The following is a 72,089-nucleotide window of genomic DNA, read 5'->3' on the forward strand; positions in this document are numbered from 1 at the left end:
ATCTAAACAGTAAAAGTATAGGTTTATAGTCGGAAAAATAAGTTACAAGTCGTTTTTGTAAAGGTAGTCATTTCAGTCGAAAGAACGACGTCTAGATGACCATTTTAGAAAACATACTTCCACTTTGAGTTTAACCATAATTTTTGGATATAGTTTCATGTTCATAATAAAAATCATTTTCTCAGAATAACAACTTTTAAATCAAAGTTTATCATAGTTTTTAATTAACTAACCCAAAACAGCCCGCGGTGTTACTACGACGGCGTAAATCCGGTTTTACGGTGTTTTTCGTGTTTCCAGGTTTTAAATCATTAAGTTAGTATATTATATAGATATAGAATATGTGTTTAGTTGATTTTAAAAGTCAAGTTAGAAGGATTAACTTTTGTTTGCGAACAAGTTTAGAATTAACTAAACTATGTTCTAGTGATTACAAGTTTAAACCTTCGAATAAGATAACTTTATATGTAATGATCAAATGATGTTATGAACATCATTACTACCTTAAATTCCTTGGATAAACCTACTGGAAAAGAGAAAAGTGGATCTAGCTTTAACGGATCGTTGGATGGCTCGAAGTTCTTGAAGCAGAATCATGACACGAAAACAAGTTCAAGTAAGATCATCACTTGAAATAAGATTGTTATAGTTATAGAAATTGAATCAAAGTTTGAATATGATTATTACCTTGTATTAGAATGATAACCTACTGTAAGAAACAAAGATTTCTTGAGGTTGGATGATCACCTTACAAGATTGGAAGTGAGCTAGCAAACTTGAAAGTATTCTTGATTTTATGTAACTAAAACTTGTAGAATTTATGAAGAACACTTAGAACTTGAAGATAGAACTTGAGAGAGATCAATTAGATGAAGAAAATTGAAGAATGAAAGTGTTTGTAGGTGTTTTTGGTCGTTGGTGTATGGATTAGATATAAAGGATATGTAATTTTGTTTTCATGTAAATAAGTCATGAATGATTACTCATATTTTTGTAATTTTATGAGATATTTCATGCTAGTTGCCAAATGATGGTTCCCACATGTGTTAGGTGACTCACATGGGCTGCTAAGAGCTGATCATTGGAGTGTATATACCAATAGTACATACATCTAAAAGCTGTGTATTGTACGAGTACGAATACGGGTGCATACGAGTAGAATTGTTGATGAAACTGAACGAGGATGTAATTGTAAGCATTTTTGTTAAGTAGAAGTATTTTGATAAGTGTATTGAAGTCTTTCAAAAGTATATAAATACATATTAAAACACTACATGTATATACATTTTAACTGAGTCGTTAAGTCATCGTTAGTCGTTACATGTAAGTGTTGTTTTGAAACCTTTAGGTTAACGATCTTGTTAAATGTTGTTAACCCAATGTTTATAATATCAAATGAGATTTTAAATTATTATATTATCATGATATTATCATGTATGAATATCTCTTAATATGATATATATATACATTAAATGTCTTTACAACGATAATCGTTACATATATGTCTCGTTTAAAAATCATTAAGTTAGTAGTCTTGTTTTTACATATGTAGTTCATTGTTAATATACTTAATGATATGTTTACTTATTATAGTATCATGTTAACTATATATATATATCCATATATATGTCATCATATAGTTTTTACAAGTTTTAACGTTCGTGAATCACCGGTCAACTTGGGTGGTCAATTGTCTATATGAAACATATTTTAATTAATCAAGTCTTAACAAGTTTGATTGCTTAACATGTTGGAAACATTTAATCATGTAAATATCAATCTCAATTAATATATATAAACATGGAAAAGTTCGGGTCACTACACTATCAACAACTTGTATATCTTTGACTTTTACTTCAAGCCAATTGTTGATTTCCTCTGTAACTTTCACAAATTCAACTAACATTGCCTTTTCTTTTGGCGATAAATTGGATACTAATCGGTTACATAACTTAAAGTTTTCCTTAATCCTAGCATCGTGAATCCGTTTATAAAGTTTCTTCGTTGAACTGTTAAAAACGGGTTCATCTAATTTCGTATCATCAACGGGGTTCTTTGTTATCAGATCATCATTAAGTGTTTCTTCATCTTCCCCACACTTATGCATTTTTATTGGTTTAACAGTTTTGGTTGGTGGAGATCTAAACTTTCTGTTCACAAAGGTGACCGATTTATCACCATCCCTAAGTGTCATTCTACCTTCTCTTACATCAATGAATGCTTCTGTGGTTGCTAAAAATGGGCGATCTAAAATTAGAGGAATATCAAGGTTTTCCTCCATATTAATAACTATGAAGTTTGCAATAAAGGTCAAACTTTCCACGTTAACAAGTAAATTATTTGCTATTCCAACCGGGTGTTTAATGGTTAGGTCAAATGATTGAACACCTATTTTGGTTGGATTTAATTTACCCATACATAATCTTTTGTATAAGGAAAGAGGCATAATATTTGCACTTGCTCCTAAATCTGCAAGTCCATTATATATAGCACCATCATTAAGCAAGCAAGAAATGATAAATTCACCCGGGTCTCCTACTTTAGTAAGTCGAGTTGGTTTGTTAACCTTTTTTGGGTGTTCTTTTCTTGGTTCTTTCCCTTCTATTTGAACTTCTTTTTCTTCATTTCTTGGAATGGGAGGTTTGTATAGAAATTCTTCTTCATCACTCCAATTTGAATCCTCCCCATTTTTCAATTTTAATTTTTCATATGTTGTTGATAACATATTTATGTTTTCATTTTGAAGGTTTTCTTGGGTGGTGAAATTATGATTGACTTCATTGTCAACTTCCATCGGACCATGTATGTAATGTTTAACTCTGTGACCATTAACTTTAAATTCAATCCCATTTGAATTTATTAACTCTATTGTTCTGTATGAAAAACTCTTTTGACTATAAATGGTCCAGACCATCTTGATTTCAATTTTCCAGGAAATAGCTTGAATCGTGAATTGAAAAGAAGAACTTTATCTCCTTCCTTAAATTGTTTTGAACTTCTGATTCTTTTATCATGCCATTTCTTCGTTCTTTCCTTATAGATTAAGGAATTTTCATATGCCTCAAGTCTTAATTCTTCTAATTCGTTTAGTTGACTTAATCGTAGACGTCCGGCTTCATGTAAATCAAGATTACATGTCTTCAAAGCCCAAAATGCTTCGTGTTCAATTTCTACTGGAAGATGACATGCTTTTTCGTAAACGAGTCTAAAAGGTGTGGTTCCAATTGGAGTTTTGTAGGCTGTTCTAAAAGCCCAAAGTGCATCCTCCAATTTCATGGACCATTCCTTCGGATTTGATCCTACGGTTTTCTCTAGAATACGTTTTAATGCTCGGTTGGTATTTTCAACTTGTCCACTTGTTTGTGGATGATAAGCGGTTGAGATTTTATGAGTTACTCCATATCTTTTGAGAACTTTCTCAAGTTGATTATTACAAAAAATGAGTACCCCGATCACTTATTAAAGCATTCGGTGTTCCGAACCTAGCAAAAAGACGTTTTAAAAAGTTGACTACAACTCGTGCATCGTTATTTGGGAGAGCTTGTGCTTCCGCCCATTTAGATACATAATCAATGGCAATGAGAATGTAGAGATTATTATGAGATTTTGGAAATGGACCCATAAAGTCAATACCCCAAACGTCAAATACTTCACATACTTGAATGACATTTTGTGGCATTTCATCACGTTGACTTATTTTTCCGGCCCTTTGACAAGCATCACAGGATTTGCAAAGAAGGTGTGCGTCTTTGAAAATTGTAGGCCAATAGAATCCAGCATCGTAAACTTTTCTTGCTGTAAGTTGAGGCCCATAATGCCCTCCTGTTGGTCCTGTGTGACAATGGTTTAAGATTTGACTAGCTTCATCTTCGAATATACATCGGCGTATTATTCCATCGGGACAACTTTTAAACAAATGTGGATCTTCCCAGAAATAGTGTTTTATATCACTAAAGAATTTCTTTCGTTTTTGGTACGATAATCCTTTTTCAAGGAATCCACATACTAAGTAGTTTGCATAGTCTGCAAACCATGGAATTTCATTATAATCTATCTTCAATAGATATTCATCAGGAAAGTTGTCTTGCATGGCTGATTCATTTAGAACTTCTAATTCAGGATTTTCAAGACGAGAAAGATGATCAGCGGCGAGATTTTCTGCTCCATTTTTATCTCGGATTTCAATATCAAACTCTTGTAAGAGTAAGATCCAACGGATTAATCGTGGTTTAGCATCTTGTTTTGAAAATAAGTATCTAAGAGCAGAATGGTCGGTATAGACCACCGTTTTAGCTAGAACGAGATATGAACGAAATTTGTCAAAAGCAAAGACAATAGCAAGGAGTTCTTTTTCAGTAGTTGTGTAATTTGTTTGTGCTCCTTGTAACGTCTTACTAGCGTAATAAATAGGTTGAAATCGTTTTTTAATCCTTTGACCTAAAACGGCTCCCATTGCAAAATCACTTGCATCGCACATGAGTTCAAATGGTAGATTCCAATTTGGAGTTATCATAATCGGCGCATTAGTGAGTTTTTCTTTAAGAATATTAAAAGATTTGATACATTCATCCGAAAAGATGAATGGAGCATCCTTTTCTAGGAATTTATTCCTAGGAGTGGCAATTTTAGAAAAATCTTTTATGAAACGTCGGTAAAAACCGGCATGCCCTAGAAAACTTCTAACTCCTCTAATATTGGTGGGATGTGGAAGTTTAGCAATTACATCTACTTTAGCTCTATCCACTTCAATTCCTTCCTTTGAAATTTTATGACCAAGAACGATGCCTTCTTTAACCATGAAATGACATTTCTCCCAATTTAGTTCTAGATTTGATTGTTCGCATCTAATAAGCATTCGTTCATGATTAACTAGACATGATTCAAAAGTATCACCGAAGACTGAAAAGTCATCCATGAAAACTTCCATGCATTCTTCTATCATGTCGTGAAAAATCGCCATCATGCACATTTGAAAGGTTGCAGGGGCGTTGCAAAGTCCAAATGGCATGCGTTTGTAAGCAAAAGTACCATAAGGGCATGTGAACGTGGTTTTTTCTTGATCTTCGGGTGCGATTGGAATTTGAAAGTATCCGAAAAAACCATCAAGAAAACAATAGTAACTATTTTCGGCTAATCTTTCTAACATTTGATCGATGAAAGGTAAAGGAAAGTGATCTTTTCTGGTGGCGTTATTTAATTTTCTATAATCAATACAAACACGCCATCATGTTACGGTCCTAGTAGGAATAAGCTCATTTTTCTCATTTGTGATGACAGTCATGCCACCCTTCTTAGGTACACATTGAACTGGGCTTACCCATGGACTATCAGAGATTGGATAAATTAATCCTGCATCAAGCAGTTTAATAATTTCTTTCTTAACAACATCTTGCATATTAGGATTTAGTCTTCGTTGGCGTTGCACATACGTTTTATGACCTTCTTCCATAAGAATTTTATGTGTGTAATACGAAGGACTTATTCCTTTAATATCATGAATCTTCCATGCAATAGCTGGTTTATGAGCTTTTAGCACAGAAATGAGTTGAGATTTTTCATTTTTCGTAAGAGAAGACGATATTATTACAGGTAATTCAGATTCACCATGTAAATAAGCATATTCCAAATGGTTTGGAAGTGGTTTTAACTCTAATGTCAGTGGTTCTTCTATTGATGATTTGTATCGATATCTGTCTTCTTCTTTTAGCATTTGAATTTCTTCTGTTGTTGGTTCGTATCCATTAACCATGAGTGCGGCTAACATTTCAGTTTCGTCAATTGGTTCAGTTCCTTTTCCTAAAGAACATTCTCCTGTTCCTTGTAATTCTGGAAATTCTTCTAATAATTCTGCATGTAAATCTATAGTTTGAATATAATAACATGTATCATCTGCAGATTGCAGTTGTTGCATGACTCTATCAACAGAAAAGGTAACACTCTCGTCCTCTATACTTAGGGTCAGTTTCTTACCGAACACGTCTATTATTTCTTTAGCCGTGTTTAAGAATGGTCTTCCTAATATGAGAGGAACTCGAGAATCTTCTTCCATGTCCAGAATAACAAAATCTACTGGAAATACTAGAGTACCAACTTTAACTAGCATGTTTTCCATTATCCCTCTAGGATATTTTACTGATCGATCGGCTAGTTGTATGCTTATTCGTGTTGGTTTCAATTCTCCAAGGTCTAGTTTAGCGTATAATGAATATGGCATTAAATTTATACCAGCACCTAAGTCTGCCAATGCTTCTATTGAACTAAGACTACCCAGAAAACATGGAATTGTGAAACTTCCTGGATCTGATAATTTTTCTGGTATCTTATTCAATAGTACTGCAGAGCAATTAGCATTCATAGTAACAGCCGAGAGTTCTTTCATTTTCTTTCTATTTGTGATTAGATCTTTCAGAAATTTAGCATATCTTGGCATTCCTGAAATTACATCAATGAAAGGAAGATTTACATTTATTTGTTTAAACATATCCAAGAATTTGGATTGCTCGGCTTCAAGTCTTTCTTTTCTCATTTTACTCGGGTAAGGAAGTGGTGGTTGGTATGGTTTAACATAAGGTTTTGCCTTAACTGTGTTATCTTCATTAACCTTTTCAACTACCGATTCTTTTTCCTTTTCTTGTTCAGATTGTGGTTCTTGTGGAGTAGGAATAGCATCATCAGAAATTACAGGCATTTCAGGTGGTTTAAGTGTAATACCACTTCTTATGGTAATGGCTTTAGCTGTTTCATTCCGGGGGTTAGCATTTGTATCACTAGGTAGACTTCCTGGTTTTCTTTCACCTATCAACCTTGCTAGGTTGCTCACTTCTTGTTCCAAATTTTGAATAGAAGCTTGTTGATTTATAAATGCTTGAGCATTTTGTTCATTCGCTTGTTTCTGAGATGTGAAAAATTGAGTTTGAGATTCAACTAGCTTCGACATCATATCTTCAAAATTTGCTTTTTATCATCGGTTTGTGGTGGTTTATTTTGAAAAATAGGTCTTTGCTGATTGTAAGGATTGTTGGATACTTGTTGATCGCTAGGACCTTGTTGGTTGTTGTATGAAACATTTCGGTTATAATTCTGATTTTGATTGTAGATTGGTCTTGGCGGTTGATAATTATTCTGATAATTATTTTCAGGCCTTTGGTTCATGTATGAAACATTCTCTCTTTGTTCCATTGTTTGTTCAATACTGAGACAATCTTTTGTCAAATGTGGTCCTCCACACTGCTCACAACTAATTCTTATTGAGTGAATATCCTTAGTCATATTTTCCATTCGTCTCTCGATAGCATCTAACTTTGCAGAAATGGAATCAAAGTCATGGCTAGAATCGACTCGAGCTGCTTTAGATGATCTAACAATATCTTTTTTTTGGTGCCACTCATGTGAGTGAGAAGCAGTGTTATCAATAATTTTGTAAGCGTCAGTTGAGGTTTTCTTCATAATGGAACCACCAGCTGCTATATCGATGTCTTTTCTTGTAGTGATGTCGCATCCTTGGTAGAATATTTGTACTATTTGATAAGTGTCTAAACCATGTTGCAGACATCCTCTCAATAACTTTCCAAATCTTGTCCACGCCTCATATAGAGTTTCATTTGGCTTTTGTGTGAACGTAACAATTTCTCCTTGAAGTCTCACGGCTTTAGATGCCGGAAAGAATTGTTTAAGAAATTTTTCAACTAAAACATCCCATGTATCAATCGCCCATTCAGGTAACGATTCTAACCAATCTTTGGCTTCTCCCTTTAAAGTCCAGGAAAATAACATGAGATAGATCTGTTCATCCTCTACTTCTCTGATTTTGAATAGAGTACAGATCCTATTAAAGGTACCAAGATGTTCGTTTGGATCTTCCTTCAGCGCACCACTAAATTGGCATTGATTAGTTACCATGTGTAGGATTTGTCCTTTGATTTCATAATCTGGCGCATTAATGTCTGGTTGAGTAATTGCGTGACCTTGGCCAGTGCGTTTAGCTCGCATTCGGTCTTCCATACTTAGAGGTTCCAGATTCTCTATTATTGAATTTGTTGAATCTGAATCACTAGAGGATTCTGATTTAATGGGTTGTTCCTCAACAATCTCTGTTTGAATGATTGGTGGTTCCGGAGGAAAGATTAATAGTTCAGGATCTCTGAATTGTCTCTGAATATCCTCCGGATTCTCAATTGTGAGGTCGGGTTAAAAAAATGGATTATCGGAAATTTGAATTGGAGTACTTGGTTGACTTGATGACGATTCTAAAGAAAAATCAACGGCGACAATATTGGCTAGATGTCTTAATCGAGTTACAGGTGGTGAACGTATAAAAGGTGGTGAACGTTTTGCTCGGTGCATTCACTGAATATCCTATTAGTTATAAAAGATAAAAATTATTAAAGTTATCAAATTAATAGACTTTTCTGATTTTGTCCACGTTTCGAATAGCCAATAGATGCAGCAGGTAGCCAAGACCTTTTAAATCGGAAGCCCATAACTCGCCACTAACAAATTCAACTATTACTACGAACCAGAAAATTTTGGATGTCTATCAATTTAACCACTTAAAATAATTTTTCGTCGAAATTTAAAGAAATATTAGAGAAGAAATAGAAAATTCTATGTCCTAAAAACGAGAACGGCGAGAAATAAGAAAGAAAAAGAGCGCGTCGAAAAACGTCAAAAAAAAAGATCGAATAAAAATAAAAAGAACGTAGCGTGTCGAAACTTAAAAGTCTAAAATCTAAGAATTAAAAGTTACGTCTAAAGGTATTAAAGCTTAAAAGAAATACTATATCTAAAATGGCAATAACTTAAAAAGTACTAAAATCTTAAAACGACGTCGCAAAATTCTAAAGAATCTAAATCTTAGTCTAAAGAAATAGTACTTAAGGGATTTTACGGCAAATCCTAAGAGTCTAGAAATAAAAATAACTACGGCAAAGTAATACACTTAAAACTAATTACGAACGAAAAATATACAATATTACGAATAAACGATTAAAAAGATACAAAATTTAAAAAAAATAAAACTTAAATTTATAAAAATACAATTTTTATAAAAAATATTATTTTTATATTATTTATTTTATAAAAGTAATAAGTTTATAAATTAATAAAACTAATTAAAACTAAAAATATAAAATTAAATAAACTTAAAACTAATTAATATTAAACCAAAACCTAATTATAATTAATTATATATAATTATAAACCCTAAATCGTAATTAATGCTGTACCAGGTCAGGCGTGTCAGAGGGGCTCCGCGAGTGCGGATTTTCGATACCCCCGAACTCTGCGAGTGCGGAGATTATAGTTTCAAATGAGGTGCAGGTCGAAAATTTGCAGGTTCAAATGTTTTATTATTTATTTTTTTTACTTTTTTGTTTTGTTTTTAATTTTCTGTTTTTATTTTATAGAAAATGTTTTATAATATAACTAAAACTTATATTTTGAATAAAAATTACTTATTAGTATTTTAAAACTAAAAATATATATTTTTTTATTTTTTATTTTTATATAGCGTCTCGCTTCGGCGTTAAGTGTTGTTCCCCGGCAGCGGCGCCAAAAATACTTGATGTTAAAGCGAAGAGGTACAAAATATTATTAATTTTTACTAAGAAATACTATTAAATATGATATAATTTTACACAAGTTATTTATTTATATATAGAGTGGATATACCTAAACCTTACTACAACACTTATAGGCAGTGTACCTAATCGTACAGTAGTGTAGTTTTTAGTAAGTCCGGTTCGTCCACAGGGAACTAGTCAAGTTTAACGCTATATTCTTAAAACTATATTTGTATAAAAATATACATATAAGTAATATTATTATTATTATAAAAGGGGGGTTTTTCCATTTAATGACCGGTTTGTCGATTTTAAAACTTTAGTCGCAGTTAAAACCTAATGTAAAATATTTAAAAATAAATATAACTTAATTTAAAGCGTAAAGTAAATGACAATAATTAAAGTGCGATAAATAAAATAACGGTAAATAAAATTGTGATAATTAAAAAGTACGATAATTAAAATGACAATAAATTAAAGTGCGATAATTAAAAGTGCAATTAAATATGAAATAAAGGAAATTAAATATGAAATAAAGGAATTATGCTTATTTAAACTTCTGTAATCATGATGTTTGACGTGTTGATTTTAGTTTATTACCATGGGTTAATTGTCCTTTGTCCTGGATTATTCGATATGTCCATACGAATTTGTCCATAATAGTCCATCAGTCATAATCATAAAGTGCGGAAGTCTTCGTCAAATTATTCTTATTCCCGAAGTCAAATATTCCAACTAATTGGGGATTCGAACTGTAACAAGGTTTTATTACTTTGTTTAATGAATACACCAGGTTATCGACTGCGTGTAAACCAAGGTTTTAATACTTTGTTAATAATTACACCAATTACCCTTGAATGTAATCCACCCCTGTTTTAACTAGTCCATTAACTATTAATCCAATCCCGTGTCCGGTAAAATGAACAATTATTGGTATTTATAGATATCCCGCCCACCGTACCCGATTAAGCGTATGCGGTTATTTATAGATACGTCAAATTATAACCTTTATATTAAATTAACGAGGTATCGTTAAGTTAATATAAAACCCATTAATAGCCCATAGTCTAATTTCCACAAGTGTCGTTCTTTTATCCAAACCTCAATTATGGTCCAAAGCTCAATTACCCAATTTTAATATTTAGCCCAACATCACGATTACTTCGGCATTAAATAAGCATAATAATAACGTAGCTACGAGACATTAATTTAAAAAGGTTGAACATAACTTACAATGATTAATAATAGCGTAGCGTTACACGGACAGAATTTCGACTTACAAACTTAAAACATTCACTAACATACCCTTATTATTAAAATTAAATTAAAATTAAAATTATAAATTATAAATATAAATATATATATTGAGAGATAGAGAGTGAATTAGAAAAAGATGTGTTTTTGAAGTGCAGAATTCGATGGCTTTTATAGGCCCACAATTTACTGTGTAGATCCGCGAGTGCGGAGCTTTTGCTCTTCTAAACTCCACGAGTGCGGAGGTTTGAAATACAGCTCACATTATGATCCAAAACGTGGGCTGTGTAAATATATATTATATAATAATATATATAATTAATTATATATTATATTATATTCTTGTGCATAGTTGACTTGTAATTTTTGATCCATTGCATCGCGCGTTGAGAGTTGATTCATGTCCTGCTTCCGGTTTTTCGACCGTCCTTTTGTACGATTTAATAATTTGAACTTTGCATTTTGCGGCTCGTACTCTTGTACTTTTGAGACGTTTCTCATCAATAATTTGAACCTCTTTGATTGTACTTTGTACTTTTTAACTTTTTGGTCGTTTGCGTCTTCAATTCGTCGAATCTGCCTTTTGTCTTCACCTTTTAATATTTAAACGAATATCACTTGTAAATAGAACAATTGCAACTAAAAGCTTGTCTTTCTTGAGGGATAATGCTATGAAATATATGTTCGTTTTTAGCATTATCAGCAACGGATACGATAACCTAAGAAGAATAAGATTCAAACGGCTAATGGTGAAACTGTTCAAGTTAAGAATGGCAGGACTATTGAAATTTCACCAACCATTAAATTACCTAATTGTCTATATATTCCAGCTTTATCTCATAAGCTGTTATCGGTAAGTCATGTCACAAAAGAATTAAACTGTAAAGTTGTGATATATCCAACTTTCTGCATCTTGCAGGACATTCGGACAGGACTGTGGATTGAGCGTGACACTGAAAAAGGGGGGTTATACTATGTTGACGAGGTTTCTCAACAAGGCACTGTGTCACTTTCTCACGGAACACCTGCGAGGGAAAGCCTGGTTATGGCATAGGAGATTGGGTCACCCTTCAGCTGGATATTTACATGTTTTATTTCCTACTTTATTTTCGTCAAATGTTGTTTTAAATTGTGAAACTTGTATCTTGGCCAAGAGCCACCGAAGTACTTTTAAACCTAGTAATTCTAGAACAAATGTACATTTTGCATTAATTCATTCTGATGTATGGGGTCCAGCTCCGGCTAATGGGGGGATAAACCTTCGTCACTTTGTCCTATTTATTGATGACCATACCCGAATGACCTGAATTTATTTTTTAACCCACAAATCTGAAGTATTTGAAATTTTTTGTCTTTTTTATAAAATGGTTTAAACTCAGTTTAATAAAAATATACAAGTCCTAAGATTCGATAATGGGGGGGAGAGAATTTGTCAACACTTCAATGAAAAACTTTTGCGAAAACGATGAAATTATCCATCAAACATCTTGTGCTCACACCCCCGAACAAAATGAAGTAGCCGAGCGAAAAAAAATCGACTGCTCTTAGAGATGACTAGAGCTTTATTAATTGAATCCAAAGTTTCAAAAGTTTTTGGCCCGAAGCAATTGCTTCCGCTACCTATCTTATCAACCGATTACCTAATAAGGTTTTGGGTACAAAAACTCCTAGAGGCACTTTGTCTCAATTTCACACTCTACCGACTTCATTGAACATCGAACCACGAATATTTGGGTGCACTGTCTTTATTCACATTCCAAAAACTGAACGCACCAAACTTGATCTGTGTGCCGAGAAATGTGTTATGGTTGGTTTGGCATAAACCAAAAAGGGTATTGGTGTTATACTCCTAAGAAACGTCATGTCTTCACTACAATGAACTGTGAGTTTATAGAAACCGAATACTTTTATAATACCCAACTCACGAGTGAGGGGGAGAAAGAGGATAATGACACTCTTAGTTGGATAACCTGGATACCTAAACTTGATAACATTCAAACACCAAATTCTAATCTCGACAATATCCAAACATCAACTCCCGATCCCGAACCGCCAAACCATGATCTCGAATCACCAAACCCTGATCCCGAATCGCCAAATCCTGATCCCGAATCACCAAACATTGAACTAAAAAAAATCTCCACAAGTAATGAACAAGGAGAAAAAAACAGTTCTGCTGAAACCACAGAAAGATATATTCTACCACAAAGAGCCAACAGAGGAGTACCACCAAAAAGATACTCTCCAGAAAGAGAAGCTCAAAGATCAATATATCCAATTGCTAACATTGCACAGGGGAACCTATCAAGTGAAGACTGAAATTCAACTCTGCTTTATACTCTGAAGAAATTCCAGGTACAGTTGATCAAGGAATGAAATCTGACAAATGGAGATAGGCCATGGAAGAAGAGATAGAAGCACTTAAAAAAATGACACATGGGAAAAATGTACGATTCCTCAAGGAAAAAGACATGTAGGATGTTGATTGGTGTTTACGATAAAATGCAAACGATATGGCACTATTGAGAGATATAAAGCTCGTCATGTCGCTAAAGGATACACTCAGACCTATGAGATAGATTATTCTGAGACTTTTTCCCAGTGGCAAAAATTGATACTATCAGAGTTCTTTTCTCTATTGCTGAAAATGAAGACTGGCCACTTCACCAATTTGATGTGAAGAATGCTTTTCTTCATGGTGAACTAAAAGAAGAAGTGTACATGGAAGTTCCACCAGGATTTGTGGGAAACTTTAATGATAGTGAAGTTTGTCGACTTAAAAAATCCTTGTATGGGCTTAAACAATCTCCACGGGCTTGGTTTGGGAAATTTACGTTATTTATGAAAAAATATGATTTCAAACAAAGTAACTCGGATCATACTCTCTTCTTGAAATGAAAACGAAATCTAATCACATGTTTAATGATTTATGTTGATGGTATGATTATAACGGGAAATGATAAAAACGAATTTTCTAACTTAAAATTAAACTTATTTATAGAATTTGAAATGAAAGATTTAGGCAAGCTTAAATACTTCCTGGGGATTGAAGTATTGAGGTCCCAACAAGGAATATTTATCTGTCAAAAGAAATACATTCTTGATTTTCTCGTAGAAGCATGCATGATTGATTGCAAACCTGCAGATACACCTATGATTCCGAATAGAAGGCTGTATATGGAAGATGAAGCTGATCTTGCTGATAAAGGGCAATATTAAAGGATGGTGGGAAAACTCATTTACCTCGCTCATACTCGTCCAGATATAGCACATGTAGTATGAGCTGTGAGTCAATTCATGCATCAACCACGGGTTCACCATATGGAAGCTGTAATGAGAATTATCAGATACTTAAAGAAAACAGCAGATCATGGAGTTGTTTTTAAAGGGAACGAACACCTAAAGATTCAGATTTACACTGATGCAAGTTGGACTGGAGAAAAAGGGGATAGAAAATCTACATCCGGATTCTTCACACTTGTCGGAGGTAATCTAGTGGCATAGAGAAGTAAGAAACAAAAGGTTGTCTCACTTTCAAGTGCTGAGTTGGAATTTAGAGGGATAGCAAAAGGAGTTGTCGAAGCTCTATGGATCAAAAAGTTGCTGACAGAGATTGTTTTTCTTCCAAAAGAATCTATTCAAATCTTCTGCGACAACGAAGCAGCCACTGCCATATCAGAAAATCCTGTTCAACATGACCGAACTAAGCATGTTGAAATTGACAGATATTTTATCAGAGAAAAGTTAGATGGGGAAATCATTTCACTCCCATCAATCAGATCAGAAGACCAACTAACCGACATCCTCACCAAATAAGTCAACAGAAGACTCTTCAGCGAAGTTCTCGGCAAGTTGAACATTGGAAACCTCACTATTCAATTTGAGGGGGAGTGTTAAAGAATATCAAAAAGAATTACCTGCACTAGAAGCATCCCATTTTGGGTAAGTTGACCTTAGGATCAGAGAAAGGCTTCTCATCATTTCCTTTTTTAAAGATGGTCACAAGATGCCACAAAGTCAGAAGCTCTAGCCAAGTCAAGACATCAAGTTGCTGTTACATTTCCTTTTATATAAAAGTGGTTCCAAAAGATAATTTGGAGCCTTACTCTTATTAGAAGTATCTGTTATAGACCTTGTGCATATAAGCACACTTGTAATCACTAGAAAACCAATTCAATTGTATCAAACATCTCTAATATTCAATACAAGATCAGTTTTCATATTTTATCTCATTAAAATCACTTTCAACATGTTTCTCCGGTTATTATTGATCAGACCCATTTCAGATAAACCATAACCAAAATGAACCCAGTTATAAGTAAACGGGTCAAAATTACCATCTTCAGGTTCCTATATGTGTGCTTTTTCTAATTTAATCTCAACAATTTGTCTTGTTAGGAAACTGGCATGACAATGAACTGCATAACGACATTGAGATATCTTCATGTTACGGGTCGGTTAGGAAGTTATCGAAAGTTTGCGGTTGGGGGGTAAAGCCTAAAAGGGCAAAGGTGGTGGAGCAACTGATGCTCCAAAACAGTCAACTTTAAGCAAAGAAGTTAAGTCAACCACAATTTTCGTGGCAAATATCTTTAAAGATAGAATAGACCCAAAAATACTGGCCGATTCTGAATATCCCGAGTGGCTATGGCGCCTTTTGGACAAAAAGCCAGCTCTGAGTAAATTTAGAAGGAAAAATATTGAAAGTCTCCCATACGAAGACCTCAAACGCTTTGTGAAGCTAGACAATCGATCAAGGATTAAAGAAAACAACTCTATCAGGGCCAAAAACTGATTCATGTTTACGATCACCAAGACTCCTCGTTTAGTACTTGATTATGTTAGGTATGTTATAGACTTACAGTAATAGTTGCATACGGAATATAAACCTGGAAATCGTCTCTTGGATTCGTACAAATATTTTTTACTGATGAGAATTTGGTTGTACAAATAGGCAATGATGTTCTTGATTGTATGAATGGGCAATGACATTAGGCCCTTAGAGGGTGGTTCATATCAGATATTCTAATGAAGAAATATCAGATATTCTAATGAAGATATATGGGTTGCATATAGGTGAAAATTGTGGATTGAAAACCTGATACATATTGAAGTTAATATTGAAATGTCCCGTTCTTATTGATTAAAAACGTTCCATATTAATTGATTTCGTTGAGAGGTTTTGACCTCTATATGAGACGTTTTTCAAAGACTGCATTCATTTTAAAACAAACCATAACCTTTATTTCATCAATAAAGGTTTAAAAAGCTTTACGTAGATTATCAAATAATGATAATCTAAAATATCCTGTTTACACACAACTATTACATAATGGTTTACAATACAAATATGTTACAACGAAATAAGTTTCTTAAATGCAGTTTTTACACAATATCATACAAGCATGGACTCCAAATCTTGTCCTTATTTACGTATGCGACAGCGGAAGCTCTTAATAATCACCTGAGAATAAACATGCTTAAAACGTCAACAAAAATGTTGGTGAGTTATAGGTTTAACCTATATATATCAAATCGTAACAATAGACCACAAGATTTCATATTTCAATATACATCCCATACATAGAGATAAAAATCATTCATATGGTGAACACCTGGTAACCGACATTAACAAGATGCATATTTAAGAATATCCCCATCATTCCGGGACACCCTTCGGATATGATATAAATTTCGAAGTACTAAAGCATCCGGTACTTTGGATGGGGTTTGTTAGGCCCAATAGATCTATCTTTAGGATTCGCGTCAATTAGGGTGTCTGTTCCCTAATTCTTAGATTACCAGACTTAATAAAAAGGGGCATATTCGATTTCGATAATTCAACCATAGAATGTAGTTTCACGTACTTGTGTCTATTTTGTAAATCATTTATAAAACCTGCATGTATTCTCATTCCAAAAATATTAGATTTTAAAAGTGGGACTATAACTCACTTTCACATATTTTTACTTCATCGGGAAGTAAGACTTGGCCACTGGTCGATTCACAAACCTATAACAAATATGTACATATATATCAAAGTATGTTCAAAATATATTTACAACACTTTTAATACATTTTGATGTTTTAAGTTCATTAAGTCAGTTGTCCTCGTTAGTAACCTACAACTAGTTGTCCAAAGTTAGATGTACAGAAAAAAATTGATATAAATTATCTTGAATCAATCCACGACCCAGTGTATACACGTCTCAGGCTAGATCACAACTCAAAGTATATATATTTTTGGAATCAACCTCAACCCTGTATAGCTAACTCCCACATTACTGCATATAGAGTGTCTATGGTTGTTCCAAATAATATATACACATGGGTCGATATGATATGTCAAAACATTTGCATACGTGTCTATGGTATCCCAAGATTACATAATATATTAGAATACATGTATAATACATAATAAGTTATCTAGGATATGATTAATATAGATTTGTTACCAATTTTCACGTTGCTACAACAAGAAAAATTATCCAATCTTATTTTACCCATAACTTCTTCATTTTAAATCCGTTTTGAGTGAATCAAATTGCTATGGTTTCATATTGAACTCTATTTTATGAATCTAAACAGAAAAAGTATAGGCTTATAGTCGGAAATATAAGTTACAAGTCATTTTTGTAAATGTAGTCATTTCAGTCGAAAGAACGACGTCTAGATGACCATTTTAGAAAACAAACTTCCACTTTGAGTTTAACCATGATTTTTGGATATAGTTTCATGTTCATAAGAAAAATCATTTTTCCAGAAGAACCACTTTTAAATCAAAGTTTATCATAGTTTTTAATTAACTAACCCAAAACAGCCCGCGGTGTTACTACGACGGCGTATGTCCGGTTTTACAGTGTTCTTCGTGTTTCCAGGTTTTAAATCATTAAGTTAGCATATCATATAGATATAGAACATGTGTTTAGTTGATTTTAAAAGTCAAGTTAGAAGGATTAACTTTTTTTTGCTAACAAGTTTAGAATTAACTAAACTATGTTCTAGTGATTACAAGTTTAAACCTTCGAATAAGATAGCTTTATATGTATGAATTGAATGATGTTATGAACATCATTACTACCTCAAGTTTTCTGGATAAAGCTACTGGAAATGAGAAAATGGATCTAGCTTCAAAGGATCCTTGGATGGCTCGAAAGTTCTTGAAGCAGAATCATGACACGAAAAACAAGTTCAAGTAAGATTTCCACTCGAAATAAGATTGTTATAGTTATAGAAATTGAATCAAAGTTTGAATATGAGTATTACCTTGTATTAGAAAGATATCTTACTGTAAATAAGAAAGATTTCTTGAGGTTGGATAATCACTCTACAAGATTGGAAGTAAGATAGCAAACTTGGAAGTATTCTTGATTTTATGAAACTAGAACTTGTAGAATTTATGAAGAACACTTAGAACTTGAAGATAGAACTTGAGAGAGATCAATTAGATGAAGAAAATTGAAGAATGAAAGTGTTTGTAGGTGTTTTTGGTAGTTGGTGTATGGATTAGATATAAAGGATATGTAATTTTGTTTTCATGTAAATAAGTCATGAATGATTACTCATATTTTTATAATTTTATGAGATATTTCATGCTAGTTGCCAAATGATGGTTCCCACATGTGTTAGGTGACTCACATGGGCTGATAAGAGCTGATCATTGGAGTATATATACCAATAGTACATACATCTAAAAGTTGTGTATTGTACGAGTACGAATACGGGTGCATACGAGTAGAATTATTGATGAAACTGAACGAGGATGTAATTGTAAGCATTTTTGTTAAGTAGAAGTATTTTGATAAGTGTCTTGAAGTCTTTCAAAAGTGTATGAATACATATTAAAACACTACTTGTATATACATTTTAACTGAGTCGTTAAGTCATCGTTAGTCGTTACATGTAAGTGTTGTTTTGAAACCTTTAGGTTAACGATCTTGTTAAATGTTGTTAACCCAATGTTTATAATATCAAATGAGATTTTAAATTATTATATTATCATGATAATATGATGTATGAATATCTCTTAATATGATATATATACATTAAATGTCGTTACAACGATAATCGTTACATATATGTCTCGTTTCAAAATCATTAAGTTAGTAGTCTTGCTTTTACATATGTAGTTCATTGTTAATATACTTAATGATATGTTTACTTATCATAATATCATGTTAACTATATATATATATATATATATATATATATATATATATATATATATATATATATATATATATATATATATATATATATCCATATATATGTCATCATATAGTTTTTACAAGTTTTAACGTTCGTGAATCACCGGTCAACTTGGGTGGTCATTTGTCTATATGAAACCTATTTCAATTAATCAAGTCTTAACAAGTTTGATTGCTTAACATGTTGGAAACATTTAATCATGTAAATATCAATTTCATTTAATATATAAAAACATGGAAAAGTTCGGGTCACTACAGTACCTACCCGTTAAATAAATTTCGTCCCGAAATTTTAAGCTGTTGAAAGTGTTGACGAATCTTCTGGAAATAGATGCGGGTATTTCTTTTTCATCTGATCTTCATGCTCCCAAGTGAACTCGGGTCCTCTACGAGCATTCCATCGAACCTTAACAATCAGTATCTTGTTTTGTTTAAGTGTCTTAACCTCACGATCCATTATTTCGACGGGTTCTTCAATGAATTGAAGTTTTTCATTGATTTGGATTTCGTCCAAGGGAATAGTGAGATCTTCTTTAGCAAAACATTTCTTCAAATTCGAGACGTGAAAAGTGTTATGTACATTCGCAAGTTGTTGAGGTAACTCAAGTCGGTAAGCTACTGGTCCGACACTATCAATAATCTTGAATGGTCCAATATACCTTGGATTTAATTTTCCCCGTTTACCAAATCGAACAACACCTTTCCAAGGTGCAACCTTAAGCATGACCATTTCTCCAATTTCAAATTCTATGTCTTTTCTTTTAATGTCGGCGTAGCTCTTTTCACGACTTTGGGCGGTTTTCAACCGTTGTTGAATTTGGATGATCTTCTTGGTAGTTTCTTGTATTATCTCCGGACCCGTAATCTGTCTATCCCCCACTTCACTCCAATAAATCGGAGACCTGCACTTTCTACCATAAAGTGCTTCAAACGGCGCCATCTCAATGCTTGAATGATAGCTGTTGTTGTAGAAAAATTATGCTAACGGTAGATGTCGATCCCAACTGTTTCCGAAATCAATAACACATGCCCGTAGCATGTCTTCAAGCGTTTGTATCGTCCTTTCGCTCTGCCCATCAGTTTGTGGATGATAGGCAGTACTCATGTCTAGACGAGTTCCTAATGCTTGCTGTAATGTCTGCCAGAATCTTGAAATAAATCTGCCATCCCTATCAGAGATAATAGAGATTGGTATTCCATGTCTGGAGACGACTTCCTTCAAATACAGTCGTGCTAACTTCTCCATCTTGTCATCTTCTCTTATTGGCAGGAAGTGTGCTGATTTGGTGAGACGATCAACTATTACCCAAATAGTATCAAAACCACTTGCAGTCCTTGGCAAATTAGTGATGAAATCCATGGTAATGTTTTCCCATTTCCATTCCGGGATTTCGGGTTGTTGAAGTAGACCTGATAGTTTCTGATGCTCAGCTTTTACCTTAGAACATGTCAAACATTCTCCTACGTATTTAGCAACATCGGCTTTCATACCCGGCCACCAAAAATGTTTCTTGAGATCCTTGTACATCTTCCCCGTTCCAGGATGTATTGAGTATATGGTTTTATGAGCTTCTCTAAGTACCATTTCTCTCATATCTCCAAATTTTGGTACCCAAATCCTTTCAGCCCTATACCGGGTTCCATCTTCCCGAATATTAAGATGCTTCTCCGATCCTTTGGGTATTTCATCCTTTAAATTTCCCTCTTTTAAAACTCCTTGTTGCGCCTCCTTTATTTGAGTAGTAAGGTTATTGTGAATCATTATATTCATAGATTTTACTCGAATGGGTTCTCTGTCCTTCCTGCTCAAGGCGTCGGCTACCACATTTGCCTTCCCCGGGTGGTAACGAATCTCAAAGTCGTAATCATTCAACAATTCAATCCACCTACGCTGCCTCATATTCAGTTGTTTCTGATTAAATATGTGTTGAAGACTTTTGTGGTCGGTATATATAATACTTCTGACCCCATATAAGTAGTGCCTCCAAGTCTTTAATGCAAAAACAACCACGCCTAATTCCAAATCATGCGTCGTATAATTTTGTTCGTGAATCTTCAATTGTCTAGAAAGCAATCACCTTCGTTCGTTGCATTAATACACAACCGAGACCTTATTTAGATGCGTCACAATAAATCACAAAATCATCATTCCCTTCAGGCAATGACAATATAGGTGCCGTAGTTAGCTTTTTCTTCAATAACTGGAACACTTTCTCTTGTTCATCCTTCCATTCAAATTTCTTCCCTTTATGCGTTAATGCAGTCAAGGGTTTTGCTATTCTGGAAAAGTCTTGGATGAACCTTCTGTAGTAACCAGTTAGTCCTAAAAACTGGCGTATGTGTTTCGGAGTTTTCGGGGTTTCCTACTTTTCAACAGTTTCTATCTTTGCCGGATCCACCTTAATACCTTCTTTGTTCACTATGTGACCGAGGAATTGAACTTCTTCCAACCAAAATGCACACTTTGAAAACTTAGCGTACAATTCTTCCTTCCTCAATACTTCTAACACTTTCTCAAATGTTCACCTTGTTCTTGGTCATTCTTTGAGTAAATAAGTATGTCATCAATGAAAACAATGACAAACTTGTCAAGGTATGGTCCACACACTTGGTTCATAAGGTTCATGAACACAGCTGGTGCATTAGTTAAACCAAACGGCATGACCATAAACTCGTAATGACCGTAACGTGTTCTAAAAGCAGTCATTGGAATATCATCTTTTTTCACCCGCATTTGATGATACCCGGAACGTAAGTCAATCTTTGAATAAACAGACGAGCCTTGTAGTTGATCAAATAAGTCGTCGATTCTCGGTAGTGGGTAGCGGTTCTTGATGGTAAGTTTGTTCAACTCTCGGTAGTCGATACACAACCTGAATGTACCATCTTTCTTCTTGATAAACAAAACAGGAGCTCCCCACGGTGATGTGCTTGGTCGAATGAAACCACGCTCTAAAAGTTCTTGTAATTGGCTTTGAAGTTCTTTCATCTCGCTGGGTGCGAGTCTGTAAGGAGCACGAGCTATTGGTGCAGCTCCTGGTACAAGATCTATTTGAAATTCAACGGATCGATGTGGGGGTAATCCCGGTAATTCTTTCGGAAATACATCGGGAAATTCTTTTGCGACGGGAACATCATTGATGCTCTTTTCTTCAGTTTGTACTTTCTCGACGTGTGCTAGAACAGCATAGCAACCTTTTCTTATTAGTTTTTGTGCCTTAAAATTACTAATAAGATGTAGCTTCGTGTTGCCCTTTTCTCCGTACACCATTAAGGGTTTTCCTTTTTCTCGTATAATGCGAATTGTATTTTTGTAACAAACGATCTCTGCTTTCACTTCTTTCAACCAGTCCATACCGATTATCACATCAAAACTCCCTAACTCTACTGGTATCAAGTCAATCTTAAATGTTTCGCTAACCAGTTTAATTTCTCGATTCCGACATATATTATCTGCTGAAATTAATTTACCATTTGCTAATTCGAGTAAAAATTTACTATCCAAAGGCGTCAATGGACAACTTAATTTAGCACAAAAATCTCTACTCATATAGCTTCTATCCGCACCCGAATCAAATAAAACGTAAGCAAATTTATTGTCAATAAGAAACGTACCCGTAACAAGCTCCGGGTCTTCCTGTGCCTCCGCCGCATTAATATTGAAAACTCTACCGCGGCCTTGTCCATTCGTGTTCTCCTGGTTCGGGCAATTTCTAATAATATGGCCCGGTTTTCCACATTTATAACAAACTACATTGGCATAACTTGCTCCAACACTACTTGCTCCGCCATTACTCGTTCCGACACCATTTGTTCCTTTCGTTCTGTTAACCCCTGGTCCGTAGACCTCACACTTCGCCGTGCTATGACCATTTCTTTTACACTTGTTGCAAAATTTGGTGCAGAACCCCGAGTGATACTTTTAACACCTTTGGCATAGCTGCTTCTGATTGTTGTTATTGCGGTTATTATTGTTGTTGGGATGATTGTTGTAGTTGCTACTGTTGTTGTTGTTGTTGTTGTTGTTGTTGTTGTTGGGCCGTTTGTTGTAGTTGCGATTGATGTTGTGATTGTTGGGATAGTTGTTGCGATTATTGTTGTAATTGCTGTTGTTGTTGTATTGGTGATTCTTATCACCGTTTTCCTCCCACTTTCTTTTGACTTGCTTCACATTGGCCTCTTCAGCAGTCTGTTCTTTAATTCTTTCTTCAATCTGGTTCACTAGTTTGTGAGCCATTCTACATGCCTGTTGTATGGAGGCGGGCTCGTGTGAACTTATATCTTCTTGGATTCTTTCCGGTAATCCTTTCACAAACGCGTCGATCTTCTCTTCCTCATCTTCGAACGCTCCCGGACACAATAGGCACAATTCTGTGAATCGTCTTTCGTACGTGGTAATATCAAATCCTTGGGTTCGTAACCCTCTAAGTTTTGTCTTGAGCTTATTGACCTCGGTTCTGGGACAGTACTTCTCGTTCATCAAGTGCTTGAATGCTGACCACAGTAGTGCGTAAGCATCATCTTGTCCCACTTGCTCTAGATAGGTATTCCACCATGTTAACGCAGAACCTGTGAAGGTATGCATAACGTACTTCACTTTGTCCTCTTCAGTACACTTACTTATGGCAAACACTGATTCGACCTTCTCGGTCCACCGTTTCAATCCGATCGGTCCTTCGGTTCCATCAAATTCCAAAGGTTTGCAGGCAGTGAATTCTTTGTAGGTGCATCCTACACGATTTCCTGTACTGCTAGATCCAAGGTTATTGTTGGTATGTAGCGCAGCCTGTACTGTGGCTATGTTTGAAGCAAGAAAGGCACGAAATTCCTCTTCGCTCATATTCAAGGTTTGTCGAGTAGTCGGTGCCATTTCCTTCAAATAGTCAAATGAAACAAGTTAATCATACAGAATATTAAGAGTAGTCAATAGTATCTCGTAGCATAATATGAACTCATTTATAAAAGCTTTTTCTTCATATTAGCGTTTTATAAGTTTAAATTCGGGTAGTACCTACCCGTTAAGTTCATATTTAGTAGCTAATATACAATTCAACTACTACAATTCTATATGAAAAACTGATTATAATAATATTTCGCGTTCAAACTTTTACACAATATTTTATAAACTTACAATACCGCTTATTTTACATATAGCCTGAAATATAGCACACAATAACTTTGATACAAGATAGTTGTGAAGATAATTCTAGCTAGTACACAAGTCGTTCAGTAAAGGCAATAAAGACACGTAATTCATACGTCCAGAAACAAGTCATGCATTCTGGTTTTACTAGGACTACTTCCCATCCTTGGTCTTGTGAAACATAACCGTTATGGCCGTTGATAAGACATCGTGTTGTAACGTCGTCAAAGGGACGAGGGTTACGTAATATCCAACAGTCCCTTAACAATCTAAAAACCTCATTTCTTACCCCAATTACCGACTCCGTCACTTGTGGGAACGTTTTGTTTAATAGTTGTAGCCCGATGTTCTTGTTCTCACTTTGGTGAGAAGCGAACATTACTAAGCCGTAAGCATAACATGCTTCTTTATGTTACATGTTAGCCGCTTTTTCTAAATCACGAAGTCCTATATTCGGATATATTGAGTCAAAATAATTTCTTAACCCGTTGCGTAAAATAGCATTTGGGTTCCCCACAATATATGCGTCAAAGTAAACACATCGTAACTTATGGATTTTCCAATGTGATATCCCCCATCTTTCGAATGAAAGCCTTTTATAAACCAAGGAATTCTTGGAACGTTCTTCGAATGTCTTACAAACTGATCTCGCCTTAAATAGTTGTGCCGAGGAATTCTGACCGACTCTAGACAAGATTTCATCAATCATGTCTCCGGGTAGGTCTCTTAAAATATTAGGTTGTCTATCCATTTTGTGTTTTTATACTGTAAAATAGACAAGAGTTAGATTCATAAAAAAAAATACTTATTAATACAAGCAATTTTTACATATATCATAAAGCATAAGCACACTATATTACATATATTACACCACACGAATATAACTATCTTATTCTGACTCGCTCGTTTCTTCTTCTTCGGTTTTGGTTCGTTTTGACAAGTTTCTAAGGATATATGATGTTCCCCTAATACGAGCCGTCATTTTCCACATTGGTTTAGAAAAACCTGGTGGTTTAGAGGTTCCCGGGTTATTGTCACAACTTAAGAACTACGGGTGTTGACGATACATATAAAGTTCATCGGGTTTGGAATCAAATTTCTCTATTTTTATGCCCTTTCCCTTATTGTTCTCTTTTGCCTTATTAATTTGTGTTGGGGTAATTTCTATAACATCATTGGATTCCTTGTCGGGATTCGATTCATCGGAGAATTGGTAATCCTCCCAATACTTTGCTTCCTTGGCGGAAACACCATTGACCATAATTAACTTTGGTCGGTTGGTTGAGGATTTTCTTCTACTTAACCGTTTTATTATTTCCCCCACTGGTTCTATTTCTTCTTCCGGTTCCGATTCTTCTTCCGGTTCCGATTCTTCTTCCGGTTCCGACTCTTCTTCCGGTTCCTCTTCGGGAACTTGTGAATCAGTCCACGAATTATTCCAATTTACATTTGACTCTTCATTATTATTAGGTGAGCCAATGGGACTTGTTCTAAAGGTAGACATCTATCACATAATATCAAACACGTTAAGAGATTAATATATCACATAATATTTACATGTTAATAATACATAGTTTCCAACAAAAATGTTAAGCAATCATTTTTAAAGAAAACACGGTCGAAGTCCAGACTCACTAATGCATCCTAACAAACTCGATAAGACACACTAATGCAAATTTTTCTGGTTCTCTAAGACCAACACTCTGATACCAACTGAAATGTCCCGTTCTTATTGATTAAAAACGTTCCATATTAATTGATTTCGTTGCGAGGTTTTGACCTCTATATGAGACATTTTTCAAAGACTGCATTCATTTTAAAACAAACCATAACCTTTATTTTATCAATAAAGGTTTAAAAAGCTTTACGTAGATTATCAAATAATGATAATCTAAAATATCCTGTTTACACACGACTATTACATAATGGTTTACAATACAAATATGTTACAACGAAATAAGTTTCTTGAATGCAGTTTTTACACAATATCAAACAAGCATGGACTCCAAATCTTGTCCTTATTTAAGTATGCGACAGCGGAAGCTCTTAATAATCACCTGAGAATAAACATGCTTAAAACGTCAACAAAAATGTTGGTGAGTTATAGGTTTAACCTATATATATCAAATCGTAACAATAGACCACAAGATTTCATATTTCAATATACATCCCATACATAGAGATAAAAATCATTCATATGGTGAACACCTGGTAACCGACATTAACAAGATGCATATTTAAGAATATCCCCATCATTCTGGGACACCCTTCGGATATGATATAAATTTCGAAGTACTAAAGCATCCGGTACTTTGGATGGGGTTTGTTAGGCCCAACAGATCTATCTTTAGGATTCGCGTCAATTAGGGTGTCTGTTCCCTAATTCTTAGATTACCAGACTTAATAAAAAGGGGCATATTCGATTTCGATAATTCAACCATAGAATGTAGTTTCACGTACTTGTGTCTATTTTGTAAATCATTTATAAAACCTGCATGTATTCTCATCCCAAAAATATTAGATTTTAAAAGTGGGACTATAACTCACTTTCACAGATTTTTACTTCGTCGGGAAGTAAGACTTGGCCACTGGTCGATTCACGAACCTATAACAAATATGTACATATATATCAAAGTATGTTCAAAATATATTTACAACACTTTTAATACATTTTGATGTTTTAAGTTCATTAAGTCAGCTGTCCTCGTTAGTAACCTACAACTAGTTGTCCAAAGTTAGATGTACAGAAAAAAAAATTGATATAAATTATCTTGAATCAATCCACAACCCAGTGTATACACGTCTCAGGCTAGATCACAACTCAAAGTATATATATTTTTGGAATCAACCTCAACCCTGTATAGCTAACTCCCACATTACTGCATATAGAGTGTCTATGGTTGTTCCAAATAATATATACACATGGGTCGATATGATATGTCAAAACATTTGCATACGTGTCTATGGTATCCCAATATTACATAATATATTAGAATACATGTATAATACAATATAAGTTAGCTAGGATATGATTAATATAGATTTGTTACCAATTTTCACGTTGCTACAACAAGAAAAATTATCCAATCTTGTTTTACCCATAACTTCTTCATTTTAAATCCGTTTTGAGTGAATCAAATTGCTAGGGTTTCATATTGAACTCTATTTTATGAATCTAAACAGAAAAAGTATAGGTTTATAGTCGAAAATATAAGTTACAAGTCATTTTTGTAAATGTAGTCATTTCAGTCGAAAGAACGACGTCTAGATGACCATTTTAGAAAACAAACTTCCACTTTGAGTTTAACCATGATTTTTGAATATAGTTTCATGTTCATAAGAAAAATCATTTTTCCAAAAGAACCACTTTTAAATCAAAGTTTATCATAGTTTTTAATTAACTAACCCAAAACAGCCCGCGGTGTTACTACGACGGCGTATGTCCGGTTTTACAGTGTTCTTCGTGTTTTCAGGTTTTAAATCATTAAGTTAGCATATCATATAGATATAGAACATGTGTTTAGTTGATTTTAAAAGTCAAGTTAGAAGGATTAACTTTTGTTTGCGAACAAGTTTAGAATTAACTAAACTATGTTCTAGTGATTACAAGTTTAAACCTTCGAATAAGATAGCTTTATATGTATGAATCGAATGATGTTATGAACATCATTACTACCTCAAGTTTTCTGGATAAAGCTACTGGAAATGAGAAAAATGGATCTAGCTTCAAAGGATCCTTGGATGGCTCGAAAGTTCTTGAAGCAGAATCATGACACGAAAAACAAGTTCAAGTAAGATTTCCACTCGAAATAAGATTGTTATAGTAATAGAAATTGAATCAAAGTTTGAATATGAGTATTACATTGTATTAGAAAGATATATTACTGTAAATAAGAAAGATTTCTTGAGGTTGGATGATCACTCTACAAGATTGGAAGTAAGATAATAAACTTGGAAGTATTCTTGATTTTATGAAACTAGAACTTGTAGAATTTATGAAGAACACTTAGAACTTGAAGATAGAACTTGAGAGAGATCAATTAGATGAAGAAAATTGAAGAATGAAAGTGTTTGTAGGTGTTTTTGGTCGTTGGTGTATGGATTAGATATAAAGGATATGTAATTTTGTTTTCATGTAAATAAGTCATGAATGATTACTCATATTTTTGTAATTTTATAAGATATTTCATGCTAGTTGCCAAATGATGGTTCCCACATGTGTTAGGTGACTCACATGGGCTGCTAAGAGCTGATCATTGGAGTGTATATACCAATAGTACATACATCTAAAAGTTGTGTATTGTACGAGTACGAATACGGGTGCATACGAGTAGAATTGTTGATGAAACTGAACGAGGATGTAATTGTAAGCATTTTTGTTAAGTAGAAGTATTTTGATAAGTGTCTTGAAGTCTTTCAAAAGTGTATGAATACATATTAAAACACTACATGTATATACATTTTAACTGAGCCGTTAAGTCATCGTTAGTCGTTACATGTAAGTGTTGTTTTGAAACCTTTAGGTTAACGATCTTGTTAAATGTTGTTAACCCAATGTTTATAATATCAAATGAGATTTTAAATTATTATATTATCATGATAATATGATGTATGAATATCTCTTAATATGATATATATACATTAAATGTCGTTACAACGATAATCGTTACATATATGTCTCGTTTCAAAATCATTAAGTTAGTAGTCTTGCTATTACATATGTAGTTCATTGTTAATATACTTAATGATATGTTTACTTATCATAATATCATGTTAACTATATATATATATATCCATATATATGTCATCATATAGTTTTTACAAGTTTTCACGTTCGTGAATCACCGGTCAATTTGGGTGGTCAATTGTCTATATGAAACCTATTTCAATTAATCAAGTCTTAACAAGTTTGATTGCTTAACATGTTGAAAACATTTAATCATGTAAATATCAATTTCATTTAATATATAAAAACATGGAAAAGTTCGGGTCACTACAAATATGCAATAGTAAGTTCACTCACGGACAACCTATAACAAATGATTATGTCAGTTATGCTTTATTTTTTAATACCCATTCTTTGTTCAGTGTCCATATAAGTTACTAAAATATCATTCTTTGTCGGTGATTTTAGTGTTACCAACAAGCATTTTAGTTAATTGGGATTTACTTGAAAATAAGGGTAATCAAGTTATACTTAATAACGGGTTAGGAGAGTGTGGAGTACACGCCCGTAAGAGTTAACTTGATACTAATATGGAAATTGTCCACCATTTTCCATTAGGTGTGAACGAAAAGTTGTGTCTTATCGTTGAAAGATTACATCTTTTGGTTGAAATGTCGCGTCCTTTCACTAGCACCTTTTCACTTCCTATAAATATAGGAATATGATTTTGTTTTCATAACGAACAAACAAGAAAAATCACATTCTCACTAATACTATAATTTGATCTCTTCTTACCTAGAGACAAATTGCGTTCTTGTCTTATCCCAATTAAGATTTCGTGTAACCCGAGGCAAGTAGGATCGAAATACTTAATTAGGAAAGTGTTTCACGATTCAAGAATCAATCCAGGATTATGATGAAATTACGAGAAGAACGTGACATAAATATGAATCGTTGAAGACATGGGATTTTAGTCAGAATTAGGGATAATCCTATTGGGTTGAGTCGATCATTTGTACGGCTTGATGATTCTGGGAAGATATATTTCTATCACTTTGTAAAAAGTAACAAAAGGAATATGATGAAATTACGAGAAAAAAGTCTGCGTTTTCTGAAAAGACTCAATCCAAATGGTGGAACAACCAACTGTATGATCTGTATTTGTGGCACAATGAAGAAAATTCAAGGATGAATTATTTCATATTGCTTTCTATTTCAAAGGAAGAAAGCACGGTACACGTTTCTAATTTATCTTTTATAAATAATTGCGTCATGTGATTATTGAAATAAGTATGATTTGCTTGATATACTTATACATATTATGATATTGAGGGGTCTCCTGGTCATTTGCGTGATATACTTCGTATTTCTATCGTGATGCAACTATATGATTCATTCTGTATGCATGGTTTTTGTTATATGCAATTAACTTGAATCAATAGACATGATAAAGGATTTGGATTAATGAATCTGACTTGCATGAAATTCTTAAAATAGAATGGTAGTTAAATGTCCGTTAATGATTCCATTGCATGTTGTTATCAATAAATTGAACCATAGAATGACCCAAAGTCCAACGTTGTTATCATTTATGTGGTGTCGGTTATAACATGGCATTGTTTTATGTCACCACTAATTATAACAGTATGATTTAAATGGGCTTTATTTTGGTTATAACTGTATGAATTCATGTTATTACATAATAGTTTGAATTCATGTTAATTTAATTTAATTCAACCATAATTTACATGGTGCCTGATATGGCATGTAAATTAATAACCACATGATTGTATGAACGAATTGGATTAATTTATTTGATTATAATATTTGTATGTACAAGATTAAATAATCGTTCATTTGATTATTTAGTTAGAGTGGATTGCAAATTTGTAATGGATTAATTTTGAAATCATGAGTTATATCATTAACTGATACAAATTGAATCATTATTCAAGATAATGATCGACATCCACAAGTTGTGGTTATGGGTTGTGAAAAATTATAATTGTTGTTAAGACAATGGCCTAATTGGTGACAAATGTTATGATACTTAACGGGTGGTAATAATCCGTTGGATAAGTCACAAAATAAAATAAAAAAAAAATGTTGTGAATTGACTGATTTGTTGTCAAATAATCCTGAAGTCTTTATTCATTAGTGAGATATGTCCATAAACCATTTAATAATCTATCAAGATGATACAAGTTAGTGAAACTAATATGATTTAATATGAAATAAGGATTAGATATTGCTTATTTGTTTCAAATACCGGTTTGCTTTGAAAATTAGTGGTATGATGTATGTGATTAATTCAAGTGACCAATATAGCATGGTGTTGGAAAGATCAACCATGGTCTAAGAAAATACATTGTGATGTGATTTAAGTATTTTATACTTATAGAAACCAACCATGGATTATGGTTTAATTCACAATGTAAATCCTTTAAGCATATTAAGAATGTATTGAGATTACTTTTGATCAAGAAGATGATACATCTACTAGTTGTTGTATTTTACAATTGGTATAGATGAGGTATCTTGGATCAAAAAGGTTGATGTTGAGATTATGGATACAATAAACTTGTTATTATTACTTCTTGGTTTTAGAAGTGAATCACTAAGGTATGTTTATAATTATAATCTCATCATCTAATGTAATGGTAATAATTGTGTACATAAGGATAATGGGGATACATTATCAAGAGTGTACAAATTATAGATTTACATTCGTGACTTGTGAAAAGTGGACATGTGCAATGACTGATCAATCAATAACCTTGAGTACGCGCGCGGTTCTTATGCTAGGATAAGAATACATTAAATCTTTTGATAAAGGTTTACTATTCAAGTAAAATTGATTGAAGTCGAAAGAAATGTTCATTTAGATTTAAAATTATGGGATACACAATGGCTAAGGCATATAGTCAAATATATATGGAAAAGTCTAGACACTATTGCCTTAGAAGGACTATGTTTCGTGAGTTGATCACGAATGAAGTGATATCTATGGATTTGTTGGGTTACAATAAAATTTTGCGAATCACTTGACAAAATGGTTAGCCTGAGACTTAGTGCACAAGTCAGGCTATTGGTGTGGGATTGAAGTCCAACCAGATCTTCCAAAGTGAGACACCCAATTCCCTTCTAGTACAACGCTAGGAGCTGAATTCAATGAGGAAAGCTTACTTTCTGAAGATTGAAACACATGAATATTCTGATCCCAAAGTATGTGTTTAGACCCGTAAGTTGAGGTAGGTTGAAGTTTATCTTCTTAATAGTTCTTTTGAAAAATTGCAAATGCGGGTACAAGATATAAAAGAACTACCTATGTGAGCATGAAGTTTTGCCGCTTCAAGAAGCTTTGGACTTAGGTTGCCGATATGTTCACTGAAGGATTGGGACACATGGCTTATAATAGTGTCAAGTCAGTATTAGACGAATGTAAGAAACTGATGTGTGTATTAGGTCGCGTCCTTTCACTAGCACCTTTTCACTTCCTATAAATATAGGAATATGATTTTGTTTTCATAACGAACAAACAAGAAAACTCACATTCTCACTAATACTATAATTTGATCTCTTCTTGCCTAGAGACAAATTGCGTTCTTGTCTTATCCCAATTAAGATTTCGTGTAACCCGAGGCAAGTAGGGTCGAAATACTTAATTAGGAAAGTGTTTCACGATTCAAGAATCAATCCAGGATTATCAATTTTCAACCCTTTTTCTAACATTCTTAAGCATCTAAATATCAATGTTTATAAAACATCTTGTATGCTGTTAACGATAAATAAATGAACTATGACAGATTAGGATGTAAAAAAGATCATAAGTTCGATTAGAAGTTTTGTTGTATCTATAGCTAGTATCTACAGTGTAAACGAGCCGAGCAACTACTGAGCTCGAATAAGCTTTAGCTCGACTCGTTTAAATTCTAAGAGTTCACTCTGCTTGTTTCGGGCATAATAGATGAAGCTCAAGTTTTGCTCGTTTGATATCATAACAGCTTGAGCTCGGGTCGAGCTCGACTCACTTATTATTCGATATTTTATTTGTTAATATATAATTACTTATAAATAATCATATTTATTTATTGGAGTATTTGAAGTACTATTACTATATATATTACTCGAGTATTCGAAGTAGCATGATAGTTATGTTTAAGCTCGATATAAGAAGCTCGAATTTGAGATCATTACTAAACCATCTTTAAAATATGTTTATGCTTGATATCGAGCTCTTTTAAATTCAACTCAAATCAACTTTTAATGATTTGAGTTCAAATTGTCCAGCTCATCTAAAAGAAGTGCCGATTGTATATAAACTTTCTCATAACAATGAGCATTTATAAATAGTTTGAGGGACCAATACGTAAAATTGAAATTTGAGTGGGCAGCAAGTCAAATTAGGGTTCTTTAAAAACAAATCAGCAGGCGATTCACTTTAGAATATCGCACCATCACAATGGCCGAAGACGGCCTGCCACAGTTCAACAAGTTAACAATCTCCGATACCGTCGAAGAAGCTGAATTCTCACAACGTGTTTTAATCCGATCAATTCTATCCCGTCCGGATGGCGGCGCCGGCCTCGCCGGAAAATCCTTAAGGGTCGGCGGTTGGGTGAAAAAAGGGCGAGAACAAGGCAAAGGCACCTTCGCTTTCCTTGAACTTAACGACGGATCATGTCCGGCGAATTTGCAATTGATTATTTACTCCGATGTAGCTCCGTTAAGTCAGTTCACTCCAACTGGCACGTGCTTGCACGTGGAAGGTGTGCTTCAAATGCCTCCTGAAGATAAACAGGGGAAACAGTCTATTGAACTTAGGGTTTCGAAGGTTCTAGATGTTGGTCCTGCGGATCCGGCTAAGTATCCGTTACCGAAAACTCAATTGACACTTGAATTCCTTAGGGATTATGTTCATCTTCGCCCTAGAACTAACACTGTAAGTTTTTAAGTCTTAGTGATTACAACACTTATTTATATAAATTATGCCAATATCTCTATCAGTGAATCATGTTATTTTATACAGAGTAGGCTTTTGGATTCAGGATCATATCCAGTTGTTAAGATATATAATTATATACTTGTGTATATAAATTTTTTTGGACATCGGGGACTAAACGCACGCGCGTACATCTTTCGTCGTTGCATAACCCGACCCAACTAGTGCCCGGGAGGAAACGCGGACCAATCCGAGGGCATGGCCGGTAAAACACTCCTCCCCGCCTGCCCCGCACTAAGCGAAAGGCGACCTGGGTGGATGGATACTTCAGGTTAGGGATAACATTGAAGGTTAGGGATAACATTGAGTGCAATGTTGCAGCCTAGCGGAGTCCCGACCTCTTAGCAAGGCATGCCACTACTAGGTGAGCTACAACTCAATGCATCGTTTTAAAAAACGACCGAGGCGTACGCCTCGAGGTGCGAACGTTTTTGGAAAATCCCGTTTTGAAACGTACGCCGCCTCAATGGCCTTTAAAAATCGTACGCCTCATATGCCGAGGCGGATCGTTTCCTTGCTGAGGCGGTACGCCTCGATGGCCTTTTTTTGCTGAAGCGGTACGCCTCGTACACCTCAAAGACCTTTATGTATTTTTTAACTCCGCCTCGAATGTACGCCTCACCTCACAAAAGGGAAACGCCTCGAGGCGTGTTTCCGTTTTTTTAAACTTGGACTCAATGTTATACTTGCGTGTATAATTATAATTGGTCTGTTATAATTGCAGATTTCTGCAATTGCTCGCATACGTAATGCATTGGCATATGCGACTCACACGTTTTTCCAAAAGCATGGGTTTCTATATGTGCATACTCCAATTATTACAACTAGTGATTGTGAAGGTGCTGGAGAGATGTTTCAGGTGACGACACTAATAAACGAAGCTGAGAAAAACGAAAAGGAATTGCTTAAGAATCCTCCTCCATCACAAGAAGATGTGGATTTGGCTAAGAATGTAGTGAAGGAAAAGGGTGAGATAGTTGCAAAGTTGAAGGCTGATAAAGCGGGTAAACCTGCAATAACAGCTGCAGTTGTGGAACTTACTAAAGCTAAAGAGAATCTTGCAAAGGTTGTAGAGAGATTTAGTATGAAACCTGGTATCCCAAAGAAGGATGGGAAGGTTGATTATAGTCAAGATTTCTTTGCACGTCAGGCGTTTTTAACTGTTTCGGGTCAACTTCAAGTTGAGACGTTTGCTTGTGCTCTTAGTAGTGTTTACACTTTTGGGCCAACTTTTCGAGCCGAAAATTCTCATACGTCACGTCATCTTGCTGAATTCTGGATGGTTGAGCCTGAAATAGCGTTTGCTGATATTGAGGTATCGTACTTATGTAATGCCTTTTATGTAGCTTGAAGAAACTGATATGATATAAATGAATGAGAGTAATTAGGCATGAATTCTTGGTGAAGGTTTCACTTTATTGAGATGTTTCTCTAATAATATTAGTAATTGTTATTTTAAGTTCCTCAAGGGCTTTCATATAAATTTGTCATGTTTTTATCTTGATTTTGTGAAATACAAATTGATGCACTTTTGCAGGATGACATGAAGTGTGCTGAGGCGTATGTTAGGTTTATGTGCCAATGGTTACTTGACAACTGTCTAGATGATATGGAGTTCATGGTTCAAAAGTTTGATAAAAATGCTATTAAGCGGCTTCAAATGGTTGCTTCAACCAACTTTGTACGCCTTTCATACACAGAAGCAATAACCATACTCGAGGAAGTTGTTGCTAAAGGCCACAAGTTTGAAAATAAAGTAGAATGGGGAATTGATTTGGCATCTGAACATGAAAAGTACTGTACTATTTTTAGTTAACTTTGGCAACGTATGTGTACATTTGCCATTTTATGTCATGAAATTTATTAGTTTCCCTACTTGCATTGTGTAGATATTTGACAGAGACGAAATTTGAGTCTCCTGTGATTGTATACAACTATCCTAAAGGGATCAAAGCATTTTACATGAAACTCAACCCAGACAAGAAAACAGTGGCTGCTATGGATGTTCTTGTGCCAAAGGTACAGTTTTCATCCTTATTTTATCCCCGATTGCTTTTTACAAACCATTTGTGTTTTTAAAGAAATGTGCACATCAGTATGTATATGAACAATGCTATATGTATGGAACACTGATTGTCAGTGTTTTTTTCTTATAGGTGGGTGAACTGATAGGTGGAAGTCAGCGAGAAGAGAATTATGAGGTCATCAAAGAAAGGTAACAGAACTGGCTCACTGTAAATTGGTTCTTTAAACTATATAAGGTGGTAATGAAACTTAATTAATTATAAATAGCTTCATATGGGTTGTGTTTTTATCTCAAAAGGGTCATGTCAGAGAATTATTTTATATAGTTACGAGCCAAGTGTGTTGAAGTTGCTCGAAGATGAAGTCTATATAGTATCAAGACCAAATTCTAAATTGTATTAATCATTGATTTTAATTTTAAATGTTATGTAATAGCAAATAGTACTGTTTTTGACATCATGAATAATCATTAAAAAATTATTAGAGTTGTTGGGGAATTAACACAGCCTTAACTATCACTTTTTAAAGAATTAACGATTCAACCCAAACCCGTTTTGACATATTATGCATCCAGTTTGACCCATTGATATGCCACATGCACTTGAAACATAATGGTATTTATTGGCTATGCAGGATTCTTGAAATGGGATTGCCGCTTGAGCCATACGAGTGGTACCTGGACCTGCGTCGCTATGGCACTGTAAAGCATAGTGGGTTTGGTCTTGGATTCGAAAGGATGATTCTTTTTGCAACAGGGATTGATAATATTAGGGATGTTATCCCTTTTCCAAGGTTTCCAGGAAGAGCAGATCTTTAAGCTTACATTGAAAGATACAAATACACAGATCATAATCAAATCATTCCTCTTGCTTTGTATTTGTTACCAGTAGTAAGTTAGTGTTTTTACTGGTATAGCCAATTTGGTAGACGCACAATGTGAGATTTTGTTGCTATATGCTATATGCATCTTCTTTCTTTATTTTACTATTTGGTGATGTTTAAAGACTTTTACTGCCTTACTGTGACAATCTCGCTTGACAGCTAATTTACAGTTTCTAGTTTTCCATCCGTCTATGAAGGTCCAAGTGTCATTTTAAAGCTACAGTAGTAATATTTAAATAAATAAATAAATCACCTTCTGATCAATTACTAAAAAAATAGTGACCTAAAAATCTACAAAATTAAAAAACTTACGCTATTGAATTTAGAAATCTATCTTGCAATACAATGATAATGTGAAAGTGAAATATATTATTTCATGATAAACTTTTGCAGACAGCATTACAATGTGAGCAATAATGCATGTACTCATTTATTATTAAAATGACACAATGCAGGGTATGGGTGAGCAATAACTGACTTGTACTCAATTAGTATTTAAAGCAAATCTGGTAGGACTGAAACAATTAAGATCAACAATGCTAGCATGTCCAACCAGCACAAGCTCTGCCATGGCAACACCGCTAGCTGGACCAATCAGAATGCCCCAATAACCGTGTCCACTAGCCACATAGCATCGTTTCATCCCAGGAACTTCACCCATGATCGGTAGCTCATCATCGGTGAAAGGCACTATAGCAGCTTCCTCATTAATCACTTTCGCACTATCCTCAGCAAGATGAGTCGAAACGATACCTGCTACTTTTTTAAGCACTTGTATCGCGTCATGTTCAGGCAAAACTAACTCGGGCCTATCAGGGACCTCGACTTCAATAGGTGGTCCACATATATACATTTGATCTGTATCATCAATTGTAAATGACCTTTAACCAAATCGAATATATAAATTGTTTCAATCAATTGTAAAAAAAACTTCAACCAATCAATTGTAAATTATAATAAATAACAAGTGATTATATATATATATATTTAATTTGTATCAATCAATTGTAAATGACCTTTAACCAAATCGAATATATATAAATAACAAGTAAATTATAATAATGGTCCTGTACTTTATACGAAATCAATGAAAAATCATTTTTTTCTTTGAACCAAATCCAACTCAAATTTAATTTTTAAAATCTGAATTCAATTTTAGTTCAGTTCGGTTCGGTTCGATTTTCAATTATCAAGTTTACATCGAAAAATCTCAAAGCTGAATAAACCATAAACCATCTAACTAAAAACACAAATAAAGAAGAAGAAGGTGGTTATGGCAGTTACTTGGTGGACGTGGGAAAAAATCCGGGTCTATTGGGCCTATTCCTGGGCCCGGAGAGTAAGTACCAAACATGGCATGAGGTGTAATTACATCTCTATCTTTTGGTTCTAGTACCACGCAGTGCACCTTCTTTCCATACACCCTAAATTTAGATGATAGTTGGGACACTTATTAGTCCACGGACCAAGAGCCAAAACTACCGCATCACCATACACATTATCACCACCATCAACCATCACCACCACTCCGTTTTCCACCTCCGCCATATTCTCCACTTTCGCGATCACAACCTCCACTCCATACTCGTCCACCGCCTTGGCTAACAACACACGTGTGAATAATTGCGGGTGAACTTGAGCCGTGGTCTCATTAGTACCTAAAGTTAAAGAAAATGTCAACTTCTAAAAATGAACAATCAATTTTACATTTTATCCTTACATTTTTCTTAGTCTATTCATAATGTAAAAGACAAAAGTCACATTTCTTACTTTAATGACGAATTTATGTACTTCAACTAAAATTGCATACTAGACACAAAAAGAATTACAGTATTTTATAACGTACAGAGTAATATGAATTATTGTGAAAAAAAAAAGAAATCACCTAAAAACCATCGAAATCCTTAATTTATCGGGTTTTAATAATATAAAAAAAATGTATCAGATTTTGTGTGGACACATTATCGATTTCACATGTTGTGTCACCGGTGAATCAGTGATCAGTTTTATTTATTCGTCACATAGTGCTCATATTTTTATAATGCTATGTAAATTTTTTAATTAATGTAACCTGCTAATAAACGTACCAATAATTTCACCGGTTTTAACTTGACCATCTACCCACGAAGGAAGAATAGGACTTTTGGATGGCTGTTCCGATTCATCGACTGAAATTTTGATGGTGGTAAGCGGACGAAGGTAGCCGTAGGTAACCGCTCCATTGAGTTCTTCAGCTAGCGAACGATGGAGATCGAAACTGGCTCGAGCCAAGGATGAGAGTGGGCCACCATCACACATGTCAAGTGCGAGGAAGGCGCCTGCCTTGCCTGATGCAGCCCCGGCTATGGATGATTGTTCAATGAGTGTTACTTGGGCTCCTTTCTTGGCTAAGTAGTAAGCCGTACAAACTCCGATGATTCCTCCACCACAAACCACCACTCGTTTTGGTGCATGATTATCCATATTAATTAATACTCCGTATAAAGAAAGAAGTAGCTACAAATTATTTGATAAAAAGTTAAGTGTTTTTGCAATGCATACTTGTGGAAGAATATAAATGAACTCTTGGACAAATTATCATATGCATATATATATATATATATATATATATATATATATATATATATATATATATATATATATATATATATATATATATATATATATCTTATATTAATGATTTAATAGTTGATATTGATATTATTCATCACATAATTTTAATCAAATATTATATAACACAAATAAAAATATTTACGGTCAAATTTGAAAAAGAAATATTTTGAAAATCAACAGTGGCACTTAAGATGGGACAGAGGGAGTATACACCACAAGATCGTTTTCATATTTGTTGGTGCATGTAATCCCCAATTCTATAAAGTGTAATCGTTCTATTATGATACTTGTTATGTTTCAATCATGTATGAATATTGGTTACTATTTATTATCGTTTACTGTGTTTAACCAATGTCGTAGGATGGTTTCGAGTTGTTCGGTTGGCAACTCAGACCATCGACCGATGGAAGGCACCATCGGTCGAGGGACGTAGACCATCGGCCGATGGTCAAAGACCATCGATCGAGGGTCGCTGCAGGTATATATAAATAGAGATGTCGGGTTTCATTGTTAGTTTACGAACCCTACACCTCCTAGCCGACTCATTCACTCATGTTATCGTCCCTAGCAATACCCTAACTGAATACAATCCCTAAGGCGTCGATATAATCAACAATTAGTTGGTTTTCTTTGATCCTGAAGCGTATTCGTATTCGTCTCGCCCTAGATTAGTGTTTTCCGCCTCTAATCTTGTGTCTACGTTTGTTCTAAGATCCTTAGATCGTCTACAATATCCACCAAATGTACAACATATAAGCTCATGAGTTCCACATTACTCTAAAACCAATTGATGATAAAGTGAGGTTCCCATAAACTTATATATGCACATTTGTTTCTTTCACTTTTCGATGTGGGACACAATAAACCGATTAGCTCCAATAATCCTTCCGTCACACCACTTGTCCTAACCATGACATCCTTACTCACTGTCACATCAGCGCCAATCAGCTTTCTCTCTCCACTTCCTCCCTTCAGTGGCGACTCTGTGTATTGACCCGTGCGGTCACGGGACACCGCTAGTTTAAATATTTTGTAGAAAATACCATTTATATTGTATAGAACACCACTAAATTTAAGTGTAGGACCTCATATATTTTTTGAATATATAGTTATTCTTTTAAGATGTATAGGACATGACTAAATTTAACTGTGATTGATTCAAGATAATATTTATCGATTTATTTCTGTACATCTAACTGTGGACAACTAGTTGTAGGTTACTAACGAGGACAGCTGACTTAATAAACTTAAAACATCAAAATATATTAAAAGTGTTGTAAATATATTTTGAACATACTTTAATATATATGTATATATTGTTATAGGTTCGTGAATCAACCAGTGGTCAAGTCTTACTTCCCGACGAAGTAAAAATCTGTGAAAGTGAGTTATAGTCCGACTTTTAAAATCTAATATTTTTGGGATGAGAATACATGCAGGTTTTATAAATGTTTTACGAAATAGACACAAGTAATCGAAACTACATTATATGGTTGAATGATCGAAATCGAATATGCCCCTTTTATTAAGTCTGGTAATCTAAGAATTAGGGAACAGACACCCTAATTGACGCGAATCCTAAAGATAGATCTATCGGGCCCAACAAGCCCCATCCAAAGTACCGGATGCTTTAGTACTTCGAAATTTATATCATGTCCGAAGGAGGATCCCGGAATGATGGGGATATTCTTATATGCATTTTGTGAATGTCGGTTACCAGGTGTTCACCATATGAATGATTTTTATCTCTATGTATGGGATGTGTATTGAAATATGAAATCTTGTGGTCTATTATTATGATTTGATATATATAGGTTAAACCTATAACTCACCAATATTTTTGTTGACGTTTTAAGCATGTTTATTCTCAGGTGTTTATTAAGAGCTTCCGCTATTGCATACTTAAATAAGGACGAGATTTGGAGTCCATGCTTGTATGATATTGTGTAAAAACTGCATTCAAGAAACTTATTTTGTTGTAACATATTTGTATTGTAAACCATTATGTAATGGTCGTGTGTAAACAGGATATTTTAGATTATCATTATTTGATAATCTACGTAAAGCTTTTTAAACATTTATTGATGAAATAAAGGTTATGGTTTGTTTTAAAATGAATGCAGTCTTTGAAAAACGTCTCATATAGAGGTCAAAACCTCGCAACGAAATCAATTAATATGGAACGTTTTTAATCAATAAGAACGGGACATTTCAGTTGGTATCCGAGCGTTGGTCTTAGAGAACCAGAATTTTGCATTAGTGTGTCTTATCGAGTTTGTTAGGATGCATTAGTGAGTCTGGACTTCGACCGTGTTTACTTGAAAAATGATTGCTTAACAAATTTTGTTGGAAACTATATATTTTTAACATGTGAATATTATGTGATATGTTAATCTCTTAACGCGTTTGATATTATGTGATAGATGTCTACCTTTAGAACAAGTCCCATTGACTCACCTAATAATAATGAAGAGTCAAATGTAAATTGGAATGATTCGTGGACTGATTCACAAGTTCCCGAAGAGGAACCGGAAGAAGAGTCGGAACCGGAAGAAGAATCGGAACCGGAAGAAGAATCGGAACCGGATGAAGAAATAGAACCGGTGGGGGAAATAATAAAAAGGTTAAGTAAAAGAAAATCCTCAACCAACCGACCAAGGTTAATTATGGTCAATGGTGTTTCCGCCAATGAAGCAAAATATTGGGAGGATTACCAATTCTCCGATGAATCGGATTCCGACGAGAATTCCGATGATGTTATAGAAATTACTCCAACTAAATTTAAAAAGGCAAAAGAAAATAATAAGGGAAAGGGAATAAAAATAGAGAAATCTAATTCCAACCCCGATGAACTTTATATGTATCGTCAACCCCCGAAGTCTTTAAGTTGTAACAATGACCCGGGAACCTCTAAACCACCAGGTTTTTCTAAACCAATGTGGAAAACGACGGCTCGTATTAGGGGAACATCATATATCCCTAGAAACTTGGCAAAACGAACCAAAACCGAAGAAGAAGAAACAAGCGAGTCGGAATAAGATAGTTGTATTCGTGTGGTGTAATATATGTAATATAGTGTGCTTATGCTTTATGATATATGTAAAAAATTGCTTGTATTAATAAGTATTTTTTTTTATGAATCTAACTCTTGTCTATTTTACAGTATAAAAACACAAAATGGATAGACAACCCAATATTTTAAGAGACCTACCCGGAGACATGATTGATGAAATCTTGTCTAGAGTCGGTCAGAATTCTTCGGCACAACTATTTAAGGCGAGATCAGTTTGTAAGACGTTCGAAGAACGTTCCAAGAATGCCTTGGTTTATAAAAGGCTTTCGTTCGAAAGATGGGGGATATCACATTGGGAAATCCATAAGTTACCATGTGTTTACTTTGACGCATATATTGCGGGGAACCCAAATGCTATTTTACGCAATGGGTTAAGAAATTATTTTGACTCAATATATCCGAATATTGGACTTCGTGATTTAGAAAAAGCGGCTAACATGCAACATAAAGAAGCATGTTATGCTTACGGATTAGTAATGTTCGCTTCTCACCAAAGTGAGAACAAGAACATCGGGCTACAACTATTAAACAAAACGTTCCCACAAGTGACGGAGTCGGTAATTGGGGTAAGAAATGAGGTTTTTAGATTGTTACGGGACTGTTGGACATTACGTAACCCTCGTCCCTTTGACGACGTTACAACACGATGTCTTATCAACGGCCATAACGGTTATGTTTCACAAGACCAAGGATGAGAAGTAATCCTAGTAAAACCAGAATGCATGACTTGTTTCTGGACGTATGAATTACGTGTCTTTATTGCCTTTGCTGAACGACTTGTGTACTAGCTAGAATTATCTTCACAACCATCTTGTATCAAATTTATTGTGTGCTATATTTCATGCTATATGTAAAATAAGCGGTATTGTAAGTTTGTAAAATATTGTGTAAAAGTTTGAACGCGAAATATTGTTATAATCAGTTTTTCATATAGAATTGTAGTAGTTGAATTGTATATTAGCTACTAAGTATGAACTTAACGGGTAAGTACTACCCGAATTTAAACTTATAAAACGCTAATATGAAGAAAAATCTTTTATAAATGAGCTCATATTATGCTACGAAATACTATTAACTACTCTTAATATTCTGTATGATTAACTTGTTCCATTTGACTATTTTGAAGGAAATGGCACCGACTACTCGACACACCGTGAATACGAATGAAGAGGAATTCCGTACTTTTCTAGCTTCAAACATAGCCGCAGTACAGGCTGCGCTACATACCAACAATAACCTTGGATCTAGCAGTACAGGAAATCGTGTAGGATGCACCTACAAAGAATTCACTGCCTGCAAACCTTTGGAATTTGATGGAACCGAAGGACCGATCGGATTGAAACGGTGGACCGAGAAGGTCGAATCGGTGTTTGCCATAAGTAAGTGTACTGAAGAGGACAAAGTGAAGTACGCTACGCATACCTTCACAGGTTCTGCGTTAACATGGTGGAATACCTATCTAGAGCAAGTGGGACAAGACGATGCGTACGCACTACCGTGGGCAGCATTCAAGCACTTGATGAACGAGAAATACCGTCCCAGAACCGAGGTCAATAAGCTCAATACAGAACTTAGAGGGTTACGAACCCAAGGAGTTGATATTACCACGTACGAAAGACGATTCACAGAATTGTGCCTATTGTGTCCGGGAGCATTCGAAGATGAGGAAGAGAAGATCGACGCGTTTGTGAAAGGATTACCGGAAAGAATCCAAGAAGATATAAGTTCACACGAGCCCGCCTCCATACAACAGGCATGTAGAATGGCTCACAAACTAGTGAACCAGATTGAAGAAAGTATTAAAGAACAGACTGCTGAAGAGGCCAATGTGAAGCAAGTCAAAAGAAAGTGGGAGGAAAACGGTGATAATAATCACCAATACAACAACAACAGCAATTACAACAATAATCACAACAATTATCCCAACAATCGCAACATCAATCGCAACTACAACAAACGGCCTAACAACAACAACAACAACAACAGCAACTACAACAATCATCCCAACAACAATAATAACCGCAATAACAACAACAATCAGAAGCAGCTATGCCAAAGGTGTGAAAAGTATCACTCGGGGTTCTGCACCAAATTTTGCAACAAGTGTAAAAGAAATGGTCATAGCGCGGCGAAGTGTGAGGTCTACGGACCAGGGGTTAATAGAACGAAAGGAACAAATGGTGTCGGAACGAGTAATGGCGGAGCAAGTAGTGTCGGAGCAAGTTATGCCAATGTAGTTTGTTATAAATGTGGAAAATTGGGCCACATTATTAGAAATTGCCCGAACCAGGAGAACACGAATGGACAAGGCTGCGGAAGAGTTTTCAATATTAATGCGGCAGAGGCACAGGAAGACCCAGAGCTTGTTACGGGTACGTTTCTTATTGACAATAAATCTGCTTACGTTTTATTTGATTCGGGTGCGGATAGAAGCTATATGAGTAGAGATTTTTGTGCTAAATTAAGTTGTCCATTGACACCTTTGGATAGTAAATTTTTACTCGAATTAGCAAATGGTAAATTAATTTCAGCAGATAATATATGTCGGAATCGAGAAATTAAACTGGTTAGCGAAACATTTAAGATTGATTTGATACCAGTAGAGTTAGGGAGTTTTGATGTGATAATCGGTATGGACTGGTTGAAAGAAGTGAAAGCAGAGATCGTTTGTTACAAAAATGCAATTCGCATTATACGAGAAAAAGGAAAACCCTTAATGGTGTACGGAGAAAAGGGCAACACGAAGCTACATCTTATTAGTAATTTGAAGGCACAAAAACTAATAAGAAAAGGTTGCTATGCTGTTCTAGCACACGTCGAGAAAGTACAAACTGAAGAAAAGAGCATCAATGATGTTCCTATTGCAAAAGAATTTCCCGATGTATTTCCGAAAGAATTACCGGGATTACCCCCACATCGATCCGTTGAATTTCAAATAGATCTTGTACCAGGAGCTGCACCAATAGCTCGTGCTCCTTACAGACTCGCACCCAGCGAGATGAAAGAACTGCAAAGCCAATTACAAGAACTTTTAGAGCGTGGTTTCATTCGACCAAGCACATCACCGTGGGGAGCTCCTGTTTTGTTTGTCAAGAAGAAAGATGGTACATTCAGGTTGTGTATCGACTACCGAGAGTTGAACAAACTTACCATCAAGAACCGCTACCCACTACCGAGAATCGACGACTTATTTGATCAACTACAAGGCTCGTCTGTTTATTCAAAGATTGACTTACGTTCCGGGTATCATCAAATGCGGGTGAAAGAAGATGATATTCCAAAGACTGCTTTCAGAACACGTTACGGTCATTACGAGTTTATGGTCATGCCGTTTGGTTTAACTAATGCACCAGCTGTGTTCATGGACCTTATGAACCGAGTGTGTGGACCATACCTTGACAAGTTTGTCATTGTTTTCATTGATGACATACTTATTTACTCAAAGAATGACCAAGAACACGGTGAACATTTGAGAAAGGTGTTAGAAGTATTGAGGACGGAAGAATTGTACGCTAAGTTTTCAAAGTGTGCATTTTGGTTGGAAGAAGTTCAATTCCTCGGTCACATAGTGAACAAAGAAGGTATTAAGGTGGATCCGGCAAAGATAGAAACTGTTGAAAAGTGGGAAACCCCGAAAACTCCGAAACACATACGCCAGTTTTTAGGACTAGCTGGGTACTACAGAAGGTTCATCCAAGACTTTTCCAGAATAGCAAAACCCTTGACTGCATTAACGCATAAAGGGAAGAAATTTGAATGGAATGATGAACAAGAGAAAGCGTTTCAGTTATTGAAGAAAAAGCTAACTACGGCACCTATATTGTCATTGCCTGAAGGGAATGATAATTTTGTGATTTATTGTGACGCATCAAAGCAAGGTCTCGGTTGTGTATTAATGCAACGAACGAAGGTGATTGCTTATGCGTCTAGACAATTGAAGATTCACGAACAAAATTATACGACGCATGATTTGGAATTAGGCGCGGTTGTTTTTGCATTAAAGATTTGGAGGCACTACTTATATGGGGTCAAAAGTATTATATATACCGACCACAAAAGTCTTCAATACATATTTAATCAGAAACAACTGAATATGAGGCAGCGTAGGTGGATTGAATTATTGAATGATTACGACTTTGAGATTCGTTACCACCCGGGGAAGGCAAATGTGGTAGCCGATGCCTTGAGCAGGAAGGACAGAGAACCCATTCGAGTAAAATCTATAAATATAATGATTCATAATAACCTTACTACTCAAATAAAAGAGGCACAACAAGGAGTTTTAAAAGAGGGAAATTTAAAGGATGAAATACCCAAAGGATCAGAGAAGCATCTTAATATTCGGGAAGACGGAACCCAGTATAGGGCTGAAAGGATTTGGGTACCAAAATTTGGAGATATGAGAGAAATGGTACTTAGAGAAGCTCATAAAACCAGATACTCAATACATCCTGGAACGGGGAAGATGTACAAGGATCTCAAAAAACATTTTTGGTGGCCGGGTATGAAAGCCGATGTTGCTAAATACGTAGGAGAATGTTTGACGTGTTCTAAGGTCAAAGCTGAGCATCAGAAACCATCAGGTCTACTTCAACAACCCGAAATCCCGGAATGGAAATGGGAAAACATTACCATGGATTTCATCACTAAATTGCCAAGGACTGCAAGTGGTTTTGATACTATTTGGGTAATAGTTGATCGTCTCACCAAATCAGCACACTTCCTGCCAATAAGAGAAGATGACAAGATGGAGAAGTTAGCACGACTGTATTTGAAGGAAGTCATCTCCAGACATGGAATACCAATCTCTATTATCTCTGATAGGGATGGTAGATTTATTTCAAGATTCTGGCAGACATTACAGCAAGCATTAGGAACTCGTCTAGACATGAGTACTGCCTATCATCCACAAACTGATGGGCAGAGTGAAAGGACGATACAAACGCTTGAAGACATGCTACGAGCATGTGTTATTGATTTCGGAAACAGTTGGGATCGACATCTACCATTAGCAGAATTTTCCTACAACAACGGCTACCATTCAAGCATTGAGATGGCGCTATTTGAAGCACTTTATGGTAGAAAGTGCAGGTCTCTGATTTGTTGGAGTGAAGTGGGGGATAGACAGATTACGAGTCCAGAGATTATACAAGAAACTACCGAGAAGATCATCCAAATTCAACAACGGTTGAAAACCGCCCAAAGTCGACAAAAGAGCTACGCTGACATTAAAAGAAAAGATATAGAATTTGAAATTGGAGAGATGGTCATGCTTAAAGTTGCACCTTGGAAAGGCATTGTTCGATTTGGTAAACGAGGGAAATTAAATCCAAGGTATATTGGACCATTCAAGATTATTGATCGTGTCGGACCAGTAGCTTACCGACTTGAGTTACCTCAACAACTCGCGGCTGTACATAACACTTTCCGACTTCGCAAACAAAAGTTAATCCTTCTAACTTGACTTTTAAAATCAACTAAACACATGTTCTATATCTATATGATATGCTAACTTAATGATTTAAAACCTGGAGACACGAAAAACACCGTAAAACCGGATTTACGCCGTCGTAGTAACACCGCGGGCTGTTTTGGGTTAGTTAATTAAAAACTATGATAAACTTTGATTTAAAAGTTGTTATTCTGAGAAAATGATTTTTATTATGACCATGAAACTATATCCAAAAATTATGGTTAAACTCAAAGTGGAAGTATGTTTTATAAAATGGTCATCTAGACGTCGTTCTTTCGACTGAAATGACTACCTTTACAAAAATGACTTGTAAATTATTTTTCCGACTATAAACCTATACTTTTTCTGTTTATATTCATAAAATAGAGTTCAATATGAAACCATAGCAATTTGATTCACTCAAAACGGATTTAAAATGAAGAAGTTATGGGTAAAACAAGATTGGATAATTTTTCTCATTTTAGCTACGTGAAAATTGGTAACAAATCTATTCCAACCATAACTTAATCAACTTGTATTGTATATTATGTAATCTTGAGATACCATAGACACGTATACAATGTTTCGACCTATCATGTCGACACATCTATATATATTTCGGAACAACCATAGACACTCTATATGTGAATGTTGGAGTTAGCTATACAGGGTTGAGGTTGATTCCAAAATATATATAGTTTGAGTTGTGATCAATACTGAGATACGTATACACTGGGTTGTGGATTGATTCAAGATAATATTTATCTATTTATTTCTGTACATCTAACCGTGGACAACTAGTTGTAGGTTACTAACGAGGACAGCTGACTTAATAAACTTAAAACATCAAAATATATTAAAAGTGTTGTAAATATATTTTGAACATACTTTAATATATATGTATATATTGTTATAGGTTCGTGAATCAACCAGTGGCCAAGTCTTACTTCCCGACGAAGTAAAAATCTGTGAAAGTGAGTTATAGTCCCACTTTTAAAATCTAATATTTTTGGGATGAGAATACATGCAGGTTTTATAAATGTTTTACGAAATAGACACAAGTAATCGAAACTACATTATATGGTTGAATGATCGAAATCGAATATGCCCATTTTTATTAAGTCTGGTAATCTAAGAATTAGGGAACAGACACCCTAATTGATGCGAATCCTAAAGATAGATCTATCGGCCCCAACAAGCCCCATCCAAAGTACCGGATGCTTTAGTACTTCAAAATTTATATCATGTCCGAAGAAGGATCCCGGAATGATAGGGATATTCTTATATGCATTTTGTGAATGTCGGTTACCAGGTGTTCACCATATGAATGATTTTTATCTCTATGTATGGGATGTGTATTGAAATATGAAATATTGTGGTCTATTATTATGATTTGATATATATAGGTTAAACCTATAACTCACCAACATTTTTGTTGACGTTTTAAGCATGTTTATTCTCAGGTGTTTATTAAGAGCTTCCGCTGTCGCATACTTAAATAAGGACGAGATTTGGAGTCCATGCTTGTATGATATTGTGTAAAAACTGCATTCAAGAAACTTATTTTGTTGTAACATATTTGTATTGTAAACCATTATGTAATGGTTGTGTGTAAACAGGATATTTTAGATTATCATTATTTGATAATCTACGTAAAGCTTTTTAAACCTTTATTGATGAAATAAAGGTTATGGTTTGTTTTAAAATGAATGCAGTCTTTGAAAAACGTCTCATATAGATGTCAAAACCTCGCAACGAAATCAATTAATATGGAACGTTTTTAATCAATAAGAACGGGACATTTCATCACTAACCCGCAAACACCCTTAGCCATTGATCTGTTTCTTTTTATCTGATTAAAACAGAAACTATTTATATATAACCGGTATTATTTAAACTGTTCTTCTTCTTCTTTTAAAACTAATCGACTGAAATCTCACCAAAACATAACAACAACTTATTGTTTGGGTTTAAGTAGTTCATTTGAAACATATACGACCGGTTGATGATTAATTGGATCAACATAAAAAATAATAAGCAGCACAGCAGCCCGTTTGAAAATAGAAACTTGATTTTGAAATTGGGACTTGTTTAGATTGTAATCACAACATGAAATAGCTCTTAAATCATTCACAGAAACTTCTGAAATCATAAATTTAACTTAACTCATAACAGATAACTCGAATTTGATTAAAGAACAAATGTTGACTTTTTCAATTCAAAACTTTGACTAAACAATTAGGACTCGATATAAGAAATTGGGATTTGCAACTTTGCAGAAAGTTTGTTTGGATGATTTCTAATAGAACTGCATTTATACATTTTGAAATTGAATTCGAATTCGAGTTTTTGATGTTCTTGGTCAAGAACAGAGGTTATCGATTTTTAAAAGAAAATTTGATTAAATTAACAATTAAAATCGGTTTAAAATTAGTTGTAATTGATAATGGGGATGAAGAATTGAATGATTGTGAGAATAACAGATAGAGATCGATTGTTTTATAGCCAAAAAGTGTCGACTGGATATCACAGGAAATAAAAAATATATAAAGTCTGATCATAATCAGATTTAAAAAATTAAAAGCAAGTAGTAAAATATAAAAAAAAAATAAAAAGCAGATGTTGATCAAACAGATTTGAATAATTGATCGAATGTGATATCTAACGGCTTTTGTATCTGTCTGTATGATTGATTTGCACCAGATAATGAAGATAAAAAAAAATAAAGCTGGATTGTGATGTTTAACAACTTTTGTAATCATCTAGTTAATTATATTCAATATTACTAGTTAATAATATAAATACATTAATAATAATAAATAAATACTGTTAATATTATTAATAATAATAAAAATACTAATAATAATAGAAATAATAATAATAATATTTTTAATAATAATATCAAAATAATGATAAGAATAATGATACAAGTAATAAAAATAATGATAATAATAATTATAAAAATGATAATAATATTATTAATGATAATAATAATAAACTGTATTATAATAACAATAACAATACTTATATTAATTTTAATAATCTCAGTCATAATAATAATGATAGTAATAATATCAATATTGATAGTAATAATAATATTAATATAACAAATGATGCGTATCAAATTTCATATCAATATATTATATATTGAAAATAATAATATTAATAATATTGATATTAATGTTAATATTAATATTTATAATAATAATGAAGGTAATAATAATATGAGTATAACAACTATAATTTACTTGTAATTAAATATTTTAATATTACAAGTTATTAATTATGTAATATATAATATGTATATATATATATATTACATATTTATTTACAACAATTGTTCGTGAATCGTCGGGAATAGTCAAAGGGTAATTGAATTCATGAAATAGTTCAAAAAATTTTGATAGTCGGGATAACAGGCTTTGCTTATCGTTTCAGAATTATTAAATCATATATAGATTTGGTTCAAAATAAGTCGAAATTTTCCGGGTCATGACAGTACCTACCCGTTAAAAGAAATTTCGTCCCAAAATTTGATAGAGGTCGTCATGGTTGACAATAAAAATGTTTTCATGACGAATATGAGTTGATAAATAGAGTTTTGTCATTATTGAGTAATATAGATAAAACGATTCGATTATGTGAAGCGTACGAGGGAAGCTGTCACAAAAGATTGATATAGAGATTTAACTTTTGACGTAGTCACGGTTGATTTCCGAATTTTAAGGAATTTAAAGAAAATCTTCGTAATCTGTATAAGATTTGGTTCTCCTGTAATTAAAGGAAATTAGGATTTTCTTTGATTAAATTCGTAACCTGCTTCGATTACTATTGTAACACCCCAGCTTAACATGACCACAATATTGTCCGCTTTGCCAGCAAGCGCACGGCTTTTTCTTGGCGACCACACACGAGAAGAACTTTCCCAGGAGGTCACCCATCCTGGTAGTGCTCTCACCCGAGCACACTTAACTGCAGTGTACTCACACATCTGCTCTGCCTGTGGTCCCAAAACGCGTTGTGTCATTTAAGCGTGAGTATTACCTTATAATCCCATGATCACTCATGTCTGTGGGCGATGTGGGATTTGCCTAGGGTGTTACATTCACCCCCCCTCTCAGGGACTCATCGTCCTCGATGAGGTTTGCCCCACCACCCCCAACAGTACATGAGTGGCTCTGATACCATTCTGTAACACCCCAGCTTAACATGACCACAATATTATCCGCTTTGCACGCAGGCGCACGACTTTTTCTTGGCGACCACACACGAGAAGAACTTTCCCAGTAGGTCACCCATCCTGGTAGTGCTCTCACCCGAGCATGCTTAACTGCAGCGTACTCACACATCTGCTCTGCCTGTGGTCCCAAAACGCGTTGTGTCATTTAAGAGTGAGTATTACCTTATAATCCCATGATCACTCATGTCCATGGGCGATGTGGGATTTGTCTAGGGTGTTACAACTATGTCTGATATTTCCAATATAAATTAACCTCTTCCGTTTCATTATCTTCACCACTTCTATACTTTCTTCCTTAATCCATACTTCCAAAGATTGTGAAAATGCTTAATCCAGTTCTGATTCTTGATATTTTCCTGGTTATCGTATCCGTCATTCTTCTTTTTCATCTGTCACCGGAGGAATTTATTTTCTTCTACTATTACCTTGGGGTTATAATGTTTTTAATTCTCCCGTGTCTTTATGTTGATATACGTATTGATATACACGATTTGTAATTTCTGTGTTGTTATCGGACTTTATATTTTCCCTTATATTTCGGAGCTCCATGCTTTTGTTTTCTCTTCTCGACTTTAAGTAAAGCAAGTAATGGTCCAGAATTCGTAGGTATGAAGTTTCGAATGAACATAACTAAGGTTCTAAGCAGTACGGAAAGGTAATAGCACGATTTGATTTACAGATTACCGGAATTAATGGAAAGGATAGAAATATCAAGTAAATACTTTCTTCATATAATTAGAGGTTAAGTAGAATGAAAGAGTTATGTAATATGGCACATGATGATTGTAAGGTCTGTGAGTCATCATGTTCCATTAAAAATTTAGCATGACTTACTGTAATATAATCACGTTGGCCCGACGTCATTATATTATACTAACTCATGCTTCAATTCCCAACACTTCTCCAGAAATCATTCATAATTTAAACTTGAATTTACAGAATATAGAAACTAAAACAGTTTCCTTTATGATGTAATACAGATAGCACGAGGAGATAAGTGATTTCAGACAAGAATAATTATGAAGGTATCTTCAGAAATATCGAGGATATTTATAACGAAGGATACGATGCTATCGTAGAATTTCTAAAAATATTTAAAATCGAAGGATAACGAGGAAATTTTTTTGTAGAGATTTAGAATGCGTAAAGAGATCTTCTGTGATTTCCATCAGATAATCATCTAGATTCTTTGGGTATAGGTTTAATCCTTGTGATTTGTCCACAGTCTCCTTCATGGTTTGCTCAATCTATTTTTCAGTTTCAAATTTTCTTTTGAGCTTATACCATTCTTTATTATCAAACTTTTGGCTCTTAAGACCTTCTACAGCTTTCGTTGCTTCATCAACATTCTCAAGGTTAATATATATGAATCATTGGTTATCAATCCGAGGTGTGTTCAAGAATTTTGAAGAGTTTGAACGCCGATGGTAATCGTCAAGATACGTATGATGTTTAAGATGAAATTGTCATGAATCTTGAATGATACAGTTATTTTTCTGGGTTTTATGAATAAAAGTGATGTTTAAGCACAGTTTTGAAGTCAAAGTATAGCTTTGAAAGATTTAGGAATCTAAGAGTGATATCACTTGTTAAATCTTTACTTGGATTCTGATTTGTAAAATCAGAATATGTATTCCAATTTGTATAGAAAAGTTGTTCTGATTTTTATGAAAGAATGTATATCGCTATGAAAGTAATGAGTATAGTTAATGATTATTGAATAATTGAAGAATGTACGGTGTAACATTGATGTGTGCGAGGTGTACTAGGAAATAGTATTATTTTTTTACAACGAAATACTTTAAATACGATACAATTTTACACAAGATATTTATTTATTTATAGAATGGATATACCTAAACCTTGCTACAACACTTATAGGCAGTGTACCTAATCGTACAGTAGTGTAGTTTTTATTAAGTCCGGTTCGTTCCACAAGGATCTTTTAAACAAGCTTAATGCTATATTAGTTTTAACTTATAATTGTAAAAATACAAAAATATATATAAGTAGTATTATTATTATAAAGGGGGTTTTTACCGTTTAATGACCGGTTTGTCGATTTTAAAACTTTAGTCGTAGTTAAAAGCTAATGTAAAATATTAAAAATAAATATAACTTAATTTAAAGCGTAAAGTAAATAACGATAATGAAATTGCGATAAATAAAAGTGCGATAAAATAAAATTGCGATAATTAAAGAGTACGATAATTAAAAATGCAATTAAATAAAATGACAATAAATAAAAGTGCGATAATTAAAAGTGCAATTAAATATGAAATAAAAGAATTATGCTTATTTAAACTTCCATAATCATGATGTTTGACGTGTTGATTTTTAGTTTATTCCCACGGGTTAATTGTCCTTTGTCTTGGATTATTCGATATGTCCATACGGATTTGTCCATAATAGTCCATCAGTCATAATCATAAAGTGCGAAAGTCTTTATCAAATTATTCTTATTCCTGAAGTTAAATATTCCAACTAATTGGGGATTCGAATTGTAACAAGGTCTTAATACTTTGTTTAATGAATACACCAGGTTATCGACTGCGTGTAGTCTAAGGTTTTACTACTTTGTTAACAATTACACCAATTACCCTTGAATGTAATCTACCCCTGTTTCAACAAGTCTATTAACTATTAATCCAGTTCCGTGTCCGGTAAATGAACAATTATTGGTATTTATAGATATCCCGCCCACCGTACCCAGTCAAGCGTATGTGGTTATATATAAATACATCAAATTATAAGTCTATATATTAAATCAACGAGGTATCATTTAGTTAATATAAAACCCATTAATAGCCCATAGTCTAATTTCTACAAGTGTCGTTCTTTTATCCAAACCTCAATTATGGTACAAAGCCCAATTACCCAATTTTAATATTTAGCCCAACATCACGATTACTTCGGCATTAAATAAGCATAATAATAACTTAGCTATGAGACATTAATTTAAAAATAATATTAACCATAACTTACAGTGATTAAAAATAGCGTAGCGTTACACGGACATAATTTCGACTTACACCCTTACAACATTCGCTAATATACCCTTATTATTAGAATTTAAAATTAAAATTAAAATAAAAATATAATATATATATATATATATATATATATATATATATATATATATATATATGTGTGTGTGTGTGTGTGTGTGTGTGTGTGTGTGTGTGTGTGTGTATACGAGTGAGAGATAGATATATCGTTTTATGATCAACCAAAACTGCGAAATTTATAGGCATGTGACCAACTTTTCAGGGTCATGAGATCGCATGGCTTTTGTGCCTCCAGGCCATGCGATCGCATGGAGGTAGGTATCAGCTCACATGAGTTTGTTTTCTTGTTTGCCGACGTTTATAATATATAATATAATATATATATATATATTAATTTTAAGAATTAATTATATATTATATTATATTCATGTGCATAGTTGACTTGTAATTTTTAGTCCGTTGCGTCGAGCGTTGAGAGTTGACTTTGGTCCCGGTTCCAGATTTTCGAACGTCCTTGCGTACAATTTAATATCTTGTATTTTGCGTTTCGCGTCTTGTACTCTTGTAATTTTGAGACGTTTCTCATCAATAATTGGAACCACTTTGATTGTACTTTGTACTTTTGAGCTTTTTGGTCGTTTGCGTCTTCAATTCGTCGAATCTGTCTTTTGTCTTCACCTTTTATTATTTAAACGAATATTACTTGTAAATAGAACAATTGCAACTAAAAGCTTGTCTTTCTTTAGGGATAATGCTATGAAATATATGTTTGTTTTTAGCATTATCAAATATTCTCACACTTGAGCGTTGCTTGTCCTCAAGCAATATAGTCTTGAAATAAAAATACTAGAATCACTTCTTTATTCTTCACACTTTGTACATCAGTGATTTTTATACGGCGGTATGAACAATGGTAGTAACGATGTGGTTTACAGTCCCACATGACTATGAAAATTTAGATCCTTTATGAAATTGAATCTTTATGAAAACATTTGATCTTTTGAAAATACAATCTAGCTTTTACCCTAGATAAGTTTTTCGGAATAATCCTTCACCGGTGTTTGCAAATTGTTTTTGTGGGTTTGGTGGGTTTCAGATTTGAAAATTTTAGCTCAAAACTTGCGGTTTTGTGTCACCCACTTGCTAACCTTGTATTGGGAAAGCAACACGTCCAGTATACTTGCTCCGTATATTACTTTTCGATAAACTACCGTCCGGTTGTAAAGGAAAGTGTTGAACAAGCAACTGTTAAGGTAATGTCCCCTGACATGCTTTTAATTATGGTCTATAATGTGTCGGATGCAATTACTATCCTTGGTAGGAGCAATAGTAAAGCTCACCCTATAGTTTTTCGGTCTGGCACAAGGTCATGTCTTCGACCATGCTATGCAACCACCGTTCTTACGGTTGACACCCGATTTGGTTCAGGTGACCTAATGAATTCCAGGTGAATTCCTAGGATTTTACGTTTAATGGTAATTGATAATGCTAAAAACGAACATATATTTCATAGCATTATTCCTCAAGAAAGACAAGCTTTTAGTTGCAATTGTTCTATTTAAAAGTGATATTCGTTTAAATAATAAAAGGTGAAGACAAAAGACAGATTCGACGAATTGAAGACGCAAACGACCAAAAAGCTCAAAAGTACAAAAGACAATCAAAGAGGTTCCAATTATTGATAAGAAACGTCTCGAAATTACAAGAGTACAAGATTCAAAACGCAAAGTACAAGATATTAAATTGTACGCAAGGACGTTCGAAAATCCGGAACCGGGACCAGAGTCAACTCTCAACGCTCGACACAACGGACTAAAAATTACAAGTCAACTATGCACATAAATATAATATAATATTTAAATAATTCTTATAATTATTTATATATTATATAATATATTATAAACCGTCGGCAAGAAAGGCTCCAAACCTGTGTGAGCTGTAAAAGCAAACTCCGCGACTCGCGGAGTTTGAAGGCAAAAGTTGCCGCGAGTCGCGGAGCCCCAATTTCTGAAACTCCCTATAAAAGCAAACGAATTCTGATCGCAAAAAAATAACATATAATCTATCTCTCTCTCAATATATACGTAAATATATATATATATAATTTATATTTTAATTTTAATTTTAATTTTAAATCCTAATAATAAGGGTATGTTAGCGAATGTTGTAAGGGTGTAAGTCGAAATTCTGTCCGTGTAACGCTACACTATTTTTAATCATTGTAAGTTATGTTCAACCTTTTTAATTTAATGTCTCGTAGCTAAGTTATTATTATGCTTATTTAATCCGAAGTAATCATGATGTTGGGCTAATTACTAAAATTGGGTAATTGGACTTTGTACCATAATTGGGGTTTGGACAAAAGAACGACACTTGTGGAAATTAGACTATGGGCTATTAATGGGCTTTATATTTGTTTAACTAAATGATAGTTTGTTAATGTTAATATAAAGATTTACAATTGGGCGTCCCTATAAATTACCATATACACTCGATCGGACACGATGGACGGGGTATTTATATGTACGAATAATCGTTCATTTAAACCGGACACGGGAATGGATTAATAGCCACTAGAATAATTAAAACAGGGGTGAAATTATGTAAAAGGACACTTGGCATAATTGATAACAAAATATTAAAACCTTGGGTTACACTCAGTCGACATCCTGGTGTAATTATTAAACAAAGTATTAAAATCTTGTTATAGTTTAAGTCCCCAATTAGTTGGAATATTTGACTTCGGGAATAAGGATAATTTGACGAGGACACTCGCACTTTATATTTATGACTGATGGACTGTTATGGACAAAAACCAGATGGACATATTAAATAATCCAGGACAAAGGACAATTAACCCATGGGCATAAAACTAAAATCAACACGTCAAATATCATGATTACGGAAGTTTAAATAAGCATAATTCTTTTATTTCATATTTTATTTCCTTTATTTTATATTTAATTGCACTTCTAATTATCGCATTTTTATTTATTGTTATTGTATTTAATTGCACTTTTAATTATCGTACTTTTTAATTATCGCAAGTTTATTTTATCGCTCTTTTATTATTCGCAATTTCATTATCGTTATTCGCTTTACGCTTTAATTTAAGTCTTGTATTTATTTTTAATATTTTACATTTGGTTTTAACTGCGACTAAAGTTTTAAAAATCGACAAACCGGTCATTAAACGGTAAAAACCCCCCTTTATAATAATAATAATATTACTTATATATATATATTTGTATTTTTATAAAAGTAAACTAATATAGCGTTAAGCTTTGTTTAAAGATTTTCCCTGTGGAACGAACCGGACTTACTAAAAACTACACTACTGTACGATTAGGTACACTGCCTATAAGTGTTGTAGCAAGGTTTAAGTATATCCATTCTCTAAATAAATAAATATCTTGTGTAAAATTGTATCGTATTTAATAGTATTTCCTAGTAAAATTTAATAGTATTTTATACACCTCTGCTAAAACATCAGTAATGAACGCATTGAAAATGGGTTTTCAGAAAACAAATCGGTTTGTAATTTTGATCAAAATATTTTCTCGTTCAAGCTCGGGTTTAGATATCATCGAATTCCATGAGTTTGTAATTCTCAATCTTTAAGGTCAATCTCTAGGATTGAGTAATATCAGGCTTAAAAGCTGATTTTTAATCTTTAAGGAGATTATCCTTTGTGGGGGTCTGATTCATTAGTCTTATCAAGCTAATTTGCACGGCGTCCTCCCCATTGTACGAGACAGATCCTCTCATGGTTAGGATAAGTCTGACCACTTGGCGACCCTGTTTGATGCTGAGGTCCGTGGATTTCCTGCTGATTTTAGTGATGACTTTTCTAGATTTTTCGTCAACCTACAGCTCGTCTGGACGACAACTTCCTGACCTAAATCATGAAGCGCGTGTCTTTTTCGGAAGACTTTACTTCTTTTTAATGATGGAATTGATTTATCGTGTAGATCCATCTTTCTTTCAAATATATTACAAGAAATTGGGTAAAACTGATAAATTATCCAAAACAAAAGTATCTTCAATTATTTGTACAAAAATATGTGATATATGTTTTTAAATAACTTGGTAAATTATTCCCACACTTGGCTTTTATTTTCCTTTTTATTGTCCTCTATTCCATTTTAAATGAATTCTAACATTTTGGTTTGTTTCTCAATTTATGTCCTTTCCGAGGTAACAATAATTTTGGTGTTAACACCTAGTTTTATCGTTCATAAATATGTATAAATATGATTTTGAATTCATTTAATTGAAAATTTTGAAAATTTTACTAGAATTGGGTAGTCAGTATATAAGACTAGGGATGTTCTTTATTATCAGAGAGCACTAGATTCTAATACAACTACTGCATTACTAGTATTTTTAATGGTAACCAAGTGTATAAGGTAAAAATTTTAAAAATTCGAAAGAATTTAACCCCTTCCCACACTTAAGATCATGCAATGCCCTAATTTGCAAGAAATCAGTAATAATTTAAATTATTGAGGGTGATTAGCGTAGAAAAATGATTAAATTTTACCAAAGTTTCCAAACATATTGGCGTTTGTTTGTTGAATGATAAATGGTGCACATCATTTGTTCATTCCATCTTGTTGTTACATCACATTTGTTTTTCGTTTTGTCGTCAAAAGTACTAGCTTTTGCTGAACTTAATGCCAGTCTTTGAAAATGCGCTGTTTTACCCTGTTGTGTACATGAAATAAAATACATACAATACAAATATAAACATGCATGGTAATTTGAAATGGGACTTAAAATCCCACTTTCAAATCAAATATGAAACATTAGTACAACAAATAAAAATTTTAAACATTACAATAAAAGTATCATAATATAAAGTGTTTAAACATAAATAAACAGAAATGATAAAAATTAAAAATCATATAAATTACCAACCGGAACTAAATCAATCTGGATAGGGGTTCCAGTTCATGTCGTCGTCCGGGTTCCATGGTTGGTGATAGGTGTACTGGTATGCCTGGTTAGGGTCGTAGAGAGTAAATGGGGGTCTCATCTCGGGCTGGTGTGGAGGATAGTAAGCTGTTCGGGTCGGGACGTATTGCTCCTGAGGTGACAGCCGACTCATAATCTGACGCTGATGATAGTACCATCTATCATGTTGTCATTGCCTGGAATGCTCGTAATCATTCCGGGCTTGCCACTGCTCCATCCGACGAAATCTCTCCGCGTTTGTCATGTCTACCTCATCTACACGCTGGTAGACATCAGTCATAGCCTCCCGAATGACATCCCTAATGTCATCCGCTTCCTCTATTTCCTCATCTGAACCTCTCTCTACCTGAGGATGACTACCTTCATAGGGTACTTCCTGATTGCGTCTACTCTTTAATACCTTAGCACCCGCATAAACCCTCAATCCTAAAGGCTCAACCTGTTCTCTACATACCAAAAGTGGACCCCCTTGGTCCCTATCTACACCTAAATACTCTCCAATGAGAGTAACAAAAATACCTCCTCCAATTATCCCCCCTTCCTGTATTCCTTCCACCATTTTAGATAAATAAAAACCAACACAGTAAGGGATATTAACAAAGCCTCTTGGGTCTCGAATACACTTTAGGTAAAATAAATCATGTAAGGTCAATTTTTCCTTGTTGTGACCTCTCTGTGTAATCGAGTTAGCCAAAAATCTATGAATTATATGAAGCTCAGCTCTGTTAATATGTAAGTAGGTATGTGTTCCTGCCCGCCCAAAAATATTATAATCTGACATACGCCTCCAGACGGCGTTCGCATCAAAATTCCTATCTACCCTTTCACCACAATAAATTAAATTAATACAATCGGGTAGTAGTAATTCAGCGGGCGTATATATCTGCAAAGCCCTGGCCATGTCCAGCATGGATATCCTGTACATCCTACGGCCAAGTATAAATCTAAGAAATCTTCTATCATCTAACCTATATACATCTGCATTTAATGCTATAGTACTCATAAGCTCGACACACCATTCCTTATATACAGGCCTACGAATGGTGAATAGACGTTCCCAATAGGTAAAAGAAGAACTGCCATACCTTTGAATCAGTAACAGTCTAACACGGTCAGCTAGATGTACCGTTTCCAAAGGATTCCAATCAATTACCCTAGGCACCTCTACATCTTTCGTTACTAATTTGAATTTATTACTTTGATATGCCGGGTAATCTCTCCAGCTTCTATCGAATCTCAGATTAGGATGCAATGTATGTTCAGGAATCGTTGGGTATTCTACTGGCGGATGTATCAGAAATACTGTGAAGGCATCAACAAATTGTAGCGGATCATAATAAGGTACGTGTTGATCAGGTTGATGTTGTTGTTCCTGTTGTGGTTCTTGTTCGGGTTCTGGCTCGTATTGCGGCTCATATTCTGGTTCAGGTTCTTGTTGTGGTTGTCTAGATGATGATGAAGCACCAGCAGTATCGGTTTTCTGCAAAACACATTTAACACAAAATTTGTGCATCCAAATATTCATTAGTGTTAGCAAAATAACAACTTAAAACAATCACAATAACATGTTCAATCAAAATTAAACTTATACACATTTTCACATTTTTTACAATTTTACACTTTTTCAAATAAGCACATATGAAAATGTATACAAAGTTCATAAGCATTTAACTCAAATAACATGTCAAAATAGTCATTACTAGCAATTAAACAAGTCTCAAATGGCATTTACATCAAATTAATCAAGTTCATGAATTTTAGACTTAAAAAGTCCACTTTAATCTCTAAAAATCATGTTTAGGATCAAAGTTTGGATCATTTAACTACCTAAACATGTTACACTACTTAATTTAGCAATAATTCATGACAAAAATCGGCCATAACCTGTTTATATCAAAAAGCCCCAAATTGCTCAAGAACACAAACCCTAGATTTCTAAAATTTTTGAAGTTTTTGGCTTCAAATCATGTTAAATAGCATCAATCTAGGTTATACATGCATAAAATACTAACAATTTAACACTAATTACACTAGAAATTAACAAAATCAAATTAGGTAAAATATTGGTAATTATCACAAAAACTAGAAAATTTATGAGTTTAGGGGTGTAATTTTTACCTTTTTGTTGAAGGATCCGAACCTAGGTATGATTAGATCAAGAAATTTGACGAATTACGGTGAAAAAATGGTGAAATTTGGTAAGGATTTGAGAGAATTTCGTATGTGTATGTGTGTGTTGTGGTGAAGAACACAAACCAGTCGACTGATATTTGATCCTGGCCAAAATTTCAGCTCCATGCGATCGCATGGACTGGAAGGCCAAATCCCATGCGATCGCATGGGGTTCGGGTACAATGTATTTTGGCTTTTTTTATTTTTTTTTATTTTATAAAACCTTACACTAAAACATATAATTAAATTAAAATTTTAAAAATTTGTTTCTTTTTAGGATGAGGGCGTTTCGGAACGATGTCCTAGTCCGTCCCTCTACAAAATTTTAAAATTTGTCAATTTTAAGCGCAGTTTTAAAAAGTAAAGGTTTTGGGATTTTTTAAATGTTTTTGACATACTTTAATTCAATAAGATTAAAAATAATGATAATAAAAGTTCTCGTCCCTCCCTTGGGTAGAGCAATTTCGGTTCAACGACCTAGTTTTCAACTCACGGCGAATTTTAAAAATCATATTTTTAACTTAACAAAATAAAGTAAATTTTTGTTTTTAAATTCACACCGAACTTTAATTTAAAATGCATAAAATTAAAAATCATATTAAAATTATTAAAAATTCACACCAAATTCATATTATATTTTTGTTTTTATACATACAAACTTATATTAAAAATATTAATTTTTTTTAAATATTTACAAACTTAAATATATTGATTTAAAAAGTTTACAATATTATTTTAATATTAATTTTAAAAACAAAGTAAAAATAAAATTAAAAATCTTTTTGTCTTTTATCCCACTTTAATCAATCAAATATTATCAAAAATATATGCACCTCTTTTCGGTAAAGTAATTTCGGCTATATTACCTAGTTTTACTCCTGACGAATTTCTGAAATATTTTGGGTTGATTGATTAACGATATTTATACCTTAAGAATAAACGGTAAATTTCGCAGTGATGTAATAAATTTTTGTATGATATCAATAATTTCGGTCGCAAAACCTAATTTTATTGAATACCAATTTAATACTTTATAGCGAACAATTTAGCGTTTAAAATCAAAAGATTAAAAGCAAAATAAAAAAAAATAAAAAACTGTACATACTTACATGTGAGATAGAATTCTCAGTGACCTGCTTTAGCCCACTCATAAGATAGTCGGACTAATTGGTTTTCCATAGCTACATAGGCGTAACCTCAAGCATTCAACGTTTTTTCTTCGAAACATATGAACGGTCCTTCTCTGCATAAAGTAACAAATTCGGTATTTGAATATGTTTGATTATTTGAACATTTACCTTCGTGTGACCATTTTTCGCATTTGTGACATCTTTCAAGGTGTCGTGCTCTTCTTTTCGCTGCGGATTTTGATGTTCCTTTACGAAAATGTAACTTATTATTTTCGTTCCTGGATTCTTTTCTTACTCCGTCCAATTTGCCTCTGATTAATGATATCAATTCACTTGGAAGGGTGTCATTATTCCTTTTAGTTATTAAAGCGTGTAGCATTAGACCATGATTTAGTTCACAGGAAGTCTTCATCTCGTAAAACCTAAAAAAAATAAAAATTCAGAATGGGGGGAGAAGACTAGTTCTTTAGGGTCTGCTAGGGAAAGACAATTCGGATTCCATTTTCGAGAACTACACGAAAACAGAAAATCTAACTCTAACAGAAATACATATTACCTTAAAAAGATTCGAACCTCCCCACACTTAGTTGAAATTGTGATTAACGTTATTTTCAATTGGATCATCAACAACTTGTATATCTCTGACTTTTGCGTCAATCCATTTGTTGATTTCCTCCGTAACTTTCCCAAATTCAACTAACATTACCTTTTATTTTGGCGATAAATTGGATAGTAATCGGTTACATAACTTAAAGTTTCCCTTAATCCTAGCATCATGAATCTGTTTATAAAGTTTCTTCGTTGAACTGTTAAAAACGGGTTCATCTAATTTCGTATCATCAACGGGGTTCTTTGTGATCGGATCATTATTAAGTGTTTCTTCATCTTCCCCACACTTATGCGTTTTTATTGGTTTAACAGTTTTGGTTGGTGAAGATCTAAACTTTCAGTTCACAAAGGTGATTGATGTATCACCATCCCTAAGTGTCATTCTACCTTTTCTTACATCAATGAATGCTTCGGTGGTTGCTAAAAATGGGCGACCTAAAATTAGAGGAATATCAAGGTTTTCCTCCATATTAATCACTATGAAGTTTGCAACAAAGGTCAAACTTCCCACGTTAACAAGTAAATTATTTGCTATTCCAACAGGGTGTTTAATGGTTAGGTCAAATGATTGAACACCTATTTTGGTTGGTTTTAATTTACCCATACCTAATCTTTTGTAAAAGGAAAGAGGCATAATATTTGTACTTGCTCCTAAATCTGCGAGTCCATTATATATAGCACCATCATTAAGCAAGCAAGAAATGATAAATTTACCCGGGTCTCCTGCTTTAGTAAGTCGAGTTGGTTTGTAAACCTTTTTCGGGTGTTCTTTTCTTGATTCTTTCACTTCTATTTGAACTTCTTGTTCACATTTTTCTTCGTTTCTTGGAATGGAAGGTTTGTATAAGAATTCTTCTTCATCACTCCAATTTGAATCCTCCATATTTTCCAATTTTTATTTTTCATATGTTGTTGATAACATATTTATGTTTTCATTTTGAAGGTTTTCTTGGGTGGTGAAATTATGATTGACTTCATTGTCAACTTCCATCAGACCATGTATGTAATGTTTAACTCTGTGACCATTAACTTTAAATTCAATCCCATTTGAATTTATTAACTCTATTGTTCCGTATGGGAAAACTCTTTTGACTATGAATGGTCCAGACCATCTTGATTTCAATTTTCCAGAAAATAGCTTGAATCGTGAATTGAAAAGAAGAACTCTGTCTCCTTCTTTAAATTCTTTTGAACTTCTGATTCTTTTATCATGCCATTTCTTCGTTCTTTCTTTATAGATTAATGAATTTTCGTATGCTTCATGTATCAATTCTTCTATTTCGTTTAGTTGACTTAATCGTAGACGTCCGGCTTCATGTAAATCAAGATTACATGTCTCCAAAGCCCAAAATGCTTTGTGCTCAATTTCTACTGGAAGATGACATGCTTTTCCGTAAACGAGTCTAAAAGGTGTGGTTCCAATTGGAGTTTTGTAGGCTGTTCTAAAAGCCCAGAGTGCATCCTCCAATTTCATGGACCATTCCTTCGGATTTGATCCTACGGTTTTCTCTAGAATACGTTTTAAAGCTCGGTTGGTATTTTCAACTTGTCCACTTGTTTGTGGATGCTAAATGGTGGAGATTTTATGAGTTACTCCATATCTTTTGTGAACTTTTTCAAGTTGATTATTACAAAAATGAGTACCCCGATCACTTATTAAAGCTTTCGGTGTTCCAAACCTTGCAAAAAGACGTTTTAAGAAGTTGACTACAACTCATGCATCGTTAGTTGGGAGAGCTTGTGCTTCCGCCCATTTAGATATATAATCAATGGCAACGAGAATGTAGAGATTATTATGAGATTTTGAAAATGGACCCATAAAGTCAATACCCCAAACGTCAAATACTTCACATACTTGAATGACATTTTGTGGCATTTCATCACGTTGACTTATTTTTCCGGCCCTTTGACATGCATCACAAGATTTGCAAAGAAGGTGTGCGTCTTTGAAAATTGTAGGCCAATAGAATCCAGCATCGTAAACTTTTCTTGCTGTGAGTTGAGGCCCATAATGCCCTCCTGTTGGTCCTGTGTGACAATGGTTTAATATTTGACTGGCTTCATCTCCGAATACACATCGGCGTATTATTCCATCGGGACAACTTTTAAACAAATGTGGATCTTCCCAGAAATAATGTTTTATATCGCTAAAGAATTTCTTTCGTTTTTGGTACGATAATCCTTTTTCAAGGAATCCACATACTAAGTAGTTTGCATAGTCTGCAAACCATGGAATTTCATTATAATCTATCTTCAATAGATATTCATCAGGAAAGTTGTCTTGTATTGCCGATTCATTTAGAACTTCTAATTCGGGATTTTCAAGACGAGAAAGATGATCAGTTGCGAGATTTTCTGCTCCATTTTTATCTCGGATTTCAATATCAAACTCTTGTAAGAGTAAGATCCAACGGATTAATCTTGGTTTAGCATCTTGTTTCGAAAATAGGTATCTAAGAGCAGAATGGTCAGTATAGACCACCGTTTTAGCTAGAACGAGATATGAACGAAATTTGTCAAAAGCAAAGACAATAGCAAGGAGTTCTTTTTCAGTAGTTGTGTAATTCGTTTGTGCTTCTTGTAAAGTCTTACTAGCGTAATAAATAGGTTGAAATCATTTTTCAATCCTTTGTCCTAAAACGGCTCCCATTGCAAAATCACTTGCATCGCACATAAGTTTAAATAGTAGATTCCAATTTGGAGTTATCATGATCGGCGCATTAGTGAGTTTTTCTTTAAGAATATTAAAAGATTTTATACATTCATCTAAAAAGATGAATGGAGCATCCTTTTCAAGGAGTTTATTCATAGGAGTGGCAATTTTAGAAAAATCTTTTATGAAACGTCGGTAAAAACCGGCATGCCCTAGAAAACTCCTGACTCCTCTAACATTGGTGGGATGTGGAAGTTTAGCAATTACATCTACTTTAGCTCTATCCACTTCAATTCCTTCCTTTGAAATTTTATGACCAAGAACGATGCCTTCTTTAACCATGAAATGGCATTTCTCCCAATTAAGTACTAGATTTGATTGTTCGCATCTAATAAGCATTCGTTCAAGATTAACTAGACATAATTCAAATGTATCACCGAAGACTGAAAAGTCATCCATGAAAACTTCCATGCATTCTTCTATCATGTCGTGAAAAATCGCCATCATGCACCTTTGAAAGGTTGCAGGGGCGTTGCAAAGTCCAAATGGCATGCGTTTGTAAGCAAAAGTACCATAAGGGCACTTGAACGTGGTTTTCTCTTGGTCTTCGGATGCTATTGGAATTTGAAAATATCCGGAAAAACCATCAAGAAAACAATAGTAACTATTTCCGGCTAATCTTTCTAACATTTGATCAATAAAAGGTAAGAGAAAGTGATCTTTTCTGGTGACGTCATTTAATTTTCTATAATCAATACAAACACGCCATCCTGTTACAGTCCTAGTAGGAATAAGCTCATTTTTCTCATTTGTAATGACAGTCATGCCACCCTTCTTAGGCACGCATTGAACTGGGCTTACCCATGGACTATCAGAGATTGGATAAATTAGACCTGCATCTAGCAGTTTAATAATCTCTTTCTTAACTACATCTTGCATATTAGGATTTAGTCTTCGTTGGCGTTGCACATACTTTTTATGACCTTCTTCCATAAGGATTTTATGTGTGCAATACGAAGGACTTATTCCTTTAATATCATGAATCTTCCATGCAATGGCTGGTTTATGAGCTTTCAACACAGAAATGAGTTGTGATTTCTCATTTTCAGTAAGAGAAGATGATATTATTACAGGTAATTCAGATTTACCATGTAAATAAGCATATTTCAAATGGTTTGGAAGTGGCTTTAACTCTAATGTCGGTGGTTCTTCTATCGATGATTTATATCGATATCTGTCTTCCTCTTTTAGCATTTGAATTTCTTCTGTTGTTGGTTCATATCCATTAGCCATAAGTGTAGCTAACATTTCAGTTTCATCAATTGGTTCAGTTCCTTCTCCTAAAGAACATTCTCCTATTCCTTGTAATTCTGGAAATTCTTCTAATAATTCTGCATGTGAATCTATAGTTTGAATATAATAACATGTATCATCTGCAGATTGCGGTTGTTGCATGGCTTTATCAACTGAAAAGGTAACACTCTCGTCCTCTATACTTAGGGTCAGTTTCTTACCGAACACGTCTATTATTGCTTTAGCCGTGTTTAAGAATGGTCTTCCTAATATGAGAGGAACTCGAGAATCTTCTTCCATGTCCAGAATAACAAAATCTACTGGAAATACTAAAGTACCAACTTTAACTAGCATATTCTCCATTATCCCTCTAGGATATTTTACTGATCGATCGGCTAGTTGTATGCTTATTCGTGTTGGTTTCAATTCTCCAAGGTCTAGTTTAGCGTATAGTGAATACGGCATTAAATTTATACTAGCACCTAAGTCTGCCAATGCTTCTATTGAACTAAGACTACCCAAAAAACATGGAATTGTGAAACTTCATGGATCTGATAATTTTTCTGGTATCTTATTCAAAAACACTGCAGAACAATTAGCATTCATAGTAATAGCTGAGAGTTCTTCCATTTTCTTTCTATTTGTGATTAGATCTTTCAAAAATTTAGCATATCTAGGCATTCCTGAAATCACATCAATGAAAGGAAGATTAACATTTATCTGTTTAAACATATCCAAGAATTTGGATTGCTCGGCTTCAAGTCTCTCTTTTCTCATTTTACTTGGGTAAGGAAGTGGTGGTTGGTATGGTTTAACATAAGGTTTAGCCTTAACTGTGTTATCTTCATTAACCTTTTCAACTACCGGTTCTTTTTCCTTATCTTGTTCAGATTGTGGTTCTTGTGGAGTAGGAATAGCTTCATCAGAAATTACAGGCATTTCAGGTGGTTTAAGTGTAATACCACTTCTTGTGATAATGACTTTAGCTGTTTCATTCCGGGGGTTAGCATTTGTATCACTAGGTAGACTTCCCGATTTTCTTTCACCTATTAACCTTACTAGGTTGCTCACTTCTTGTTCCAGATTTTGAATAGAAGCTTGTTGATTTCTAAATGCTTGAGCATTTTGTTCATTCGTTTGTTTCTGAGATGTGAAAAACTGAGTTTGAGATTCAACTAGCTTCGACATCATGTCTTCTAAATTTAGCTTTTTATCATCGGTTTGTGGTGGTTTGTTTTGAAAAATAGGTCTTTGCTGATTGTAAGTATTATTGGATACTTGTTGATTTCTTGGACCTTGTTGGTTGTTGTATGGAACATTTCGGTTATAATTCTGGTTTTGATTGTAGATTGGTCTTGGCGGTTGATAATTATTCTGATAATTATTTCCAGGCCTTTGGTTTATGTATGAAACATTCTCTCTTTGTTCCATTGTTAGTTCAATACTGAGACAATGTGAGGACCCGTCCTTATCCACCTGGACGAAGTCATCAACATCTGGTCCCATTGCGAGTGCTGTCCTAAATATGCCATGAAGGACTCCAAGTAATGTCTTTAAAATGAGCAAATGCACAGCGGAAGACTTAATTCGTACCTGAGAATAAACATGCTTTAAAGTGTCAACCAAAAGGTTGGTGAGTTCATAGGTTTATCAGAACAATCATTTCAATATGTTAATAGACCACAAGATTTCATATTCATAAACATTTTAATTAAAATATTCTAAGTGGTTGAGCACTTAGTAACCATACTTAACATTTAATCAACGTCGCATATTCCCTTTATTATGAAATCTCACTACACCGTACCAAGTGTAGTCACCGAAACGAAGTACTGTGCAATCCTTGAATACTGGTCGTCCAGTCCGGTTGGGGTTGTCAGGCCCGATAGATCTATCAACAGGATTCGCGTTTACAATACCCATGTAAATATTAGTTACCAAGCTACAGGGAAATATGCCAGTGGTACAACTCAACGTAGAATATATTTTAAATACTTGTGTCTATTTCGTAAATATTTATAAAAGCAGCGCATGTATTCTCAGCCCAAAAATATATATTGCAAAAGCAATTAAAAAGGGAGTAAATGAAACTCACCTGATGTATTTTGTAGTAAAAATACATATGACTATATTGAATAATGCATGGTTGGCCTCGGATTCACGAACCTATATCATTTATATAAATATTAACACATATCACATTTAATCAACTGAGTTTATTTATATTATATACCATATTAGGATTAATATCTTTATATATATATATATGATTATATATAAAATGTTGTTATATAACTAATACTTTATTTGATAAAATAATATTTATAACAGAAAGTTGTAATGTTTTTATAAAAATAATAATACTAATTAATAATAGTAATAATATGTAATATTAATATAGTTATGATACATGTAAAAATATATATTTTTTTTATATAAATATCATTTGTTTGTTAAAATTATAATAATACTGAAATAATGATAATAATAGTAATTCATTGTAACTTAATCATTTTCATGATATTATTTATATCTATATCCTTTATGTTTGTAATCATAATAATAATAATGTTAATAATTATAATAATGATAATAATGTTATTAATAATAATGTGTTAATGATAATAATAAAAATAATAATACTTAATACTTATAATAATAATAATAATAATAATAATAATAATAATAATAATAATAATAATAATAATAATAATAATAATAATAATAATAATAATAATAATAATAATAATAGCAGCAATAATACTACCTTAAGAGAATTAGTAAGCTTCAAAAATAAAGGAAACTGTCACTACCCAGAATTGAACCCACAACCTCTCGCTTTAAACATTTTCCTCCTAAACCAATGAAGCATTAAGTTGTTTTCGTTTTAACTTGCTAGTTTATTTATTTATTAAGTACAAAACCGTGTATCTTCATCCTAGACTCGTCATCATCATTCCTTCCAATTAAATTTTGGGCTTTGGTCCAACAAAAATTTGAAATGGATCTCGGCCTAGTAATGGTTTCACAAGCCCAAACTAAAAGCCCAAATCAATATGTATTTTTTTTAATGAAAACGGTAGCAACAAAAAAAAAATGAAGGGTTTCGTGGTTTATAGCTGTCGGCTACCAACAAGAAAACCCGTTGGTTACTCATCTTCAATGTGTCCTTCACCAATCACCATCATTATCAAATTATTTTCACTAATCCTCTTCATCATCGAGTATCCACTGTAGCGAACAGAAAAATAGTTCGACTTGGGTTGTGGTTAGCGAAGAAAAATAGGTAACAGAATAGATTCATCGTTATATATCATATATCATATGTCATAAGTCACTCGTGATCATCATAAACATAATCATACCTCATTATTATCATAATCATGTTTTATCATCTTCTTCCTTCATCTTCGCTATATCAGAAATTAAAAGAAGCAGGAATAGCAAAGCATTAAAGTTGCAGCGATTGTAGTTATAGTTAACAGAGATAATTGAAAGTGGTTGTGAGGTGAGTAAATGGTGGTTGAATGTGATGGTTAAGCGATGAAGGTTGCTCATGGTGATTGATGGTGTCGGTTGAGATGGTGGAGGTGGCCGGATGGTGTATAGTGGTGGCGGTGAGCTACTGTGGTGATGACCATGGTGACAACGATGATTGTTTGATGTGGGTGTACGAAAAGGAGAAAAAAAAATATGCAGAAGGTGGAGGTTAGTGGTGGTTCACGATGGAGAGGAGAGTAGTGGTCCGTGGTGACGGATTGGGATGGTGAAGGGTGGTTAAGGAGGCACGGTGATGGTGGCTCTCAGTGGTGAAGTGTGTAGTTGAAAGGTTTTGTAGGTGCTTGAATTTATGTGTCTATGCTTACATAGATATATATGTCTATATATTATAGATTAAGATAAAGAACAAGAACATACAGTGATTTTAGATAATAATTGACATATTCACGGGTCAATATACTATTAGTCTGCCGACGCCTTAACACGGGTATCATATCGGGGTCCATTGCTAAACAGTTAATACATAAAAGTTTTCCGAAAAATCCCCAATTTTTAATTTAAGTCCATTTATTTATTCTAGTCATTAACTGTTTAAAACCAGATCAAAAAGGTGCGTCCAATACTTATTT

The 72,089-nt window shown here is 34.0% G+C and overlaps 1 protein-coding gene and 1 pseudogene across 1 annotated transcript; one reads left to right on the forward strand and one right to left on the reverse strand.

The window, feature by feature from the left end:
- Positions 1 to 33,271: 33,271 nt before the first annotated feature.
- Positions 33,272 to 36,841, forward strand: LOC139896433 (asparagine--tRNA ligase, cytoplasmic 1-like). The gene is made up of 6 exons (XM_071879077.1): positions 33,272 to 33,772; positions 34,557 to 35,147; positions 35,370 to 35,626; positions 35,722 to 35,851; positions 35,989 to 36,047; positions 36,491 to 36,841. The coding sequence occupies exons 1-6, from the start codon at positions 33,293 to 33,295 to the stop codon at positions 36,672 to 36,674; spliced, it is 1,701 nt and encodes a 566-aa protein (XP_071735178.1). The 5' UTR covers positions 33,272 to 33,292; the 3' UTR covers positions 36,675 to 36,841.
- Positions 36,842 to 37,139: 298 nt separating this feature from the next.
- LOC139900152 (D-amino-acid oxidase-like) lies at positions 37,140 to 39,202 on the reverse strand (annotated as a pseudogene).
- Positions 39,203 to 72,089: the final 32,887 nt, after the last annotated feature.

This window comes from Rutidosis leptorrhynchoides, chromosome 3 (genome assembly GCF_046630445.1).
Source record: "Rutidosis leptorrhynchoides isolate AG116_Rl617_1_P2 chromosome 3, CSIRO_AGI_Rlap_v1, whole genome shotgun sequence".
Classification (NCBI taxonomy): Eukaryota; Viridiplantae; Streptophyta; class Magnoliopsida; order Asterales; family Asteraceae; genus Rutidosis; species Rutidosis leptorrhynchoides.

What these genes read in the sequence shown, in the direction of transcription:
- LOC139896433 (XM_071879077.1), top strand. Translation starts at nt 33,293, where the DNA reads ATGGCCGAAGACGGCCTGCCACAGTTCAACAAGTTAACAATCTCCGAT. An exon ending in TGGATGTTCTTGTGCCAAAG is followed by an intron (nt 35,852 to 35,988) that starts GTACAGTTTTCA and finishes TTTTTCTTATAG; the next exon opens with GTGGGTGAACTGATAGGTGG. An exon ending in TATGAGGTCATCAAAGAAAG is followed by an intron (nt 36,048 to 36,490) that starts GTAACAGAACTG and finishes TTGGCTATGCAG; the next exon opens with GATTCTTGAAATGGGATTGC.